This window comes from Myotis nattereri (genome assembly GCF_964212035.1).
Source record: "Myotis nattereri genome assembly, chromosome: 5".
NCBI classification, from domain to species: domain Eukaryota; kingdom Metazoa; phylum Chordata; class Mammalia; order Chiroptera; family Vespertilionidae; genus Myotis; species Myotis nattereri.
The window spans coordinates 20,587,110-20,658,845 of NC_138080.1; the positions used below are offsets into that span (position 1 = coordinate 20,587,110).

Here is a 71,736-nt window from a genome sequence, read left to right on the forward strand (position 1 = left end):
CTCCCACTCTCCCTCTCTTTGGCCCATGTCAACGCCACACGAAAGCTGGCACTTAAGCCCTTCTCAAATTCCTGCCTATCCTAATTTTCCATCACACAAAGGCCCTTTGTTATCCTGTCCCCAACTATTTGTTCATTCATTCATTCATTCATTCATTCAATGAAAATTAATTCGGCTCCTCCTAAGTGCCAATCACGGAAGGAGTCATAAACTACACAGTGGTGAAAAAGATGGACAAGTCCCTGCTCTCATGAGAGACATAAGAGACAAAGAAACAAGTAATCCATGTACTTTTAAGTAAAAATAAATATAAAAATGTAAGCAGAGTGATTCTTTAGTAACTTACTAGAGAAAACATCTTTGGACAATGTGGTTGAGAGCAACTGCTCTGGACAGGAGAGAGCTGCCCTCAAAATCTGTTATAAGGAGAGGGAAGACCCAACTATCTGTTTCTACCTGTGGGTGGAAACCAGACAGGCCTATTAGGGACCTGACTAACAGGAAATGCCCCTAAATTGAATGGAGGGCTTCATGAGGTGGTGTCTGTCTTATTCAAAATGTGATGAATGAATTGGAGATACAAAGACCTCTTAGCACTGCCCTCAGAGAACTTAGAGTCTGACAGGAGGCGCAAGCAAGTAAGCAAATCACATTAGGACAGTATGAAAAAGAATGCAACAAAGACATATATATTGTGCTGGAGGTTCCCAGGGGCCTATGCCCTACTTTGCTTGTAGGGTGTCTGAAAATGCTTTGCAGAAGGGCAGAACTTTGCACTGATTTTTGAAAGTTGGGCAGGGTTATTTTGTAAGGAGATAGAGGAAGGTAGATCATTTCAAGGAGAAGGAATGAGGTGTGGGTGGGTTGCGTGTCATATAATTAAGAGAATGCACTGTGCTTAGATCAAGATTTGAACACCACCTCAGCTTCCTCATACCTTTGTGACTTTGTGACCTTGGGCAAGTAATTTTCTAGTAACCTTTCTGGAACTCAGTTTCCCCATCTGTGTATGGGGAGAAATGAGACCTTTGTAGGAATAGCCATTAGTACTAAAAGAGACAATGAAAGCTCTGGCTGGTAGCTCAGTTGGTTAGAATATTGTCCCAATACACCAAGGTTGCGGGTTTGACCCCTGGTCAGGGCACATGCAAGAAGCAACAAATGAATGCATAAATAAGTGGAACAACAAATTGACGTTTTTCTCTCTCTCTTCCTTCCTCTATCTAAAACCAATCAATCAATAAACATTTTTTAAATGACACAGTGAATTAAAGAGCTTAGCACATGGTAATTTCTTGACTTAAATTCACAACTATTATTCATATTGTAGAGGAAATAGACACATTAAAAAAGATCGATCAATCGGCTGGGTGACTTCCGAAACCACTTCATATGGTAGGACAGTGTATGTCTTGTGCTTAGCTCAGGGTCTGGAATATAATAAGACCGTTCAATGCACATTATATTTTTTGTTGACGTTATTCAACATTATAAACGTTGTCCAGTTGCCTGGCAAAAATTTATCAATTCCAGGTCATTCTCAGTAATGTTCTTCTGAAAGGACAGGCCCCCGGTTATTCGTTTAACTCAGTGGGTTTCAACTGGAGGTGATTTTGTCTTCTCCCCGACCCAGGAGACATTTTGGGTTGTCACAGTTGGAGGTGCTACTGGCATTTAGTGAGCAGAGGCCAGGGATGCTGCTGAACAACCTACAATGTACAAGACGGCCCCACCACAAAGAGTTATCGAGTCCCACATTTCAATAGTGCCAAGGTTGAGAAACCTTTTAACTGAAACCCAACACCGTTCTCTGACCTTAACTGGAACCTCTGGGAGGTCTCTTGAGTCCATTGACGTGGTCGTTCAGCTTCATGTCTCATATGTGCCTAGAGATTAATCTGTGAAGTTGACTTTCCAGGGACATTTAAAAGGAAATATAAATAAAACTAGTGTCAACCTAAATCCCTGGACAATTGCATTGTCTCCATGTCTATGTGTAGAGAAGGGTTTGTTCTTTAATCAGATCCTTTGAGGCCAATTCATAGCCAAACAGTCCCACTGGATTTTGTCAAAGGATTTTCAATTGGACACTGTATTTGGTTCTTTTTACCCATATCTCCACCCCACCCCCACTTAAAGGAAAGAAAAGGGAACTGGTTTCTATTAAGCATTTACTATGTACTGGGCACCATGCTAAGATCAAAGAATGGCTGATGGGTTTCAATAGACAGGTTTCTCAAACTTGGCACTATTGACACTTTGGGTGGGGTAATTTGAAGTTTTCTACAGGCTTTTATTCAATTGATTCTTGCCAGTAGATGTTATTATCTGTCTGTATGAAAGATGGAACAGAGATTCAAAGAAGTGTAGTAACTCACTATACCGGATTAATGAATAATGTTGTCCCCAATTTCAGATCCACTCGGTACCTGTGACTGCGACCTTATTTGGAAAGAGGATCTTTGCAGGTGTACTTAGATAAGGATCTTGAACTGAAATAATTCTGGATTTAGGGTGTTCCCTAAATTCAATGACTAGTGTCCTTATGAGAAGAAGAGAGGATACACATAGAAACAGAAGATTCATGTGAAGACAGGGGTAGAGATTGAAGTCACCCAGCTACAAGCCAGGGACACCAAGGATGGCAAGAGCCACCAGACTCTAGGAGAGCGGCATTGGACAGATTCTCCCTCATGGCCTCCAGGAGAAATTGATTTCATTAACACCTTGATTTTGAATGTCTGGCCTTCAGAACAGCGAGAGAATAGGTTTCTATTTTTCTATTTCAGTTTGTGGCACTTGGTTACAGAAGCCACAGGAAACTCATACATTCACCCAAGATCACCCAGCAAACAAGTGGTAGGATCCATTTTTAAACAAATGCTCGTATAACTTCAGAGTTCCCTGCATTTTCCTTCAAATCTTACTTTCCAGCAAAAGGAAATGGGTTATTCAGTTCCCGCTTCCCCCAAGCAAACCCTTGACTTTCCTGCCCCCATGATGTTCTGTTTACTTCCTGGATTTGATGATTGTCTTACTGCCTGGTCTGGGGCAGAAGCCAGCTCACCAGCTCTGGGGTCCAGGGTTCTCTTGGATGTCCCTGCCATGGCGCTCCCCCAGTCACTCACCCAGCTCCGGCCTGGTGGTCATCGCTGCTGATTGGTCAATGGCCATTCAGCCTCTGCCTTGAGAAATACTTTGTAGGTCAACTCTGCTTTACCTCTGAGAAGTGTCGATTGGTCTGGAAGATGATATGAACACAATGCCACTGACTCTGGTACTTCAGATCTCTGCTTCTGAAGACTGTGCGGCATCTCCCAATGTCTTACCCATAGAAGGTCCCCTTCCTTCCCTCACACACTCAGTGCTGTGTTTCCCTAACCTCCCCTCCCCTTCCGGAATTACCAGGTGGTCCCTTTGGTGATGATGAGCCCACAGGCCAGTGCATTCCCTGCTCTGGCTTTCGGGGTCCCTGTGAGCAGCTTTTCGGGTGGGATTGTGAGCCCCTTGTCATGGTTTGCCTTGGGCTTTGCACACATTCTTCCTTCAGGAGATTTTTAGGGAAAAGATGGCTCCCTCCACTAAACCCAGCTTCCCTCCCCAGGCAGGTGGGCAGGACTGGACTGAGAAAAGTCTTAGCTTAGAGTTTGTTACCTCCTTGTCCTAAATCAGCTCCTTCACACCTTTGGCTGAAGAACTCCTCCAGCCATTTTTCTTAGCTGACCTTTAAAATCCCACCTTTTCACGTTTTTCTCATTGCTGCTTGCATTTCAGATCTGGCTTCCTTTGCTGAGAATGAGAGATGCAAGAAGAGGCATTGGAGTTAGCTGGCTTCCTGTTGCGAATCAAACCTTCCCAGCGTCTCACCTATGAATGAGCCCTTTCTCCATCGGACATAGAAAGTCCACAAAAATGTTTTGACTTCAGAAGGAAAAAGATGACTCTATCCAAAGTGGAGAATAAGTGTCTTTGTACCAACAACGAGCTGTAAAATGCAATTTTTAATGTTATTTTTTTATGGAGGAAGAAGTTTACAGAAGCAAAAGTGCCTCTGGCCCATCAGAGATACTAGTACACGGCAGCCCTGCCTTTCCCTCTCTTCACTAGTTTGGTAATCAAATAACAAGGGGCCTGAGAGCCCTGTTCACAAAACACGTTGCTTTCATTGCCTGTTTGACCCTGACTCCCAACCACACCAGCCACACGGCGAGCGCTCTGTAAGCATTTCCTGAATGAATAAAATAAAATACTTAGTGTGGTGATGTGTTTAAGCTGATACAGGGCTTGACGGGCAGCGTCGGGAACCCATCTGACCGGTTCCAAGTCACGTGTTCTCTCTCCTCTGGTGGCTCGACAGAGGCTTGGCTTTCTGCTCTGGCTCTCCAAGCTGGTCTGGTTTTATCTGGAGACCTTCAGCCTATCTGTGTTTTAAACTGTCCCTGGAAGGGAGCCGAAGGTATCTCCGGGCTGTGCCAGGGAGCATTTCCTAAGTCCAATCTCTCAGCAATGATCAAGAGCTACCGGTCTTCCCAGCTCAGCTCAGCAGCTTCTGTGCAAGTTCAAGTATGGACTTGAAAACAGGTGACCTCCCCTGGTATGCTCAGCCTCATGGCAGTGCTATCAACTGAGATTAAACCAGCGGTTCTCAACCTGTGGGTCGCGACCCCTTTGGTGGTCGAACGGCCCTTTCACAGGGGTTGCCTAAGACCATCCTGCATATCAGATATTTACATGACGATTCATAACAGTAGCAACATTACAGTTATGAAGAAACAACGAAAATAGTTTTAGGGTTGGGTCACAACATGAGGAACTGTATTTAAAGGGCCAGAAGGTTGAGAACCACTGGATTAAACCAATGGCCTAATGCCTACCTGCAAGCTGGAAAGGATTAAGATCAATGTACCATTCCTCTCTCTCCAAGTGCATATCGTCAAACAGTGTGATTATAAAAATTACTTATAAAGCCACCAGTCCCTGGGGTTTTCTTGCCCATAAGCAGTGGAGTTCAAGATTCTTACCTTCATTTGCCAGGGTCTGAGAGAACCCCTCTTAGCCCCAACACACACTTCAATTCTTACCCTGGAATCCGGCACCTTTGGTGAATGAATCTTGCCTGGGTCTGTGGAGTGATGACAAAATCGTCTGAAGATAGAGGCTCTGGGGGACAGTGTTACATCAGAAAGCTTCTTTTTATTTTTATTTTTTGCCAGAGAGAAAATTAATAGCCATGGGAGCTAGAGCCCTTGAGATCGGAATTTCCCCAGGAGACCCAGTTTTCAACACTCAATAACAGGAAAGTGGGAAGCACTGTGGTGGATAATTGAACTTTCCAGAGAATCTAAAGTCAAAACAATTGGCTGGTAATTCAAATTCCTTTGTTCTCCTCTTTTTTTTCTTCTTTTTTTTAAAGGAGCAGAGTGGAAAGGACAAAGAGCAGAGGCATTTGCCTGTAGAATTTCCTGTACCAAAATAGAGGTAGAATTAGAGAGATAAATTGGACATAGATTTTTAAGTATTTTTTTATATGTATTTTTATTGATTTCAGAGAGGAAGGAAGAGGGAGCGATAGAAACATCAATGATGAGAGAGAATCATTGATTGGCTGCCTCCTGCACACCCCCTACTGGGGATCAAGCCCGTAATTCCGGGCATGTGCCCTTTACTGGAATCGAACCTGAGACCCTTCAGTCCGCAGGCCGACGCTCTATCCACTGAGCCAAACTGGCTAGGGCCCTTCTTTCCCCTCTTATGGGAAAAGGGGATGTGAAATATTTTGTTTCATTCAAGGATATGTTTTACTGATTTTTTTTTGAGAGAGAGGAGGAAGGAGGGAGGAAGGGAGGGAAGGAGGGAGGGAGAGAGAGAGAGAGAGAGAGAGAGAGAGAGAGAGAGAGAGAGAGAGAGAAACATCAGTATATGAGAAAAACCTCAATCGGTTGCCTCTTGTACTCACCCCCACGGGGACCGAATCCACAGGCAACCTTTTGGTGCATGAGATGACGCTCCAACCAATTGAGCCACAAGCATCAGGCCAGGGCGGATCCTTCTATTTAAAATCTGCGTGGATAGGTGAACCATGCTGTCTTTTCTTATAAACATGCTCCCTGGTTTTAAAGTCAAGATTGCATTGGCACAGTGATTTTCAACCTTTTTTCATCTTATGGCACACGTGCACTAATTACTAAACTTTTGCGGCACACCAAAAAAAAAAAAGCATATTGTATTTTTACTGATCTGACCCCCACCCCCCCCAAAAAGCTATAATTTTTTTTTCATTCACACCAGATGGCTATTGGGTTGGCTGTTGTCATTTTTAAATTTGACAATCTAAGGGAAAAGAGGTCAGTGCCCCTGACTAAATAGGTATTGCATTTTTTACAAATAATTTTTAAAACATATTTTATTGATTTTTACAGAGAGGAAGGGAGTGGGATAGAGAGAAACATTGATGCGAGAGAAACATCGATCAGCTGCCTCCTGCACGCCCCCTACTGGGGATCGAGCCCTCAACCAAGGTACATGCCCTTGACCAGAATTGAACCCAGGACCCTTCAGTCTGCAGGCCAACACTCTATCCACTGAGCCAAACCTGTTAGGGTGGTATTGCTTATTTTAAAAATTCTTGTGGCACATGGGTTGAAAGTCACTGCATTAACCTAATGAAAGGAGCTGAGCATATTATCTATATGTATATGTAGTATATGTATATGTATATGTATATGTATATGTATATGTATATGTATATCTATATCTATATTTTACTTTTTAAGAGCATGTATAAGATACTCATCGACTGTTCTTTAAAAGTTTAGGAGAGCTTTCCTGGCCAGTGTACTCAGTGGTTAGTGTGTCGGCCCATGCACCGAAGGATTGAGGGTTCAATTCCCGACCAAGGGCATGTGCCTGGGTTGCAGGTTCAAATCCCGCCCTGGTTGGGGTACTTGCGCTTGTGGGGGGGAACCAATCGATGAGCCTCTCTCACATCGATGTTTCTCTCTCTCCCTCTCTCTTTCTTCCTCTCTTCCTTCCACTCTCTCTAAGAATCAATGGGAAAAAAAGTATCTTCAGGTGAGGATTAACCCCCACCACAACGAAAAAGTTTAAGAGAGCTTACTTGTAAATCCACTGGGGCCAAAGATATTAGGGAGGGATGGTGTTTGACTAATCATTTCATTTTCTTTAAAACATAAGAGTATCCAGGGTTCCTATTTTTTCTTGTACCAGTTTGGAAGTTTAGATTTTTCTAAGAATGTATTTATTTCGCTGACTGTTTCAAATTTTAACTTATATTTGTCTTACTATTTTTATTAATTTAAAAATATCCAGGACCCCTTGGAGGATGTAACAGTGTGCAAATCAGGGCCTGTCGCCACACTGCTCGCTCTCATCCTGGCCTGCTGCCGCCGCTCCATAGTGCTGCTGTGGAGTTGGGAGAGGCTCCCATTGTGGCAGCTGTGCTTGCCAGCCATGGGCCGGCTTCTGGCTGAGCAGTGCTCCCCCTGTGGGAGCGCACTGACCACCAGGGGGCAGCTCCTGCATTGAGCATCTGCCCCCGGTGGTCAGTGCACATCATAGCAACTGGTCATTCTGGTCGCTTAGGCATATATAAATATATATATATATAGAGAGAGAGAGAGAGAGAGAGTGCCCAGTGCACAAATTCGTGCACCTTGAAAGGAACTGTGGGCCGTGAGGTGCAGTGGGCACAGGGGCAGGTCTCAGCCTATCCTTCGTGTCCCCTCCCAGCTCCTCCCACCATGGCCCCTTGGTCCTGTGTCTGCCAGCAGTTCCGCTCCTGCCACCACTGCTCCCATGTGCTGATGGCACCGGCCCCGCTCACACCCACTATGGTGCGGAGCAATTGGGGCCGGCGCCAGCAGCAGGTGTGAGTGGCAGCTGCTGTCCTGATTGCCCCTCAGGAGCAGGGGGAGGTGGAGAAGCCCTCAGGGGTGATCAGGGCTGGGAGCTGCTGCTCACACCCACTGATGGCACTGAGCCATCCAGACCAGCACTGGGCACTGGCTGCAGGTGTGAACGGGGCCAGCACTGGCAGTGGGTGCAAGTGGTGGCTCCGGCGCCGGCAGCAGGTGCGAGCGCCAGGTGGACTGCGGCACGTGGGAGCAAAGAATTTTCAGTAACTGCTAGAGCAGTGGTTCTCAACCTTCCTAATGCCGCAACCCTTTAATACAGTTCCTCATGTTGTGGTGACCCCCAATTTCATTGTTACAAATTGAACATAATTAAAGCATAGTGATTAATCACAAAAACAATATGTAATTATATATGTGTTTTCCGATGGTCTTAGGCGACCCCTGTGAAAAGGTCGTTTGACCCCCAAAGGGGTCGCAACCCACAGGTTGAGAACCGCTGCACTAGAGGCTTACCCCGATGACAGCGACTGGCGCCCCGCCTTCGTCTGGTGCCCCCACTCACTTGCTCCACCATCCCGCCGTGGCTGATGCCCACCATGTTCTGCACATGCCCCCTGGTGGTCAGTGCACATCATAGCGACCGGTTGTTCAGTTGTTCCAGTTCCGCTGTTTGGTCTATTTGCATATTAGCCTTTTATTATATAGGATAGATAACTACCATAATTAGTCATACCATAATCAAAGTTTTCTCTGTTGTCTTACATGTATTTTATAGCTGGTTTTTTTAAATCAGCACCCAATCTAGTGCCCTATATTGCACCTAGTTGTTATGTCCCTTGAATTTATCTCCGTTCTTTTCATGACCCTGTTATTGAGACCAGACGAATTGTTCTGTGGGATGTCCTATCTTCTGCACTTGTCTGACTGCTTTCTCATGGCATCATTTAGCTTATTCCTCCTTGCAATGATCATTCATTTCGATGATCAGCTTTGACCAATGAACACGCTGTATTCTCGTTCCTCCATCCTTTTAATATTAACCATTACCCAGTAAAAGTTTCATTTCGCAGTGGCAGAGAAGTCCTAGGCTGGCTTTCATGACTCAACCATTTTCCCAGGAACCCTGTTTCTTTTTAGTGGCTTATGGTAATAGAGACATTATGATTAGTATTTCCTTAAATTATATTTTGTTTGTTTTCAAGATTGTTGCCTTAGCTTTCCTTTGATACGTATGTGTCTGGCAAATATTTGTCAATCCAATTATTTTCTTTTGTTTATTTATTTATTTTAATTTTTTAATTACAGTTGACATATATTATTATATTAGTTTCAGGTGTGCATCCCAGTGATTAGACATTACATAACTTACTAAGTGACATTCCTAATAAATCTCTTACCCATCTGACACCATACGTAGTTATTACAATATTATTGACTATATTCCCTATGCTGTACTTAACATCCCCATGACTATTCTGTAACAACCAATTTGTATTTCTTAATCCCTTCTCCTTTTTCACTCATCCTCCATCTGGAAACTGTTAAAATGTTCCCTGTATCTATGAGCCTGTTTCTGTTCTGATTGTTCATTTTGTTTTCTTAGATTCAATTGTTGATAGATATGTATTTATTGAATTTTTTTGTTCATATTTTAATTTTTTTTTTCTTCTTCTTCTTAAAGAAGACCCTTTGGCACTCCATGTAATACTGATTTGGTGGTGATGAACTCCTTTAGCTTTTTCTTGTCTGGGAAGCTCTTTATCTGTCCTTCCATTCTAAATGATAATTTTGCTGGGTAGAGTAATCTTGGTTGTAGGTCCTTGCTATTCATCACTTTAAATATTTCTTGCCAATCTCTTCTGCAAAGTTTCTGTTGAGAAATCATCTGACAGTCTTATAGGAGCTCCCTTGTAGATAACTAACTGCTTTTTTTTTGCTGCTTTTAAGATTCTCTCTTTGTCTTTAACTTTTGGCATTTTAATTATGTCTTGTGTGTGGTCCTCTTTGGGTCCATCTTTTAATTTATTTATTTTTGTTAATCCTCACCTGATGATATTTTTTCATTGCTTTTCAGAGAGAGTGGTAGAGAGAGGTAGGAGGGAGAGAAAGAGAAGAAGAAGAAGAAGAAGAAGAGAGAGAGAGAGAGAGAGAGAGAGAGAGAGAGAGAGGAAAAGGAGAAAAACATCAATGTGAGAGAGACACATTGATTGGTTGCCTCCTGCACACGCCCCAACCAGGGCCAGGGATCAAACTGCAACCCAGGATGTGCCTTTGACTGGGAATCAAAACTGTGACCCTTTGGTGCATGGGCTGACACTCTAATCACCGATCAACACAGGCCAGGACTCTTTGGGTTCATCTTGTTTGGAAATCTCTGTGCTTCCTGGATTTGTATGTCTATTTCCTTCACCAAGTTAGGGAAGTTTTCTGTCATTATTTTTCAAATAGGTTTTCAAATTCTTGCTCTCTCTCTCGTTTCTGGCACCCTCATAATGTGAATGTTGGAATGCTTGAAGTGATCCCAGAGGCTCCTTACACTATCCTTATTTATTTGGATTCTTTTTTCTTTTTGCTGTTCTGATTGGATATTTTCTGTTTCCTTGTCTTCCCAATATTTAAAAAAATGTATTTCTTTATTGATTTCAGAGAGGAAGAAAGAGGGAGAGAGAGATAGAAACATCAATTTTGGGAGAGAATCATTGGTCGGCTGCCTCCTGCACGCCCCCCACTGGGGATTGAGCCTGAAACCCAGGTATGTGCCCTTGGCTGGAATCAAACTTGGGACCCTTCAGTCCACAGGCCAACTCTCTATCCACGGAGCAAAACTGGCTAGGGCTCTTCCCAATTTTTTTATTTGATCCTCTGCTTCATCTACTCCACTGTTGATTCCCTGTAATATATTCTTCAATTCAATTAATGTATTCTTCATTTCTGATTGGTTCCTTTTTATGTTTTCTAGTTCTGCTTTTATGTTTTCTATCTCTCTGTTGAAGTTCTCACATCTACTCTTCCCCTACGTTCATTGAGCATCCTTATAACCAGTGTTCTGAAATCTGCATCTAGCAGATTGCTTGTTTCCATCTTGTTTAGTTCTTTTTCTGGAGTTTTGTTAGGTTCTTTCATTTGGGACATGTTTCTTTGTCTCCTCATCTTGGCAGCCTCCCTGTGTTTGCTTCTGTGTATTAAGTAGAACTGCTACAATTTGGAGGCTGGGTAGAGTGGTCTTTTGCAGTAGGTACTCTGGAGGGTCCAGTGGCACAGCCTCTCTGATCACCCAAGCTGGGCACTCAAGGTGCACCCCCTGTGCAACTACAAGAGCCTTGATTGCTATTGGCATGTCAATGGGAGAGACTTGCCTCCAAGCCGATTAGCAAAAGGGACTGGCTGTGGCCACTGACCTCTGACCACTATGAAGCATCAGCTGTGCAGGGGCCCACCCCACAGAGCAGGACTTACTTCAGTGGGGCTCTGGTGCCCGCTGAGTTTTCCCCTTGAGTGTATCACTTGAGGAGGTGGTGGTGCTTTGACATGATATAAAGCTCTTCACTGGGTGTGCTGGCTCTGGAGCCTTAGGGAAGTGCAGCCTGTGTTCTGCCTGGGGCCTCCTGGCATGAGCTACAAAGAAATCTGCAGATGGCTACTACTTGTGCTGGGCTTGGAGTTGCCCATGTGAGGCCAAGCTATAAACCAAGCCATCTGCTGCTAGTGCCAGGCTGGGGGCCACTTAGTGAGAGGTGAGGCTTGCTTAGACCAGATGCTGCTTGTTTGAGGGATTTTAGGAAAATCTGAAGCATGAGCCAAGACAGGTCATTTGTATGGAAAAGCTACTGGAAATAACTTGGGTAGGCTTGAAAGTTGGGTGGGGCGGGCCTCAGGGAATCACCAGGGCAAAGAGTGTGAGCCCAATGGATAGAGTCTCAAATATGGCACCTGCCTACTGGCTCTGTGGGAGGGGGCCCCAGAAAAGGAGCAAGTGCTTCTGTCAGCACTTCTGTGTGGGATAAAGTTGTCCCCCGAGATCTTGCCCTGTTACCAGACTCTGCAAATGTCTCTGGTGACTTTTGAGCTGCTACCCCAATGCTGGAGCTCAGAGGGAGTGAGTCTGAGCATAGGCCCTTTAAGAGGAACTTCCTGGGACTCCAGCAAACCTCCTTCTCACTCAGCCTCAATCCCCACTGGTTTTTACAACTAGAAGTTATGGGGACTTCTCTTCCTGGCACTGGAACCTGGGCTGGGGGGCTGGCTATGGAGCTGAGATCCCTCACTTCTCAGGGGAGACCTGCACAGCCACATCTGCCACATGTGGGTGTGGGACCTGCCTGTTCTGCATCTCCACCCCTCCTATCAGTCTTGATGTGGTTTTTTTCTTTATATTCTTAGTTGTAGGACTTCCACTCAACCAAATTTCAGGCAATTCTGAATGATGGTTGTTTTGTAGTTTAGTTGTCATTTTGATGTGGGAGGAGGCAAGTATCGCATTTACCTGCGCGCCCATCTTGATCAGACACCCAATTCTTTTCAAACGTTTAGTACCTTTATCATAGTAAATTCAAAATATGGAGTAAGATGGCAGAAATGAGTACAGTTAAAACAGTATTGGATAAACGTGAATGGGTTTTAAAACATCAATGAAAAGATAAAGACTCTCAGAGTTAAAATAAAAAATAACCCCCAAGATTCAACTATATGCGTTTTCTAGAACAGGCACACTAGTCAAGAGACTATAACCTTGATCATTGATGTCTTTAACTGTTACAACCTGGATCTTTTCTGTATTTGTCAATGTTAATAAAAGCTAGCAAGCAAAGAAGTATTATAATTTAATCCATTTTACTGATAAAGATTATGAGAGCAGGAAAATTTAAGCACATTTTTCAATTTTATAGAGCTTTTCCTCTCCCTCCCCCCGAGTTAATAACTGTTTATTAGGATTCAAGGTTCTGAAAAAGGTAGGAAGCAGTGGCAAGAGGGGTCAGGTAGGGGAATGAGGAGGGAATATCAGCTTGGTTAGCTGGGACACTGCTACAAGTCGGATGGGAACCCTGGGTGGGAAGGGCTCTGAAGAAGGTGGGCTTGGGGTCAGTGAATGGTATATCGGATGTAGGGGACCTTGACTTCCTCACCCGCTCTCATCAAGCACCAGTGTCAGAACATGATGGCCCAGCTTTCGCTTCAACACACGGCATAAGATCTCTGTCATTGCTTGATCCAACCATTCCTTGAGCTTGGCGGCTGGCATGAAGAAGGAGCAGAGCAGAGACACGCCCTGGGACAGCCTGGTGATCTCCAGTTTATGCTCTGTCTTGAAGTAATCAAGGAACTGTTTGAGAGTCATCTCCACACCACTAGGCTGCAGCCTCTGTACCTCGAAGCGATCCCACAACGTCCATTCCCAGGTATAGTACTGGTGACAGGGTGCGGGGAGGGGTTCAGAGAAGGCGAAGAAAGGCAGGGCCAAGTTGAGGAAACCATTCTTGTAGGAGTCAAGTCTTTGGTGCCCCCGAACCGCCTTGTATAGCTCCAGGCACACAAGGCCAACCATAGCTGCTGTGGGTGTGGCGATGGCTGGGATGATTTTCTCTGCAATCAGCTTGCTTTTGGCTGGTCTACAGCAGGAGTGTCATAGTTCTCTGCCTGGAGGTTGGATGTGACCACAATGAAATCAATATGGGAGTTGGTGGCATCATCCTTCTCAAATTCAATGAAGAACATCTTGAACCCAGGAAGCTTCTCTGGACAAGGCCGTATGGCCTTGAGCTCCTCTAGACGGCTTTCATCAACAGAGGCACCAGCGCTCTGCAGCTCCTGGTCCGAGACGTGGATCTTGACACCAGACTTGGGGGTGAACTCGGGGACCTGAACAGACTATAAGAGTGTGGCCACAGCAGCTCGGTCCTGAGAGCCTGCCAGCCCAGAGGTCTGGGCAAACAGGTTAGCGCCCGCCATCACGTCGTCCAGATGCAGGGGACTGTTGACATCAAATGTGAGCGGATGTGGACATTGTTTGGGTCCAGACCAGAAGGGAGCTCCTGAGCTTGTGAGCTGGTCAGCAGGGAAGTTGTGTAGCAGCTGCCGGATGTTATTAGAGTACCAGGTGTGCCAGCTCACTCAGTCAGCCCGGGTCTGTGGCCGCTGCAGCAACAGGCGGTGCTGCAAGGCCTCCAGCACCTCCAAGGGTTGGGTGCCCCCCAGCCACAGGGTCCACTCCACAAACTTGGGGTCTGTGATATATAGAGCTCTTAACTGCCATTTAATCTATGTTAGAGCCTATGTGGTTTGTTTTTTTTTTTAAAAAAAAAAAACAACACCATGTTTTTATTGATTTGAGAGAGGAAGGAGAGAGAGAGAGGGAGAGAGAGAGAAAGAGAGAGAGAGATAAACATCAATTTGCTGTCTTCTGCATGCTCCCTACTGAGGATTGAGCCTGCAGCCGGGGCCTGTGCCCTGACCCAGAATCAAACCAGTGACCTCCGGTGCATGGGCCAGTGCTCAACCAACTGAGCCACACTGGCCAGGGCTAGAAACTACGTTTATTTAAAATATATTTTTGTATTGATTTCATATAGGAAGGGAGAAGAAGAGACAGAAGCATCAATGATAAGAGAGAATCATTGAATGGCTGCCCCCTACTAGGAATCGAGCCCACAACCTAGGCATGTGCCCTGACTGGGTTAATGCTCAACCAACTAAGCCACACCAGCAGGGGCTACCCCAAATTCTTTAAGCCCCTTCTTTCTTAGTCTCAAGTAATTATGGCCTCTGGCTTATGACCCTGTGTAATGAACTCATTTCATCACCTGTGCCTTAGATTGTGTTACCTATCTGTGGGCAGGTGGGGAGCATCACATCGATGTCTCTGGGCACGAATGCACACACATCTTCTTGAACAGACGAGCAAGGGAAGACTTTCCCTTCCCTTTCAAATATAAAAATAAAAAAGAAACATAAATAATAAATACCACCAAGCGCTGGACAGTCTCTGTGTATCAATTACTGTTATAATTATTATATTTTTAATGATAACGAATGTACAAAAGAAAATAAACTCTCTCCCAGAATATGGGTTACTACTGGGTGTCCCCCCCTAAAATGTATACACACTTTAACAGCTGATAGCTCAATTTTGAAAATGAAATGTTTTTTTAAATAAACATTAAATTCTATATAATTATAAGTATTCAAAGTGTGTGTATACATTTTTCCCGGACACCCTATATGTACAGTTCTTCACGTCCTTTGGGAGGGATAGGCTCTAAGGGAGGGTTTCTATGTTGAGCTGAGTTGAGTGGAGAATGTTGGAATATGAAGTGGAGAGTTGGAGTCCTTTAAATGGATCTGAATGTTCAATTGGATAAAAAAGATTATGGGGCAAAATCTGGGAAAGGGAGGAATAAAGAAAAAAAGGGTGGTAACAGGACAATTTGCACATGAGGAAGGAGAAAAGAAAGGAGGATGCAGGTGGGAGGGAAAGGGGAAGAGAGGCTGAAAGGAAAAGGAAGAAAGGAGAGAAAGGGAAGAGGGATCAGGGCCTGGGTAAGAAGATACAGCATGTTAAAAGGGTGTTGCTATCTGCCCTCTCATGGAAATCCTTTTCCCTTTTTCCCCATATACTTTTAGCAAGACATGCATCCTCATTCCTGTGTTTAAGTGGCATCTTTGGGAGATGTGTTGAATGGCAGAGTGCTAACTCAAGATGGTACAAATGGGTGCCCTCCGTATGCAGATGAGAAAATGTGGTGGAGGTCACACAGCCTGGAAATGAAGGGAGATACGTGGAACTCTAGGTCTGTCTGATTCCCTGCTGGTGTTTGGGAATACATAGGACTGAGGATCCAGGAAGGGGCCCACTGCGGGATGTAAATTGTTAACTCAAAGGTGAGCCCAGATATTTTAGTTGGAAGCGGAAAGTGTTAAGAATTGGTGAAGCAGGAATCGATTACAATCTGGAATAGGCTGGAGTCGGTGATCAGAAATCTGTCTCTCAGGTTCCTACAGTGGGAGGTTTGGTCTTGATAAGGGAAGGCTCCCATGAGGAGGAATAGACACATTTAAGGAAAAGGGCGCCAGTGCAGCCTTAGGCACACATAGCCAGAAAGAAGCACTGATTCCAGGGGAATCAATGAGAAACTGTGTAATTTTACTCATTATTGTGATAAATAATTTCCACCCCCTAAATGATGTCCATGTTCAGAGCCTGTGAATATATTTCCTTAACTGGCAAGACAGACTTTGCAGATGCGATCCAGTTAAGGGTCTTAAGACGGGGGAGTATCCTGAATCATCCAGGTGAGCCCGATATAACCACAACGGTCTTTATAAAAGGGAAGCAGGAGACAGAGACAGAAGGAGATACAACAACGGAAGGAAGGAATTAGAGTAATTCGAGAGAGGGACCATGAGCCAAAGGGTGCAGCTGCCTCTAGAACAGTGGTTCCCAGCGTGGGCACACGCCTCACAGGGGGGAAATTTAATTTTTAAGAGGGGCAATTCGAGAATGAGTTATTAACAGTGATATTTTTTGCATTTCTTATGGCTTTAAGGGCTTCATATACAGTATATAAATAGCTATTGAGACATACTTATGCATTTCAGGTCTCTATTATATGTTTTGAAACCTTATTTGCTGTTTTTTTTCATATCACTTCATATTATTATTTTGTATGTGTGTTTTTTAACAATTTCTTAGTGATTCCTTCCTCAGTACTTCAGCTGTCCTTTTGTTCTTTTCTTTTTCTCTTTCATAGATGCCATATTCTCTGGAAGCTTGTTTAGATCAAGCCTTTTAGGCTTCCTCCACGTGAATAGGAGTTCACTTTTTAAATAATAAGAATTATATGTCACGGGGGGGCATCAGGATTTCAGAGATGCTCAGGTAGAGGGCGGGCAGAAAAGGGTGGGAGCCACTGCGCTAGAAGCTGGAAGACACAGGAGACAGATGCTTTCCTAGGTCCTCCAGAAGGAAGCAGCCCTGTGGACCTGGATGCAAGCTGAGCGAGACAGTTTCGGACTCACGGCCTTCTCAAATAGAATAAACGTGTGTTGTTTTAAGCCAATAAATTGTTATGATTTGTCACGGCAGCCCTAGAACACAAATACATTCATTGGCACATGAAATGGCATCCTGTTATTCAGCATTCTGTTGGCTTTGTTAACAAAATTTGTTTCAAGCCAGGTCCCTAGGCCATTCTTTTTGTTGAGGAGATTAAAGAAAGTTGAGATGGCTCGTGAGGAATGTTGAGTATCCTTGGGACTCCACCAGCAAAGGAAGGAATCCTCAATGGCAGGGCTGCAAGATGTGCTCATTGGCAGGCAGTCCTTTGGTGTTTGTGGTGAGGATAAATAATGGCATCATGGTGGCATTGTCAGGGTGCCCACCACAGGGCCTGGCATGCTGTCTGCGCTCAATGAACTGTAGCGAGATAGGAATTGAGGACACAAAGATTCTTCAGCTTGCTGTAGACCCTGCAAGCTCGACAGATGTGCTAAAAATCCTCTGTGACAGTGGCCTCTACTTTACAACAAAGATACATGAATATAAACTTTGACAAAGTTGAGAAAGCTGAGATGCAGGGGCTGACCTGGTAGAAATACTTACACGAAGAAAAAAATCACCAGTGATGGGTAGACCTGGAACTCATCTCCTGTTAGATGAACATGTGACTGTGTGTGTGTGTGTGTGTGTGTGTGTGTGTGTGTGTGTGTGAGGAGGCAGTCAATCAATGATTCTCATCATTGATGTTTCTATCTCTCTCTCCCTCTTCCTTCCCCTCTGAAATCAATACAAATATATTATTTTTTTTTTAAGAAAGGAAGAACAAAAATTAACCAAGTGGAAATTAATGGTTTGAGGAAGGGGTTCTGTCCAGGCAGAGAGAACAATATGTACAAAGCCCAGAGAGATGAGATCCTTATCTGTCCAGGAGAAATCATAGACATGGAGATGAAGGAAGGGAAGTAAGGTCAGATGTGGGCTGGGATCACCACTCACATGGGGAGTTCAGATTTTATTCTAGTCTCACTGAGAAGCCATTGGAGGGTTTTAGGCAGGGGAGGGACATGATCTCCCTCACGATTTCTCTAATAGCTCTGCGGAGTGTGGACTTGAAAGGGTGGGGTTGGAGGGTTGAAGACCAGCTGTGCAGGCGTCTAGGCAAGAGATAGAGGTGTAATAGCCCAGACCAGAGTGCGGGTGGTGAAGGTGACATAAGAGGCCAGAGTTGAGTCTTAAGTGATGGAATCCAGATGGTGTTGGAACAGCTGTGCAGAGGAGTGGGGGTGGTGGGGATTCTGGCTGAGATGGGGGGATGGTCTGGCAGAGGGAAGGTTGGCATCACTAAGATGGGAAAGTTGGCATTTGCTAAGATGGGAAGGGAGCAGGCCAAGCAGGCAGGGAAGAGGGGGGACTCTAAGACACAGCCCTAGGAGAACGTGTCCTCTCAGGCTCAGCTTCAGCTCCCCGCTAGGAAGATGGTCCACTTCCTCCTGTGGCTCTCCTGTGACCTAGTTCTGACCGTAAGGAGGTGGGTGTCTGTACCCAGCTCTGTCTCTCCCAAGACGGAGGGATCCTTTAGTGCTAGGCGATGGCAGAGTTCTCTTTGGGTTTTCAGATCCATACCAAGTTCCTTAGCCAGGGCTCAGTGAAGATGTGACAGATGGATGACGGAAGGAGGGAGGAAGAAAAGGAGAGAAGAAGGAAGAATGAAAGGAGGAAAGGAAAGAGGGAGGGAGGGAAGAAAGGAGGAAGTGAAGAAGGAAGGAAGGAAAGAAAGAAGGAAGGAAGGAAAGAAGGAAAGAAGGAAGGAAGGAAGGAAGGAAGGAAGGAAGGAAGGGAGGGAGGGAGGAAGGGAAGAAGGAAGGAAGGAAGGGAGGAAGGAAGGAAGGAATAAAAGAAGGGAGGAAGGAAGGAAGGAAGGGAGGAAGGAATAAAAGAAGGGAGGAAGGAAGGAAGGAAGGGAGGAAGGACGAAAAGAAGGGAGGAAGGAAGGAAGGGAGGGAGGAAGGACGAAAAGAAGGGAGGAAGGAAGGAAGGGAGGGAGGGAGGAAGGAAAGAAGGAAGGAAGGGAGGGAGGAAGGGAGGGAGGAAGGAAAGAAGGAAGGAAGGAAAGAAGGGAGGAAGGAAGGAAGGAAGGAAGGAAGGAAGGAAGGAAGGAAGGAAGAAAAGGAGGGAGGAAGGAAGGAAGGAAAGAAGGGAGGGAGAATTCTCAGGGCTCCTGCTATCCTTCTTGAACTTAGAGGACCTCACATCCCACACCCCTATGCTCCTGGGAGAGACCTGTGGGAACCCAGCCCTGGGCTGTCGCCCGCAGAGATAAAACTCCCTCCCCACCCACTGCTGCCACCCTCCCTGCCCCCCTGCTCCCAGGCCAGGCTTCTGGCAGGCGTCCCCAAGAGAACAAAGCAAGCAGTGCTTCTGTTTCCAGGGCCCTTTTCCAGGAACACGTGACAAGGGCTATGGGTGCTGAAAGCGAGAGGGAGAGGCATTCAGAATACGGAGAACCGAGAGGAGCAGAGTAAGGACCTGGCTGAGGGATGGACGTGGGGAGTGAGTAGGGTGGAGAGGGGAGTCTGCAGCCCCAGCATCTAGCCCCAGGCTGGGTGAGCCAGTCTGGGTTCCTGTCCCCCACAGCAGCCATGCTCACCAGGTCCAGTCCTAGGCAGGGAGTGGTCTTTGTGCCAGGGTGAGGGAGAGGGCAGTTTTGAGCCAGAAGGGTCACATTGGGTGTGTCACATGCATGTGTGCACCACCTGTGCGTGCTTCTGACGGCACTGAGTGTGTCTGTGTCCGTGTCCGTGTCCGTGTCCGTGTCCGTGTCCGTGTCCATGTCCATGTCCGTGTCTGTGTCTGTGTCTGTGTCCATGTCCATGTCCGTGTCCATGTCTGTGTCAATGTCCGTGTCCGTGTCTGTGTCCGTGTCCATGTCTGTGTCCATGTCTGTGTCCGTGTCTGTGTAGTTGTGTGTGACTGGATTTGTTTCTTTTGGCTACTGTGGCAACGTGCTACAAACCAGTGGCTTCAAACACCAGGCATTTATTCCCTCACAGTTCTGGAGGCTGGAAGTGCTAAACGAAGGTGTCGGCAGGGCCATGCTCCCTCTGAAGGTGCTGGGGGAGAGTCCTTCCTTGTTTCTTGCAGCTCCTGGTGGCCCTTGGCGTTCCTTGGTTTGTGGCTGCATCACTCCAGTCTCTGCCTCCATCTTCCCATGGTGTTCCCTCTGTGTCCCCTTCTGTTCCTGTGAGGACACCAGGCATTGGATTAAGCCACAGTGGTCCTCAACCTTCCTAATGCCGCGACCCTTTAATACAGTTCCTCATGTTGTGGTGACCCCCAACCATAAAATTATTTTCGTTGCTACTTCATAACTGTAATGTTGCTACTGTGATGAATCTTCATGTAAATATCTGATATGCAGGATGTATTTTCATTGTTCGTGACCCACAGGTTGAGAACCGCTGGTTAAGGGCTCACCCTAATCCAATAAGATCTCATCTCTGTCCATACCTTATTCCATCTGCAAAGACCCTGTTTCCAGCTAAGGTCACATGTTGAGGTTCCAAAACCTGTGCCCCTGAGCCAGTGCTCAGCCCTGTCCACTTCTGTGAGTGCAGGACCTAAACTGGGGGGTGGGGTGGGGTAATTCAACCCACCACAGTACCCTTGCTGTGTGTCCCCGGCTTCTCCCGGGCCCAGACAAGCTGCAGGCGGCTGGGCAGCGCTCGGCAGATACATGCAGGGAGAGGGTCTGCTTCTGGCTCAGAGTTTCCTGGGCGTCACTGTCACTGTGTCTCAGAACCTATGCACTGAGCCTGTGCTCGGCTCTGTCCGCTTCTGTGAGCCCAGCCGGGGCTTGGGCTCTGGCCAGAGGCACAAGCAGGGAGAGCTGAGTGGGTCGAGTAGTGTCCCCTCGAGGAGGACGGGCACAGGGACAGGATCTGGGAGCCTGGCTTGGGGCTCTGGCTGGGAGCCTGGAGCTGGGATGAGGGCGCTGGCCCTTCTCCTCCCCGAAGTCCAGGCTGTGCAGGTGCCTTGGAGAGCCCTCCTGAGCCTCCTGCCCGGAGGTTGTCCTGGGAAGAGTGGCACAGGAAAGCGGAGAGAGCCCTTTTCATGTGTATATTTGTAACATTTGGGTATTTAGGAACTGGTACCCTGGACCTGGTTTGTAGCCAGAAGAGAGGAGGAGGTGGGCTGAACCAGCGATCAAGGACAGGGGCCAAAGGGCATCCACAGAGTCAGAGGAAAGAGCCCGGAACTGGGGCTGAAACCCTGACTGTCATGGCGCCAATAGGTGTCACCTGCTGGGGGAGGATGAGTGACAACCAGCCCAGCAGTGACCATGAAAGATGCCGGCAACGCCAGCAGCATGTCTTGAGAACATCCGCTGTTGAGCACTTGGTATCCAGTTCCCACAGAGAACCTGTGAGGGCAGTTCTCTGCTTGTCCCACACACGGTAGGGACCAGGATTTGACCCCTGGGTCTGCATGACTCACCACCTGTGTGTCTCAGGGAACAGAATAGATTCTAGTAGCAGGAGGAGGCGTAGAGGAAGGACAATGGGCAGGCACTGCTCCAGGAGACAGGGCTTGAGGCCAGAGCCAGGGCTGGGGCCAGGGCACGGAGAGGCATGTATGAGGGACCCCATCTTGACACTCGAGCCAAATTGTCCATTTTCCAAATAGGATTCTGGGGCCTCCAAGCCCTGGCTGGTAGTGGTTCTGAGGGAACAATCTTCTAGGGGGAAGTGGAAGGGGACTTAGTAATATTGGGAGTAAGCCTTGTCTGAGGGCATTTGAAAACTTGTTAACAAATATATGTATGGTATGCATGATTGGTATATGTATGTATCATTGATATATATATAAGTATGAATATATATATTCCCATTTTTTTAGGAGCTTTGAGTAAACCATGATTTTCACAATGATCTTGTTCTATTTATTCCCGTTTATCATTATGTCCCACTCCTTTCCCCACCCCCAACAGGGAGCGTTTTAATTTGTTCCCTGTGTGTCCTTCTGCTTGTGTGAATCTTATAAAATGTATGTTGCTGCACAGACATGTTCTGACTGTGGTGCGTTATACGGTGCTGGAGGCCTCCTATTTTTTCCTAATTTTAAACCCAGTGCTGTGTTTGTAGGAACCATCCATATTGCTATGTCAGTCTTGTTTTTCCCCCCAAAATGTTGTTTAGGGCTCATGGCGCACCTCCACCAGATTTTAATTCTCTACTCCCACAGACAGTGGCGTCTCCCAGACTGTCCCCCATTCTCTGCCAACACAGACGATGCTGAGATGAACGTTCCTGACCGCGTCCCCTCGCTGACCTGTGTGTTTCATTCAGAGGGAGACGCAGGAGCAGTGTTTGCGGGGCTTAGGGTCAGTGCTCCCTTCATTTGGCCATGAGCCCCCAGGTACCTGCTAGAAGGACTGAATTCACTCATCTTCGCATCAGGGCCAACACATCGCAGCATCCAGCTTTCCCATGTTTGCTACTCCAACAGGGTGACGCGGTGCCACGCTGCTGTGTTAAACTGCATTCCTCTAACTGCTAATGAGCAAGGGCAGGTCTCCGTTTCCTGTTTGCCTATTGCGTGTCCTCTCATGCACATCGCCTGTGCCTACCCCGTCCCACTTCCTGTATAATTCCAGCCTTTTTTCTCATTGGTTTGCAGGCATTCCTTATAGACTCCAGATATGAATCTCCTGTCAGTGTTTATTGAGATACAAAAGTCTGCACAGATTTAATGTATACATTTTGGTGATTTTGGACATATGCCTACACCTGTGACACCATCACCACAATCCAGGTCATACCCTCACCTCTGACAGGTTTCTTGTGTCTCTTTACTTTTTTCTGTGTGAGACACATAACATAATGTGTGCCCTCTTAACATGTGTTCATTGAAATAGATTTGACATATAACGGTGTAAATTTAAAGTGCACATGTTAATTTGATACATTTACACATTGTAATGTGATTGCCACTGTAGTGATAGCACCTCTATGACATCACATAACTACCATTTCTTTTATGTGGTGGGAATAAGTGAAATCTATTCTCTTATCAAGTCTGATGATTGTAATACAACATTGGCTATACTCTGAACACGATTTGAAGTGCACATCATCGTTTTGTTAACTCCAGGCTCTGTGGTGGACAGCAGACCTCTAGGACTCACTCAGTGTTGCAAATATCTTCTTGCCCTCTGTCATCTGTGAACTTCATCCATGATGCTAATATGATTTATAATTTTGATGTAGTGAAATTAACCTTTTTAATTTATGATTTGTGTTTTTTATTTCTTTTAAAGAACTCATTTCCTGTCCTTAGATCACAAGGATTCCACTATACTTTCTTTTATTAGCTATGTTTTTATCATTCATTTGGGTTATTAATCTATCTTAGTCCTCTCATTGTACAGGGTACTAATTGAAAGCCCAATTTTTGTTTTTGTCTACATAGACAGATACTCTCCTCTACAGCATCTGCTGAGATATTTGTCATTTTCTGAATTATCTGTGGTGTGAACCTAACCATATATGAGCGGCTCCATGTCTGAAGTCTCCATTCCAAGCCACTGGTCTGCTTGTCTTCCGTTGCAATAACCCTACATTGCTTTATTTCCAAGACGTTTGTAGAATTCTCAGATTCTCAGAAGGCAATTTCCCCCACCGCCTTTCACTCTCCATGTCAAGGTTGACTTAGTTATTCATGGATCATTATTTTTACATAGATATTTTAGAATACGTTTATTATCGTTCTCAAAAATCCAACTGAATTTTTTTTTTTTTTAGAATATTACATTGAATGTAGAGATTAAATTTGGGGGAGAATTAACACCTTTATGATATTGTCTTTCCATTTCACCCATTTATTCATATTATCTGCTGTGTTTTCTATTAATTAGAGGTTTAATTGTTCTCTGTGGAGGTCTTGTGTGTGCTTATTTAAATTAATTGTACATACTTGATATATTTGGTGCTACTTTGGCTGGTGCCTTGTGTTCCTAAACTATTTTTCTCTTTAATTTTAAGCTTATAAAAAGTTGCAAAAACAACAAAGGAAATTTTTGTGCTCCCCCTCATTCAAATTCCTGAAATGCCAGAATCTTACAGAACCCCCGTGCAAGGAAATTAACACTGGCATAATACTACACAGCAAACTACAGATCTTACTAGAATTTCCCCAGTTTTCCCCTGGTGTCCTTTTTCTATTCCAGGCATAATCCATTTCATTTAGTCATTTCAACTGTTCATTATCATTCAGCTCTTAGTATTTCTTAATTTTGGTTTAGCCCAAATATTAGTAATATATTACGATGCCACTGTCAAAGGTTCAGCCTAATATTTGTGCTCCAAGTACATTGGAACTTTCAGGTACCCTCTTCACACTTGTTTCCAAATGTTTTGCAGTGTGGTCAGGTAACCTGGGTCTTTGTAATATTGGCACCTGGAAATTTACCTAGACTTCCTTTATGCCTCACACAAGGTCCTTTTAGGTGACAATTCCATGTTCTTACTGTGTTGTCGTTTTTTGTCTCTCTCTCTCTTTGTGTGTGTGTGTGTTTGGTTTAAAGAATAGGAGCAAGTGCATATTTTTGTGTTTGTATATGTTAAATATACATATGGAGGTGTGTGTATATATTAGATATTTTATTAACATATTTACACATAGCTCAGGTATTAAATAAAGTGACAGAATTAAGTTCAAAAGAACAGTAATAACCAAAAAGATAAATGCATTAAATGCACCAGTTAATAGAGAGATACAACCATAGGTTGCTACATTTTTTACTTATTTATTTTTTTATTGATCTCAGAGAGGAAGGGAGAGAGAGGTAGAAACATCAATGATGACAGAGAATCATTGATCAGCTGCCTTCTGCACACCCCCTACTGGAGGTTGAGCCCGCAACCCAGGCATGTGCCCTTGACCGAAATCAAACCCAGGACCCTTCAGTCCACAGGCCAATGCTCTACCCACTGAGCCAAACCAGTTAGGGTGGTTGCTACATTTTAAGAGAATCCAATTCTGACTATGTATGCCTGCCCTCAATCCTAACTTTCCATTGTTTATTCCAGGCGCTGTGGAAGACCCCTTGTGTGTTTGTCTTATGTAATCTTCACAACAACCCTGTCAGGTAGGGGTTATTATGACCAACTTCCTTTAAGAGATGAGAAAACTAAGAATCAAATAGACTAAGGAATCAACCCAGTGTTGTTGAAGCACTGTTTTAAAAAACTTCTCAAAAATGTTTACCTCACACGGATAACATGTAGAGTTTTTGTATGAAAAGAACAAAGCCAGCCCCTGACACTTACTAAGCCTTGCCAACAGCAGTCCAGGCAGATTGGAGCACAGGGATCACAGAATTTGCATTATCCTTTCAGAGGCGAACTCCGACCAGCACCAGATTTTTCCATCCAAAAATTATATTAAAGATCCCACCGTATGGTGCAACTACTATGGCAAACAGTATGGAGGTTCCTCAAAAAATGAAAAACTAGAACTGCCTTATGACCCAGTGATTCCACTTCTGGGTACACAGCCAAGGAAGCCAGGACGAAGCCGGGGCTGTGAGGGCCGAGCCCCTTGCACAAATTTCATGCATCGGGCCTCTACTATTATAATAATTATGTATGGTGCCAGGTGGGCGCTGGAAATACCAGGGGGAAGGCTTTGTAACGTATGTGATTGTCTAACCACTCTGCTCTACACCTGAAACTAACACAAAATAATGTTGAATATAAACGGTAATTAAAAATATAATTGAAAAAACATATCCCATTGCACTGGTCGGGTGGCTCCTCAGTTGGTTTGAGTGTCATCTCATGCACCAAAAGGCTGCAGGCTCATTCCCAGTCAGGGCACATACCTAGGTTGCATGTACAATTCTCAGCCAGGCACATACAGGAAGCAACTAATCTATGTTTCTCTCTCTCTCTCTCTCTCTCTCTCTCTCTCTCTCTCTCTCTCTCTCTCTTTCTTCCCCTCTTAAAAAATATCCTTGGGGGAGAATTTTTTTAAATCCCATAATAATAATTTTTTAAAAGACTGAAGAATTGCTTTCTTTTTAAATTTCTGTTCCAATTTAGAAAAATGACGAGGGGCCATGACAACTTCTAAAGTGGGGTCTCTGTGACTGCAGAACCAGCTCAAACTGGTCCTATCCTGTTTCTAACCACCGCTCACCAGTAACACCTTTGAACCATCCACTGCTCACCCCACAGAACCGAAGGTGCAGAACATGACTGGAACCTAAGTGCTGGGATCCTTTAAGAGGTGAAGGGGCCATTGTCCTTGAAGATCTCGTGCTGAAACCTCGTAAATCTTGCCCCACAACCTGGATCGAGTAGACTGATTCGAGCCTGGCCTCCTGTCTCCTTGCTGGCTGAGCTCACAAATAAAAGCGCTTCCTTTTCTCAAAGCCAGTGCCATCGTTTTGGCTTCTATGCACGTCGGGTAGTGACCCCTTGTCCAGTACCAGCTCCATCCAGGTGGAGCTGAATAGAGACCCTGAGTTCCTAACAATGGGATTTAACAGTAGTAGTAATTATTATTATTATTATTTATTGAATTCCTACTGTGTGCTATGACCTGTGGTAAGCATTGGAAATGCATGATCTTACTGAAACCTCGAGTGGCTCTGTGAAGCACAGGCCATTATTATGAATGTTATTTTTCAGATAAGCTAACCATGACATGAAGACGTGGAGGAGCCCCTCAGGGAAGCCCTCCCAGGTAGAACTCACTAGAGTTCTCCCCTCTCTCCCACACCAGGCATGACCAACATGCTGGGTCTGAACCACACCTCCGTGTCTGAATTCATCCTCATCGGCTTCTCCCCCTTCCCCCACCTTCAGCTGATGTTCTTCCTGCTCTTCCTGCTGATGTACCTGTTCACGCTGCTGGGGAACCTGCTCATCATGACCACCATCTGGGGCGAGCGCAGCCTCCACACGCCCATGTACCTCTTCCTGTGTGCCCTCTCCATCTCCGAGATCCTCTACACCTTCGCCATCGTCCCGCGCATGCTGGCCGACCTGCTCTCCACCCACCGCTCCATCGCCTTCGTGGCCTGTGCCAGCCAGATGCACTTTTCCTTCACGTTTGGCTTCACCCACTCCTTCCTGCTCACGGTCATGGGCTATGACCGCTACGTGGCCATCTGCCACCCCCTGCGCTACAACGTGCTCATGAGTCCCCGTGGCTGCGCCTGCCTGGTGGCCTGGTCCTGGGCTGGTGGCTTGGTCATGGGGCTGGTGGTGACAATGGCCATTTTCCACCTCCCTTTCTGTGGGCCAAATGAGGTCCACCATTTCTTCTGCCATGTGCCACCTCTTGTGAAGTTGGCCTGTGGGGACAACGTGTCCACTGTGGCCCTGGGCGTGGGCCTGGTGTGCATCACAGCCCTACTGGGCTGCTGCCTCCTCATCCTCCTCTCCTACGCCTCCATCATAGCCACCATCCTGAGGATCCCCTCGGCTGAGGCCCGGCAAAAGGCCTTCTCCACGTGCGCATCCCACCTCACTGTGGTGGTCGTGCACTATGGCTTTGCCTCTGTGGTCTACCTCAAGTCCAAGGGTCCCCAGTCCCTGGAAGGAGACACCGTGATGGGCGTCACCTACACAGTCCTCACGCCCTTCCTCAGCCCCATTATCTTCAGCCTCAGGAACAAGGAGCTGATGAGCGCCATGAAGAGGACCGTCCTCAGCAGGCTCCTTCTCCAGAGCTCCCGAAGGGGCTGGTTTCACGGCAGGGAATGTGGTGGGTGAAGACCCTTCAGTCTTCTGTCTGTAAAATGTATATATTTATGCTTCATCTGTGATGAGCCCTATATGTGAACTCCCCCTACCTCCACCCTTAGCAAGTGCTCTGTAAATTCAAGATGTACTCTCCCCTCTCACTGTTCCCCTGGCCCCCCCCGCTCCCCAATCTGGTTGACCTCGTTCCTCTTTGATTCACTGGGATAATGACCTCCCCAATATTGACCTTGTGTGTCAACTTCTTCCTGTTTCCTGTGCCTGAGAGTGGCACAGAGGAGGGGATGCCCACATCACCATTTGGGGTATATACCTGCCCCCCAGTGGACTTAATGAGTCAGATGGTAACTCCATGTTTAATCATTTGAGAAACTAACTGCTAGACTGTTTTCCAAAGTGGCTGCACCATTTTACATCCCCGCCCCCCCCCCCAGCAGTGTAAAAGGATTCCCATTTCTCCACATTCTCACCAACACGAACTTATCTTTTTTATTGTAGCTATTCTAGTAGTAACTTATTGTGGTTTTGATATGAATTTCCTGATGTCTAATGATCCGTATGATCTTAAATGCTTAACACATATCAGTTCTTCTATTTCACAAGGGAGGCCAAATTAGCTCCATCTTGAAGATGAGAACACTGAGATATAAAGAGATTAAGTCTGCCCTGCCCAGGTGGTTCAGTGGTTGAGCGTCAACCTATGAACTAGGAGGTCACGGTTCGATTCCCCGTCAGGGCACTTGCCTGGGTTGTGGGCTTGATCCCCAGTGGGGAGCGTGCAGGAGACAGCCGATCAATGATTCTCTCTCATCACTGATGTTTCTATCTCTCTCTTCCTCTCCCTTCCTCTCTGAAATCAATAAAAATATATCTTTAAAAAAAAAGAGATGAAGTCTGTTAGCTAAAAGTCTTGCCCCCATAATGGTCAGAGCTGGGGCTCAGAAGCATACACAGGGGAGGCCCATCTTTTCCAAGAAGGAATAAAGATCTAGATTGAAAAGAGAAGACCAATGTTAGCTGGCAGCAATGAGATGAGCCCAAAGCGATAAATATGCTGTTCTCAGGTGGTTAAGAACGGAGGAGACATGTCATAAGCTGGACAAAACTGGCTTAGGGTCTCTGGCTGTAGATGCACTGATATGGAAGTGTCATGTTCAAACATGAAGCCATTTGCCCTAAAGAAAAGTGTGGCTCCTTTTAAAGCCAGGTTCCTGGGTTACATCATGAAGATCTAACATTGTTAATCAGAAGTATCCGGGAACATTCTTTGCCTCCCCTATAAATTGTGAAGGGCTCCCAGAAGATAAGACTGTCTCTCTTGAGTTGTCATGTGTGAGGGATGTTTAAGTGGCCCGCAAGCTGAATGATCACCCCTCCGCTGATAGCCGTAGGCCACAGTACAAACTGCAGTGTGGTTGGCATAGCCCTTCATCTCCAACTCTATCCTCCAGCCCTCTCCAGCTCTCCAGCCCCACTAGCTCCCTGGCTGCTCCTGCAATAAACCAAGTGCACTCTGACCTCAGGAGCTTGGCACACGCTGCTGCTTCGACCCGGAGCACCCTTTCCTTCCTCCTACACATCCCGAGGTCTGACCTTAAACGGCACCTCCTCAGTAAAGCCTTCCCTGATTTCCTGTGCTCTTTAGCTAATCACAGATCTGGAAGCATCTTGAAATATGCTGGTTGTCCTGGAAAGCAGGTAAGAATGCATACTGTATGAATTTGACAGAACTGACGGCAAAGGGGGTGTCTGGCTTATATCTGAGTGTGGTTCCCTGTATCATCAGAGAAAAAAACAACTTGTTCTCATTTGGTTGACCAACGTCAACGCCTTCTGACATTTAAATAAACCTTATTTTACTCCTTTAGTTGGTATCGGTTGTTTTGTACGTCGAAAACAGTCTAAAAGGTTGAATCTAGTGAACATGTGTTGTTTCTGTAAGTGGCGTATTCTAGGCCCCACGGGGTGAGGCAGGGCTGTGAAAACGCTGTATCGTATGCTGTCTTTATTTCAAATGTTGATATGTTATTCATCAGGAAAGTTGTACATTAATTTTGATTTTTAAAAATATTTCATGACATGTGAATTATCTTGGTCCCTACATTTTTTGTGGCCCCTTAAATTTAGTAGTCAAGGTGAATGCCTCATTGCCTGACCCCAGATTCCTTCAGACACCCACACACCCCCCCGCCCCCACAAACAAAAAAGCACCTTGCATTTCTTTTCTCTCAAAGGACCAATAATAGAAGCCATCCTTAGCTTATCTGGCGATGGCAAATAGGAATAAATGCCAAAAGGCGGGTGCAAATAGCCAGGGTTTGGGGGTACTGACCCTCCACACCACAGCCCAACCCCTCTGTCCACTAGTGTCCGCCAGGACCTCCCAACCCCCAGAGACCCTATCCTCCTTCCCCTCCATTATTTAGCTTCCACTTCCTGAAGTCCCCCAACCCCCGCATCCCCAGCTGTTTGTCATTCCTGCCTAATGGTCCCCTCGGTGCCACATTCTTTGGTTTCCCCAAGGCAGGGCCAGAGCCCAGAGAGGTGATTAAAGGACCTGGAGAGCAGAGCATGGCTGTTGCTGGGGAGATGTCCAGACTTTAGGGGCCCCACCTGGGCTAATTATAGCCACCCCCCCACCCCCCGGTTTCTATGCGAAGCTTGAGAGATGCAGTTGCGGCCTTCACCTCTCCTGTTCTGCTCTTCCCAAGTGTTGACCCCACCCCCTTGCTTGTGGATGGAAGTCCGGTCCCCCTCAAAGATGTGTCCCCCCCCTGCCCTCCTCTGCCCCAGGACCAGCTGCCTCTGTTCAACAGCCACAGGGATCTCTGTGACGGGAGAATATAAAGGGTCACCTCTCTGCTTATAGCCTTAGGATGCAGTGCAAACCCCAGTGTGGTCCCCTCCGTGCTCATCTCCACCTCTGTCCCCCAGCCCTCTCAGCTCTCCAGACCCACTTGCTCCCTGGCTGCTCCTGCAACAAACCAAGCACGCGTGGGCCTCAGGAACTTGGTACCTGCTGCTGCTTCTACCTGGAGCACCGGCTGCTACACATCCTTAGGTCCGGCCTTAAACAGCACCTCCTCAGGAAAGCCTTCCCCGATTTCCCCACCCTGAGTCACCATCTCTACCATAAGCCCTAATAGCAACTCCTTTCTTTTTTTCATAGCTTTCATCACAATTTATCATATATTCATTAGGGTGATTAGTGGTTTAATACCCACATCTTCCCCTCTCAAATGCAACGACCGAGGTCAGAGGTCATGTCTAATCAGTTCAACATTGTATCCCCTCCCTCCTCCCGTGGTGTCTAGAAGAATGAAGGGAAGTAAAGTCAGATGTGGGCTGGGATCACCACTCACATGGGGAGTTCAGATTTTATTCTAGTCTCACTGAGAAGCCATTGGGGGTTTTAGGCAGGGGAGGGACATGATCTCCCTCTCGATTTCTCTAACAGCTCTGCGGAGTGCGGGCTTGAAGGGGTGGGGTTGGAGGGTTGAAGACCAGCTGTGCAGGCCTCTAGGGAAGAGATAGAGGTGTAATAGCCAGCCCAGAGGGGTGGTGGTGAAGGTGACATAAGAGGCCAGAGTTGAGTCTTAAGTGATGGAATCCAGATGGTGTTGGAACAGCTGTGCAGAGGAGTGGGGGTGGTGGAGATTCTGGCTGAGATGGGGGGATGGTCTGGCAGAGGGAAGGTTGGCATCACTAAGATGGGAAGGTTGGCATTTGCTAAGATGGGAAGGGAGCAGGCCAAGCAGGCAGGGGAGAGGGGGGACTCTAAGACACAGCCCTAGGAGAATGTGTCCTCCCAGGCTCGGCTTCAGCTCCCCGCTAGGAAGATGGTCCACTTCCTCCTGTGGCTCTCCTATGACCTAGTTCTGACCATAAGGAGGTGGGTGTCTGTACCCAGCTCTGCCTTTCCCAAGACGGAGGGATCCTTTAGTGCTAGGCGATGGCAGAGTTCTCTTTGGGTTCTCAGATCCAAGTTCCTTAGCCAGGGCTCAGTGAAGATGTGACAAATGGATGACAGAAGGAGGGAGGGAGAAAAGGAGAGAAGAAGGAAGAATGAAAGGAGGAAAGGAAAGAGGGAGGGAGGCAAGAAAGGAGGAAGAGAGGAAGGAAGGAAGGAAGGAAGGAAGGAAGGAAGGAAGGAAGGAAGGAAGGAGGGAAGGAAGGAAGGAAGGAAGGAAGGAAGGAAGGACGGAAGGAAGGAAGGAAGGAAGGAAGGAAGGAAGGAAGGGAAGGTTCGTTCTCAGGGCCCCTGCTATCCTTCTTGAACTTAGAGGACATCACATCCCACACCCCTAGGCTCCTGGGAGAGACCTGTGGGAACCCAGCCCTGGGCTGTCGCCCTCAGAGATAAAACTCCCTCCCCACCCACTGCTGCCACCCTCCCCGCCACCCTGCTCCCAGGCCAGGCTTCTGGCAGGCGTCCCCCAGAGAACAAGGCAAGCAGTGCTTCTGTTTCCAGGGCCCTTTTCCAGGAACACGTGACAAGGGCTATGGGAGCTGGAAGCGAGAGGGAGAGGCATTCAGACTACGGAGTGGAGAGCCCAGAGGAGCAGAGTAAGGACCTGGCTGAGGGATGGACATGGGGAGTGAGTAGGGTGGAGAGGGGATTCTGCAGCCTCAGCATCTAGCCCCAGGCTGGGTGAGCCAGTCTGGGTTCCTGTCCCCCACAGCAGCCATGCTCACCAGGTCCAGTCCTAGGCAGGGAGTGGTCTTTGTGCCAGGGTGAGGGAGAGGGCAGTTTTGAGCCAGAAGGGTCACATTGGGTGTGTCACATGCATGTGTGCACCGCCTGTGCGTGCTTCTGACGGCACTGAGTGTGTCTGTGTCCGTGTCCGTGTCCGTGTCCGTGTCTGTGTCCATGTCCATGTCCATGTCCGTGTCTGTGTCTGTGTCCGTGTCCGTGTCTGTGTCCGTGTCTGTGTCCGTGTCTGTGTCCGTGTCCGTGTCTGTGTCCATGTCTGTGTCCGTGTCTGTGTAGTTGTGTGTGACTGGATTTGTTTCTTTTGGCTACTGTGGCAACGTGCTACAAACCAGTGGCTTAAAACACCAGGCATTTATTCCCTCACAGCTCTGGAGGCTGGAAGTGCAAAACGAAGGTGTCGGCAGGGCCATGCTCCCTCTGAAGGTGCTGGGGGAGGATCCTTCCTTGTTTCTTGCAGCTCCTGGTGGCCCTTGGCGCTCCTTGGTTTGTGGCTGCAACACTCCAGTCTCTGCCTCCATCTTCCCATGGTGTTTCCTCTGTGTCCCCTTCTGTTCCTGTGAGGACACCAGGCATTGGATTAAGCCACAGTGGTCCTCAACCTACCTAATGCCGCGACCCTTTAATACAGTTCCTCATGTTGTGGTGACCCCCAACCATAAAATTATTTTCGTTGCTACTTCATAACTGTAATGTTGCTACTGTGATGAATCGTAATGTAAATATCTGATATGCAGGATGTATTTTCATTGTTCGTGACCCACAGGTTGAGAACCGCTGGTTAAGGGCTCACCTTAATCCAGTAAGATCTCACCTCTGTCCATATGTTATTCCATCTGCAAAGACCCTATTCCAGCTAAGGTCACATGTTGAGGTTCCAAAACCTGTGCCCCTGAGCCAGTGCTCAGCCCTGTCCACTTCTGTGAGAGCAGGACCTAAACTGGGGGGTGGGGTGGGGTAATTCAACCCACCACAGTACCCTTGCTGTGTGTCCCCGGCTTCTCCCGGGCCCAGACAAGCTGCAGGCGGCTGGGCAGCGCTCGGCAGATACATGCAGGGAGAGGGTCTGCTTCTGGCTCAGAGTTTCCTGGGCGTCACTGTCACTGTGTCTCAGAACCTATGCACTGAGCCTGTTCTCGGCTCTGTCCGCTTCTGTGAGCCCAGCCGGGGCTTGGGCTATGGCCAGAGGCACAAGCAGGGAGAGCTGAGTGGGTGGAGTAATGTCCCCTCGAAGAGGACGGGCACAGGGACAGGATCTGGGAGCCTGGCTTGGGGCTCTGGCTGGGAGCCTGGAGCTGGGATGAGGGCGCTGGCCCTTCTCCTCCCCGAAGTCCAGGCTGTGCAGGTGCCTTGGAGAGCCCTCCTGAGCCTCCTGCCCGGAGGTTGTCCTGGGAAGAGTGGCACAGGAAAGCGCCAGAGAGCCCTTTGTGTGTGTGTATTTGTAACATTTGGGTATTTAGGAACTGGCACCCTGGACCTGGTTTGTGGCCAGAAGAGAGGAGGAGGCGGGCTGAACCAGCGATCAAGGACAGGGGCCGAAGGGCATCCGCAGAGTCAGAGGAAAGAGCCTGGAACTGGGGCTGAAACCCTGACTGTCATGGCGCCAATAGGTGTCACCTGCTGGGGGAGGATGAGTGCCACCAGCCCAGCAGTGACCATGAAAGATGCCGGCAACGCCAGCAGCATGTCTTGAGAACATCCGCTGTTGAGCACTTGGTATCCAGTTCCCACAGAGAACCTGCGAGGGCAATTCTCTGCTTGTCCCATCTCACGGTAGGGGCTGGGATTTGAACCCTGGGTCTGCATGACTCACCACCTGCGTGTGTCTCAGGGAACAGAATAGATTCTAGTAGCAGGAGGAGGCGTAGAGGAAGGACGATGGGCAGGCACTGCTCCAGGAGACAGGGCTTGAGGCCAGAGCCAGGGCTGGGGCCAGGGCACGGAGAGGCATGTATGAGGGACCCCATCTTGACACTCGAGCCAAATTGTCCATTTTCCAAATAGGATTCTGGGGCCTCCAAGCCCTGGCGGGTAGTGGTTCTGAGGGGACAATCTTCTAGGGGGAAGTGGAAGGGGACTTAGTAATATTGGGAGTAAACCAGGGCATTTGAAAACTTGTTACCAAATATATATATGGTATACATGATTGGTATATGTATGTATCATTGATATATATAAGTATGAATATATATATTCCCATTTGTTTTGGACTTAAACTTAGGAGCTTTGAGTAAATCATGATTTTCACAATGATCTTGTTCTATTTGTTCCCGTTTATCATTATGCCCCACTCCTTTCCCCACCCCCAACAGGCAGCGTTTTAATTTGTTCCCTGTGTGTCCTTCTGCTTGTGTGAATCTTATAAAATGTATGTTGCTGCACAGACGTTCTGACTGTGGTGCGTTATACGGAGCTGGAGGCCTCCTATTTTTTCCTAATTTTAAACCCAGTGCTGTGTTTGTAGGAACCATCCATATTGCTATGTCAGTCTTGTTTTTTCCCCTAAATGTTGTTTAGGGCTCATGGCGCACCTCCACCAGATTTGAATTCTCTACTCCCACAGACAGTGGGGTCTCCCAGACTGTCCCCCACTCTCTGCCAACACAGACGATGCTGAAGTGAACGTTCCTGACCGCGTCCCCTCGCTGACCTGTGTGTTTCATTCAGAGGGAGACGCAGGAGCAGTGTTTGCGGGGCTTAGGGTGAGTGCTCCCTTCATTGGCCATGAGCCCCCAGGTACCTGCTAGAAGGACTGAATTCACTCATCTTCGCATCAGGGCCAACACATCACAGCATCCAGCTTTCCCATGTTTGCTACTCCAACAGGGTGATGCGGTGCCACGCTGCTGTGTTAAACTGCATTCCTCTAACTGCTAATGAGCAAGGGCAGGTCTCCGTTTCCTGTTTGCCTATTGCGTGTCCTCTCGGGCACATCGCCTGTGCCTGCCCCATTCCACTTCCTGCATAATTCCAGCCTTTTTTCTCATTGGTTTGCAGGCATTCCTTATAGACTCCAGATATGAATCTCCTGTCCGTGTTTATTGAGATACAAAAGTCTGCACAGGTTTAATGTATACATTTTGGTGATTTTGGACATATGCCTACACCTGTGACACCATCACCACAATCAAGGTCATACCCTCACCTCTGACAGGTTTCTTGTGGTTCTTTACTTTTCTGTGTGTGAGACACCTAACATAATGTCTGCCCTCTTAACAAGTTGTGTTCATTGAAATAGATTTGACATATAACGGTGTAAATTTAAAGTGCACATGTTAATTTGATACATTTACACATTGTAATGTGATTGCCACTGTAGTGATAGCACCTCTGACATCACATAACTACCATTTCTTTTATGTGGTGGGAATAAGTGAAATCTATTCTCTTATCAAGTCTGATGATTGTAATACAACATTGGCTATACTCTGAACACAATTTGAAGTGCACATCATCGTTTTGTTAACTACAGGCTCTGTGGTGGACAGCAGACCTCTAGGACTCACTCAGTGTTGCAAATATCTTCTTGCCCTCTGTCATCTGTGAACTTCATCCATGATGCTAATATGATTTACAATTTTGATGTAGTGAAATTAAGCTTTTTTATTTATGATTTGTGTTTTTTATTTCTTTTCAAAGACCTCATTTCCTGTCCTTAGATCACGAGGATTCCACTATACTTTCCTGTATTAGCTATGTTTTTATCTTTCAATTGGTTTATTAATCCCTCTTGGTCCTCTCTTTGAACAGAGCACTAATTGAAAGCCCAGTTTTTGTTTTTGTCTTCATAGAAAGATACTCTCCTCTACAGCATCTCCTGAGCAATTTGTCATTTTCTGATTTACCTGTGGTGTGAACCTAACCATATGTGAGTGGCTCCATATCTGAAGTCTCCATTCCAAGCCACTGGTCTGCTTGTCTTCCGTTGCAATAACCCTACATTGCTTTATTTCCAAGACGTTTGTAGAATTCTCAGATTCTCAGAAGGCAATTTCCCCCACCGCCTTTCACTCTCCATGTCAAGGTTGACTTAGTTATTCATGGATCATTATCTTTTCATAGATATTTTAGAATACGTTTATTATCTTTCTCAAAAAATCCAACTGAATTTTTTTTTTAGAATATCACATTGAATGTAGAGATTAAATTTGGGGGAGAATTAACACCTTTATGATATTGTCTTTCCATTTCACCCATTTATTTATATTATCTGCTGTGTTTTCTATTAATTAGAGGTTTAATTGTTCTCTGTGGAGGTCTTGTGTGTGCTTATTTAAGTTAATTGTACATACTTGATAGATTTGGTGCTACTTTGGATGATGCCTTGTTTTCCTAAACTATTTTTCTCTTTAATTTTAAACTTACAAAAAGTTGCAAAAACAACACAGGAAATTTTTGTGCTCCCCTCATTCAAATTCCTGAAATGTGAGCATCTTACAGAACCCCGTGCAAGGATCAGAACCAGGAAATTAACACTGGCATAATACTACACAGCAAACAGATCTTCCTGGAATTTCCCCACTGATGTCCTTTTCCTATTCCAGGGCACAATCCATTTCATTTAGTCATTTCAAGTGTTATCATTCAGCTCTTAGTATTTCTTAATTTTCTGTTTCGCCCAAAGATTAGTGAGTCATATGTCACGATGCCACTGTCAAAGGTTCGGCCTAATATTTGTGCTCCAAGTACATGGGAGCTTTCGGGTACCCTCTTCACACTCATTTCCAAATGTTTTGCAGTGTGGTCAGGTAACCTGGGTCTTTGCAATATTGGCACCTGGAAATTTACCTAGACTTCCTTTATGCCTCACACAAGGTCCTTTTTGGTGACAATCCATGTCCTTACTGTGTTGTTGGTTTTTGTCTCTCTCTCTGTGTGTGTGTGTGTGTGTGTGTGTGTGCTTGGCTTAGTGAATAAGAGCAAGTGCATATTTTTGTGTTTGTATATGTCAAATATACATATGTAGGTGTATGTATATATTAGATATTTTATTGATATATTTACACATAGCTCAGGTATTAAATAAAGTGACAGAATTAAGTTCAAAACAACAGTAATGACCAAAAAGATAAATGCATTAAATGCACCAGTTAAAAGAGAGATACAACCATAGGTTGCTACATTTTTTACTTATTTATTTTTTTATTGATCTCAGAGAGGAAGGGAGAGAGAGGTAGAAACATCAATGATGACAGAGAATCATTGATCAGCTGCCTTCTGCACACCCCCTACTGGAGGTTGAGCCCTCAACCTAGGCCCTTGACAGAAATCAAACCCAGGACCCTTCAGTCCACAGGCCGATGCTCTACCCACTGAGCCAAACCAGTTAGGGTGGTTGCTACATTTTAAGAGAATCCAATTCTGACTATGTATGCCTGCCCTCAATCCTAACTTTCCATTGTTTATTCCAGGCGCTGTGGAAGACCCCTTATGTGTTTGTCTTATGTAGTCCTCACAACAACCCTGTCAGGTAGGGGTTATTATGACCAACTTCCTTTAAGAGATGAGAAAACTAAGAATCAAATAGACTAAGGAATCAACCCAGTGTTGTTGAAGCACTGTTTTAAAAAACTTCTCAAAAATGTTTACCTCACACGGATAACAGGTAGAGTTTTTGTATGAAAAGAACAAAGCCAGCCCCTGACACTTACTAAGCCTTGCCAACAGCAGTCCAGGCAGATTGGAGCACAGGGATCACAGAATTTGCATTATCCTTTCAAAGGCGAACTCCGACCAGCACCAGATTTTTCCATCCAAAAATTATATTAAAGATCCCACCGTATGGTGCAACTACTATGGCAAACAGTATGGAGGTTCCTCAAAAAATGAAAAACTAGAACTGCCTTATGACCCAGTGATTCACTTCTGGGTACACAGCCAAAGAAGCCAGAACGAAGCCGGGGCTGGGAGGGCCGAGCCCCTTGCACAAATTTCATGCATCGGGCCTCTACTATTATAATAATTATGTATGGTGCCAGGTGGGCACTGGAAATACCAGGGGGAAGGCTTTGTAACGTATGTGATTGTCTAACCACTCTGCTCTACACCTGAAACTAACACAAAATAATGTTGAATGTAAACTGTAATTTAAAAAATAATTTAAAAAACAATTGAAAAAAATATCCCATTGCCCTGGTTGGGTGGCTCCTCCGTTGGATTGAGCATCATTCCATACACCAAAAGGGTGCAGGCTCATTCCCAGTCAGAGCACGTACAGGAAGCAACCAATCTATGTTTCTCTCTCTCTCTCTCTCTCTCTCTCTCTCTCTCTCTCTCTCTCTCTTTCTCTCTCTCTCTTCCCCTCTTGAAAAATATCCTTGGGGGAGAATTTTTTTAAATCCCATAATAATAATTTTTTAAAAGACTGAAGAATTGCTATCTTTTTTAATTTCCGTTCCAATTTAGAAAAATGACGAGGGGCCATGACAACTTCTTAAGTGGCGTCTCTGTGACTGCAGAACCAGCTCAAACTGGTCCTATCCTGTTTCTAACCACCGCTCACCAGTAACACTTTTCAACCCTCCACTGCTCACCCCACAGAACCGAAGGACCAGAACCTAAGTGCTGGGATCCTTTAAGAGGTGAAGGGGCCATTGTCCTTGAATATATTGTGCTGAAACCCCTTAAATCTTGCCCCACAACCTGGATCGAGTAGACTGATTCGAGCCTGGCCTCCTGTCTCCTTGCTGGCTGAGCTCACAAATAAAAGCTCTTTCTTTTCTCAAAGCCAGTGCCATCGTATTGGCTTCTATGCACCTTGGGTAGTGACCGCTTCTCCAGTACCAGCTCCATCCAGGTGGAGCTGAATAGAGACCCTGAGTTCCTAACAATGGGATTTAACAGTAGTAGTAATAATAATTATTATTATTTATTTATTTATTTATTGAATTCCTACTATGTGCTATGACCTGTGGTAAGCATTGGAAATGCATGATCTTATTGAAACCTCGAGTGGCTCTGTGAAGCACAGGCCATTATTATGAATGTTATTCTGCAGATAAGCTAAACATGACATGAAGACGTGGAGGAGCCCATCAGGGAAGCCCTCCCAGGTAGAACTCACTAGAGTTCTCCCCTCTCTCCCACACCAGGCATGACCAACATGCTGGGTCTGAACCACACCTCCGTGTCTGAATTCATCCTCATCGGCTTCTCCCCCTTCCCCCACCTTCAGCTGATGTTCTTCCTGCTCTTCCTGCTGATGTACCTGTTCACGCTGCTGGGGAACCTGCTCATCATGACCACCATCTGGGGCGAGCGCAGCCTCCACACGCCCATGTACCTCTTCCTGTGTGCCCTCTCCATCTCCGAGATCCTCTACACCTTCGCCATCGTCCCGCGCATGCTGGCCGACCTGCTCTCCATCCACCGCTCCATTGCCTTCGTGGCCTGTGCCAGCCAGATGCACTTTTCCTTCGCGTTTGGCTTCACCCACTCCTTCCTGCTCACGGTCATGGGCTATGACCGCTACGTGGCCATCTGCCACCCCCTGCGCTACAACGTGCTCATGAGTCCCCGTGGCTGTGCCTGCCTGGTGGCCTGGTCCTGGGCTGGTGGCTTGGTCATGGGGCTGGTGGTGACAATGCCCATTTTCCACCTCCCTTTCTGTGGGCCCAATGAGGTCCACCATTTGGCTTGTCATGCGCTTCCACTGTTGAAGTTGGCCTGTGGGGGCAACGTGTCCACTGTGGCCCTGGGCGTGGGCCTGGTGTGCATTATGGCCCTGCTGGGCTGCTGCCTCCTCATCCTCCTCTCCTACGCCTCCATCATAGCCACCATCCTGAGGATCCCCTCGGCTGAGGGCCGGCAAAAGGCCTTCTCCACGTGCGCGTCCCACCTCACTGTGGTGGTCGTGCACTATGGCTTCGCCTCTGTCATCTACCTCAAGTCCAAGGGTCCCCAGTCTCTGGAAGGAGACACCCTGATGGGCATCACCTACACAGTCCTCACGCCCTTCCTCAGCCCCATTATCTTCAGCCTCAGGAACAAGGAGCTGATGAGCGCCATGAAGAGGACCGTCCTCAGCAGGCTCCTTCTCCAGAGCTCCCGAAGGGGCTGGTTTCACGGCAGGGAATGTGGTGGGTGAAGACCCTTCAGTCTTCTGTCTGTAAAATGTATATATTTATGCTTCATCAGTGATGAGCCCTATATGTGAACTCCCCCTACCTCCACCCTTAGCAAGTGCTCTGTAAATTCAAGATGTACTCCCCGCCCCCCCAATCTGGTTGACCTCATTCCTCTTTGATTCACTGGGGTAATGACCTCCCCAATATTGACCTTGTGTGTCAACTTCTTCCTGTTTCCTGTGCCTGACAATGGCATGGAGGAGGGGATGCCCACATCACCATTTGGGGTATATACCTGCCCCCCAGTGGACTTAATGAGTCAGATGGTAACTCCATGTTTAATCATTTGAGAAACTAACTGCTAGACTGTTTTCCAAAGTGGCTGCACCATTTTACATCCCCCACCCCCCCCCCCCAGCAGTGTAAAAGGATTCCAATTTCTCCACATTCTCACCAACACGAACTTATCTTTTTTATTGTAGCTATTCTAGTAGTAACTTATTGTGGTTTTGATATGAATTTCCTGATGTCTAATGATCCGTATGATCTTAAATGCTTAACACATATCAGTTCTTCTATTTCACAAGGGAGGCCAAATTAGCTCCATCTTGAAGATGAGAACACTGAGATATAAAGAGATTAAGTCTGCCCTGCCCAGGTGGCTCAGTGGTTGAGCGTCAACCTATGAACTAGGAGGTCACGGTTTGATTCCGGGTCAGGGCACTTGCCTGGGTTGTGGGCTTGATCCCCAGTGGGGAGCGTGCAGGAGACAGCCGATCAATGATTCTCTCTCATCACTGATGTTTCTATCTCTCTCTTCCTCTCTCTTCCTCTCCCTTCCTCTCTGAAATCAATAAAAATATATCTTAAAAAAAAAAAGAGATGAAGTCTGTTAGCTAAATGTCTTGCCCCCATAATGGTCAGAGCTGGGGCTCAGAAGCATACACAGGGGAGGCCCATCTTTTCCAAGAAGGAATAAAGATCTAGATTGAAAAGAGAAGACCAATGTTAGCTGGCAGCAATGAGATGAGCCCAAAGCGATAAATATGCTGTTCTCAGGTGGTTAAGAACGGAGGAGACATGTCGTAAGGTCGACAAAACTGGCTGTAGGGTCTCTGGCTGTAGATGCACTGATATGGAAGTGTCATGTTCAAACATGAAGCCATTTGCCCTAAAGAAAAGTGTGGCTCCTTTTAAAGCCAGGTTCCTGGGTTACATCATGAAGATCTAACATTGTTAATCAGAAGTATCCGGGAACATTCTTTGCCTCCCCTATAAATTGTGAAGGGCTCCCAGAAGATAAGACTGTCTCTCTTGAGTTGTCATGTGTGAGGGATGTTTAAGTGGCCCGCAAGCTGAATGATCACCCCTCCGCTGATAGCCGTAGGCCACAGTACAAACTGCAGTGTGGTTGGCATAGCCCTTCATCTCCAACTCTATCCCCCAGCCCTCTCCAGCTCTCCAGCCCCACTAGCTCCCTGGCTGCTCCTGCAATAAACCAAGTGCACTCTGACCTCAGGAGCTTGGCACACGCTGCTGCTTCGACCCGGAGCACCCTTTCCTTCCTCCTACACATCCCGAGGTCTGACCTTAAACGGCACCTCCTCAGTAAAGCTTTCCCTGATTTCCTGTGCTCTTTAGCTAATCACAGATCTGGAAGCATCTTGAAATATGCTGGTTGTCCTGGAAAACAGGTAAGAATGCATACTGTATGAATTTGACAGAATTGACGGCAAAGGGGACGTCTGGCTTATATCTGAGTGTGGTTCCCTCTATCATCGGAGAAAAGAACAACTTGTTCTCGTTTGGTTGACCAGCGTCAACGCCTTCTGACATTTAAATAAACCTTATTTTACTCCTTTAGTTGGTATCGGTTGTTTTGTACGTGGAAAACAGTCTAAAGGGTTGAATCTAGTGAACATGTGTTGTTTCTGTAAGTGGCGTATTCTAGGCCCCACGGCGTGAGGCAGGGCTGTGAAAGCGCTGTATCGTATGCTGTCTTTATTCCAAATGTTGGTATGTTATTCATCAGGAAAGTTTTACATTAATTTTGATTTTAAAAAATATTTCATGACATTGGACTTATCTTGATCCCTAAATTTCTTTTGTGGCCCCTTAAATTTGGCAGTCAAGGTGAATGCCTCATTGCCTGACCCCAGATTCCTCCAGTCACCCACCCCCCCCCCACCCCCACAAACAAAAAAGCACCTTGCATTTCTTTTCTCTCAAAGGACCAATAATAGAAGCCATCCTTAGCTTATCTGGCGATGGCAAATAGGAATAAATGCCAAAAGGCGGGTGCAAATAGCCAGGGTTTGGGGGTACTGACCCTCCACACCACAGCCCAACCCCTCTGCCCACTAGTGTCCCCCCAGGACTTCCCAACCCCCAGAGACCCTACCCTCCTTCCCCTCCATTATTTAGCTTCCACTTCCTGAAGTCCCCCACCCCCCGCATCCCCAGCTGTTTGTCATTCCTGCCTAATGGTCCCTTCTGTGCCACATTCTTTGGTTTCCCCAAGGCAGGGCCAGAGCCCAGAGAGGTGATTAAAGGACCTGGAGAGCAGAGCATGGCTGTTGCTGGGGAGATCTCCAGACTTTAGGGGCCCCACCTGGGCTAATGTTTCTATGCGAAGCTTGAGAGATGCAGTTGCGGCCTTCACCTCTCCTGTTCTGCTCTTCCCAAGTGTTGACCCGCCCCCTTGCTTGTGGATGAAATTCCGATCCCCCTCAAGGATGTGTCACCCCCGCCCTCCTCTGCCCCAGGACCAGCTGCCTTTGTTCAACAGCCACAGGGATCTCTGTGACGGGAGAATATAAAGGGTCACCTCTCTGCTTATAGCCTTAGGATGCAGTGCAAACCCCAGTGTGGTCCCCTCCGTGCTCATCTCCACCTCTGTCCCCCATCCCTCTCAGCTCTCCAGACCCACTCGCTCCCTGGCTGCTCCTGCAACAAACCAAGCACGCGTGGGCCTCAGGAACTTGGTACCTGCTGCTGCTTCTACCTGGAGCACCGGCTCCTACACATCCTTAGGTCTGGCCATAAATAGCACCTGCTCAGGAAAGCCTTCCCCGATTTCCCCACCCTGAGTCACCATCTCTACCATAAGCCCTAATAGCAACTCCTTTCTTTTCTTCATAGCTTTCATCACAATTTATCATATATTCATTAGCATGATTAGTGGTTTAATATCCACATCTTCCCCTCTCAAATGCAACCACCGAGGTCAGAGGTCATGTCTAATTAGTTCAACATTGTATCCCGCGGGCCCCCCGCCCCCCCACTCCCGCAGTGGTGTCTAAAAGAGTGCCTGGAGCAAGTAGGTGCTCCATAAATGCTTCTCGAGTGAATACGCTGTCATTTTTGAACTGTTGATATTTGGGGCTGGCTCCTTCTTTGTGGTACAGTCTGTTCTGCGCACTGTAAGATGTTCAGCAACATCTCTGGCCTTGACCCACTAGATATGATAGCACATTTCTCTCTCCTGCAGTTTGAACAGACACAAACATGTCTTCAGAAACTTCCAAGTGTCCTCTGGGCAGGGAGGAGCACTGGTGAGAACCCCTGGAATATAGGAATGAGGGAAGGCCTGGCCGGTGCACCCCAAGCTACAGCAGCCATGCCCCTTTTCATGTGTCCACATCTTGAGAGCACTGATATTTGTGTGTATCATTCCTCCCAGCACCATGGAAACTTTCAAAGACAGGGAATAGCAGCAAGCCCATCTCTGTGCTCCCAGAACTAGCCCAGGATTTGAGACACAGAAGCCCACGAATATTAAAACGATTATAAAAGCTGGCATGTATCGAGTGCTTACTGTGTGCCAGCCCCTGTCAATTGCCCTGCAGAGATGACGCTACCTAATTCTCAGAACTGTCCTCAGAAGTGGAGACAATATTATTTAACCCATTTTCATGATGGGAAACTGAGGCTAAAAGATGAATGTGATTTAACCAAGGCTGCTTTGCTTCGTCACTTAACCACGTCATAACCCTATCTGCAATTCAGAGCATCTCTCTCTCTCTTTAAAAAATGTATCTTTATTGTTGAACGTATTACAGATGTCCCCTTCCTTCCCCAATTGACCCTCTCCCCGCCCCCGCCCCCCGCCACTCCTCTCCCCTCCCTCAGAGCATCTCTCTTTATCTTTTGAGAGAGCAAGGTCTCCTTTGCATCTGCGGTGGCCATGGTGTTGAGACCTGGGGACCTTAGAGAGCAGGCTACTCCTGGAGAAGGAGGTTCTGGGAGGAGGGAGACAGGTGAGGAAGCTCAGGTGAAGCAGCGCTTCTCCCTGTGGCGCCCCCTGCTGGACCACAGCCCTCTTCATGAGGCCCCACTTCTGTGGCACTGATATAAGATGGATACTTCGAAGTAGGGGGGTCCAATTGGTCATTTCCTCACCTCACTTCTCTCCCGATGATTCTAAGCTCATCAACCAAAACATGAAATTATAATATTATCCTAACTACTGTTTCAACAACCTGGGGGATGAAAAGCTCTTAGGATACTGGAGTGTATCATTTGAAGAGGGACTAATCCTCCTTGGACAGCGGACCCACAAACCCCCCTGTAGGAAGACACTGTGTGAAGTGTTGGAATCCGGAAATATTTACATTGGAAAGCTGGCCCTACAGAGCGTGATCTTGGATAAGTCATGCAACGGGTTTGAGCTTCAGGTTTTCCTCTTTAAACTAAGTGGATGTGCGTTTGCCTGCCCTCATCTTCCATGGCGAGGCCGTAATGAGATCCCGTATGTGCAGAGTTAGCGGGAAACATGCTGTATATTCTACAAAGGAAGATGCTTGGGGCTCCCCAGTTTTCACTGAAATTTCAAATCACCCCACTTCATGTTAACATGGGATGTTTTTACTGCTTCAAGTTCTAGAGAAAGAAATCAACTTCAGGACAAGTGATGAAGAGTTGACTATTCAACTTAAACAGGAATGCACATATTTCCTTTTCTCTAACTTTGGCTAATTTGACTAATTTAGTGCTTGGGCATTTAAATTATATTTTGTTATGTACAACAGTATCACCATAAACTTGTGTCCATTACGTATTATGATAAATTGTTATTTTAAAATAAATGCGTAAGTTTATAGTAAGAGATAACTTAAGTTTTCAAGGAAACCTTATTTTTAAAAAAATATATTTTATTGATTTTTTTTACAGAGAGGAAGGGAGAGAGATAGAGAGCTAGAAACATCGATGAGAGAGAAACATCGATGAGAGAGAAACATTGATGAGAGAGAAACATCGATGAGAGAGAAACATTGATGAGAGAGAAACATCGATGAGAGAGAAACATCGATCCGCTGCCTCCTGCACATCTCCCACTGGGGATGTGCCCGCAACCCAGGTACATGCCCTTGACCGGAATCGAACCTGGGACCTTTCAGTCTGCAGGCCGACGCTCTATCCACTGAGCCAAACCAGTTTCAGCAAGGGAACCTTATTTTTTTAATTGATATTACAGGTGGCATATAACAACGTATAAGTTTAAGGAATACAATGTGTTGGTTTGGTACATTTATATATTGCAATATGATGATCTTTATAGCATGGACTAACACCTTTTTCACGTCACTGTTAGGGTCACCAAAGGAAGAATGCACGAGCCCAAAGAGCGCACGAGCCCAACGTACTAAGGGACTATAAATGTATGAGTTCATCTGGAGACCAGTTGGACTGAGCTCCAAAATAGCGCCAGCACCCAGAGACGGGGAGTCAGAGATTTTAAAGGACTCTAGGCGGGCTTTTTCTTGGAGGAGAATTCTCTGGGCGGTCCGGATCCTGGGAAGATCTGGAGGGAGGGGAGAGATAATGGCCTTAGCAAGTGGAATGTGGTCTCAGCAAAAGGAATGTCTGTTGTGAAGTGGCCTAAAGGTCAGCTCCCAGGGGAGGGGTATCGATTCAATGGTTTGACCAAACCCAACAGTCACATAACTATAATTCCTTTTTTTGTGGTGGGAACAATTGAGGTCTAGTCTCTTAGCAACTTGGAAGTTCAAAACACAGTATTGCTATAATCACTATATTGTGCGTTAGGCCTCCAGGACTTATTCACATATCGGTTGCAGCTTTGTGCCCTTAAACATCCCCCCCATTTCCCACATCCGTCAGCCCCTGGTAACCACTATTTCACTCTGTTTTTTTACAAGTTGGGCTATTTTATGTTCCACACATAAATGATATCACACATGTATGCGTCATTCTCTTCAATACACATATTTTCAACAAATTATAAACGCTGTGTAGTACAGTCGATCTGAAATCCCCTCTCATACCCATGGGCAGGTAGCATTGGGCCGGTGTGACCGTGGGTACACCTTTACCCTGGGCTCTGCACTCATGTGGTTCAGCAAAGAGTACCCGCCCTCCCCCGCCCCCCGGCGCCCCCCACCCCCAACCCGCTGGCCCTGAACCACATCACTCTCTAACACAGCAGGCGATTTCTCCTGGTGGGACTTGGCCCTTTGAACTAACTGTAGGGACTTTTCTGTGTCTCTGCAGCTGCTCAAGCGTCACACTTACAATGCAGAGGTTTTCTTGCCTTTTTCTGTTGTCTTATTACTGTTTCTAACGGCTACTGCACAGATCTGTGCAATGCTGAAATTTAGGGTGCTTTGGTTTCCTCTGCTATAATCTGGCTTAGACCTTTGTAGTCTCACAATACCAATGTTGTGGCCACCTGCTGCTACCTAGTGGAGGGTGAGGGTCTGAGAGACTCCATTTTTCTTTTCTTTTCTTTTTATATATTTTATTGATTTTTTACAGAGAGGCAGGGAGAGGGATAGAGAGTTAGAAACATCGATGAGAGAGAAACATCGATCAGCTGCCTCCTGCACACCCCCCACTGGGGATGTGCCCGCAACCAAGGTACATGCCCTTGACTGGAATTGAACCTGGAACCCTTCAGTCCACAGGCCGACGCTCTAGCCACGGAGCCAAACCGGTTAAGGCCAGACTCCATTTTTCTTTGCAATATAGGTTGATGGTAGTGGGAGTAATTAGACCACCCTGGCTTCTGGCAGAAAAAGAACAGATTCCAGGTTTAATGCTACCTGACAAAGCATCCTGCAACAGATTGAAATCCTTGAATCTGACTTTCTCTGTTCTCATCTCATACATACTTCCACCCTGAATACATCCTTGATGCTACTTAACCATTTGAACGTTGCCTGCAAGAGTCTTTGCAAAGCTTAAAACGTGAGACAAATATCGGTTATTATATGTATACGGGGTGCCATTTCTGACGGCAGCATAGGTGACCCAACTCACCTGTCCAAGGAATTCCTCCCAGATTGTCGTATTTTTTTCTGGTTAGAGCTTAGGGAAGAAGGTCTTCTTCATGGCGCTCTTCAGCTCCTTGTTCCTGAGGCTGAAGATAATGGGGCTGAGGAAGGGCGTGAGGACTGTGTAGGTGACGGCCATCAGGGTGTCTCCTTCCAGAGACTGGGGACCCTTGGACTTGAGGAAGACCACAGAGGCGAAGCCATAGTGCACGACCACCACAGTGAGGTGGGACGCGCACGTGGAGAAGGCCTTCTGCCGGCCCTCAGCCGAGGGGATCCTCAGGATGGTGGCTATGATGGAGGCGTAGGAGAGGAGGATGAGGAGGCAGCAGCTCAGCAGGACCATGATGCACACCAGGGTCACGCCCAGGGCCACGGTGGACACGTTGCCCCCACAGGCCAACTTCAACAGTGGAAGCGCATGACAAGCAAAATGGTGGATCTCATTGGGCCCACAGAAAGGGAGGTGGAAAATGGCCATTGTCACCACCAGCCCCAAGACCGAGCCACCAGCCCAGGACCAGGCCACCAGGCAGGCGCAGCCACGGGGACTCATGAACACGTTGTAGCGCAGGGGGTGGCAGATGGCCACGTAGCGGTCATAGCCCATGACTGTGAGCAGGAAGGAGTGGGTGAAGCCAAGCGTGAAGGAAAAGTGCATCTGGCTGGCACAGGCCATGAAGGCAATGGAGCGGTGGGCGGAGAGCAGGTCGGCCAGCATGCGCGGGACGATGGCGAAGGTGTAGAGGATCTCGGAGATGGAGAGGGCGCACAGGAAGAGGTACATGGGCGTGTGGAGGCTGCGCTCACCCCAGATGGTGGTCAGGATGAGCAGGTTCCCCAGCAGCGTGAACAGGCACATCAGCAGGAAGAGCAGGAAGAACATCAGCTGAAGGTGGGGGAAGGGGGAGAAGCCGATGAGGATGAATTCAGACACTGCTGAGAGGTTGGCTCTGGGCATGGAGGCTGTGCCTGGGTGGAGATGTGACAGGGAGAGGTCAGCTAGTGGATGGAGAAAGGTCATCATCTTCAAGGGGGTGCTCTGATCAACGACAGTGGCATTGATCAGGCTCTCACTCTGTGCAGCCTGGGATTCAGTCCTCTACTCATCCTAGTGAGGAAGGTGCTGTCTTTATCACCCCCACTTTAAGTATCTTCAGCATACTCATTGGGAATATTGGGGTGAAGCTGTTAAAATGGCTGAGACAGGACTTGAACCCATGGCAGGCTGTCTCCAAGGACTATGCCTCTAGGTTTTCTCCTAAAGTGAAAATGTTCCTTCAGAGCAGCCATTTCTGCTCTGCCCTCCTGCCCCCTCCTGCCCCCTTCTGCCCCCTCCTGCCCCCCTCCTGCCCCTTCTCACAGCTTCAGGTATGTGAGATGTCCTTACCCCCTAAGGACAACTCCTCAGAACAGTGTGCATCTCTAACTTAATAGGAACCAATCAGATTCTTTCTCTGGAGTTATCCATGCCGAAAATCAGAGGCAGGGGACTGTGTGGGAATAATGTTGTGGTTTTCTCCAGTTCCCATGAGCCGTGTCAGGACATTCTGAGGCAATGCCGCATAGCCAGCAGACAAAGGGACATGGGAGTCGGCCAACATGAGTTAGAATCCCTGCTCTGCCTCTTGTATAAGCTTGAGAGAGTTTCTTCACCTCTCGGTACCTCCGTTTGCCCTTATCTACCTCAAACGGCTGTCGTGAGAAGTAAATGAGCTATTCCTGAATGTGACCTGGCACACAGTAGACGCTACCTATGATCATTAAAACAGTACACTAGCTGAGCAAAGGTACATTAGTCTGTGCCAGTGGTCGGCAAACTCATTAGTCAACAGAGCCAAATATCAACAGTACAACGATTGAAATTTCTTTTGAGAGCCAAATTTTCTAAACTTAAACTATATAGGTAGGCACATTTTTATTAGCTTCATTAGGGTACTCCTAAGGCTTAGGAAGAGCCACACTCAAAGGGCCAAAGAGTTGCATGTGGCTTGCGAGCCGCAGTTTGCCGACCACAAGTCTATGCTCAATAAATAACATCGATGTAATGAGAGCAGTGTTTCCTTATGAAGAACTTACCTTTTTAAAAATGATCTTATTTTATTAGGCCATGTAAAGTTTAAAAGGCAGTAAACCACTAATCTCCTTTCTGCATCTATGGATTTGCCTGTTCTAAACGTTTCACATAAATGGGATCAGACGATATAGGCATGTTCTAAAGGTTCATCCATGCTGTAGCGTGTGTCAGTGCCTCATTCCTTTCCACGGCCAAACAATATTTCATTGTGTGGATGGACCACGTGCTGTTTGTCCATTCACCGGTTGATGGACATCCGGGCTGTCTCCCCTTCTTCACTGTTGTGAATAGTGCTGCTGTGAACATTCATGTGGCAGCTTAAAGCACATCAGTGATTGCCAGGGGCTGGGGGGGACGGGAGAATGTGGAGGGACTGCCAGTGGGAATGGAGTTTCCTTTTGGGGTGGTAAAAAGTTCTGGAACTGGACATAGGTGGTGGTTGCACAGCATCGTGAATGTATCTATTGCCACCGAATTGCACTATAAAATGGCTGACATGGTAATTTCCTCTTATGTGTATTTCACCACAATTTTAAAAACAGGAAAAAGAAAACAGTAAATTCCTCTTACGTGGGCTTAGATCCTCGATCAAGCCCTGAGAGGTTGACACCGAGACACGAAGGAGGGACCAGACACGTTGGTGGCTGGAGGCTGCCTTCCCCAAACATCACTGGTTTCCAGAATGTCTTGGATTCCCTCTCCTGGAATCACTTGCATCTTTTCTCTGCTTCTGGGTCAGCGCCTGCCCGTAGGGTCCCCAGAATGGTGGCCCCAACTGCCCTGCTCAGTCCTGTCACTCTGAGATCTTACAGGGATGGGTCAAAGTCAGTGACGTGGAAACAAGAGCCTCCAATGGGCGAGACCAGGGCCGTTGGGCTGTGCTCACAAACCTCCATGCTCTCCAATGTCTAGAGCAAGGTTTCTTACCTGTGGAGCCCTTGGCACTTGGGGCCATATCATTCTTTTCTATGAAGTGTGTGTGTGTGTGGGGGGGGGGGGGGCGGCGCATCCCATGCACTGTAAGTTGCAATCCTTTGGCAGGCTCCCTCCGCCCTGAGCCCGGTTCCTTCCCTTCTCCGCCTGCAGATTCCTGTTCATTTTTTTTTTTTTTAAGATTCAGCTTCAATGTCACCTCCTCTGTGCAGCCCTCCTGGATACTCTCTTCACAAAGCAGATTGAGTCCCTCCTTCCTGGGTGCTTCCAGAACAACAATCCCTGAGTGAGATTAAAAATCCTTGCTCCTAACTGTCATGACCCTCATCATAGTGAGTCCTGTTGGAGACGCAACTGTGACTGCAGAACCAGCTCGAACTTGTCCTATGCAGTTTCTAACAAGACCCAGAACCAACCTGTAGGAGCAACACGTGTGAACACCACTCACGAGTAACACTGTGAACCCGTAACTGCTCCCCCCGCGGAAACAAAGGACCGGACATGAAACCTGACCCCCCAAACCCTTCACATTCCGAGGTGAAGGGTCTGTTGTCCGGGAAGATCTGGTGCTGAAACCCCTTGAATCTTGCCCCACACACTGGAACAGGGAGACAGGTTTGAGCCTGGCCTCCTGTCCCCTGACCAGCTGAACTCAGAAATGAAAGCGCTTCCTTTTCTCAAAGCCAGGGCCATCGTATTGGCTTCTGTGTGCTTCAGGCAGCGACCCCTTGCTCGGTAACACTATGGACCAGGCGTCTGTGCTCATGCATTTCTTATTCCACGTTTACCGTGACCTTATGGAGCACGGGCCATTATCCCTGCTTTACAGCCGTGGCCGCGAATCCCACAGAACACACATCCCTTGCGCAGGGACCACAACTCCAGACCTGAACCTACATCTGACTGACCCTAAAGCCTATCTTTTTCCTAATTCTCTTTACACTCACCACTGACTGGTGGCTGCTCATGTCCGCGGCCACTTCCAGGACCAGGGAAGTGCCGGTTTCACCATGCACACGCTCCCTCCTCCTCAATTAAGATCCCCAAAATCCCAGCCAGGAAGGAAGAAAGGGCGGGGAGTGATGAGAAGACAAGAGCCAGCCACATCCTGGGGAGGAGGCCCAGGACTGCATGTGCCACCTGTGAGATGATGGGGCTGCAGAATGCAGCTAAGAGAGCCGCTCCTTCATTCTGGAAAATGTCAAACTATGGAGACAGTACAGAGATCAGTGGCTGCAGGGCTCAGGGGGAGAGGGGAGGGGATGGGCAGTGGAACTCGGGCCTTTGTTAGGGCGGCGAAACTATTCTGTGCGATACTGTCCCGGTGGACACATGACATTGTGCGTTTGTCAGAACTCACAGGATGTGCAGCAGCAAGAGGGAGCCTGAAGGTGAACTGGGGGCGTTAGTTAATGATCATGTGTCAATAAGCCAGTCGGAGAAACATAAATACCACATGATCTCACTCATATGTGGGATATAATGATCAACATAATCTGATGAACAAGAATAGATCCAGAGACAAATGATAGGGAAGGTGGGGGGGGTAGAGAGCAACCAAAGGACTTGTATGCCTGCATATTGGCATAACCAATGGACACAGACACTGGGGCGGTGGGGGCTTGCCTGGGCTGGGAATGGCTGGGGGGGGGGGAGGGGTGGTGGCAAGAGGGGAAAAAGAAGACATATGTAAAACTTTAGACTATAAAAAAAAATACATTTCATTTCCAAATTTGAAAAAAAATAATCATGTGTCAATACTGGTTCAGCAGCTGTAACACAGGCACCTCACTAATGCAGGCTGTTAATGAAGGGAACTCTGCGGGGAGAAGGGCAGGCTATAGGAACTCTGTGTTATCTGCTCAATTTTCTGTAACCCTAAAACTGCTCTGAAACAGAGCAGTCTAGTCTTTTTTTTTTTTTTTTAAGTAAAAAAAAACAACAACCATAGCACCATGAGGGGGGTGTGTCCAGGACATCAGAGAGGGCAGCTAACGCCCTGGCATCAACCCCCCAGGAAAACATCGAGTGGTTCCTCTGTAAGTAAGCTGGGCAGAGAGTGAGCGAGCTGGGAGACCCAACTGCCTGGAACTTAGAGGGACCCCGGCAGTGAGGCCAATCCCCACCCAGAGACTCGGGGGCCACACGTTCGGGGACAAGTCCTGCCCACACATACCCCTCGGGCAGCGTTTCCCGACTCCTGCTTTAGGGATACTTGGGGCGGGATCATTCTTTACGGTGAGGCAGGATGGTGACCAGCATCCCTGGCACCAGGAGCACCTCTCAAGTGTGATCATCAAAAGTATCTTCAGCCCTGGCCAGGGGCTCCGTGGGAGCGTCGTCCCAAACACCGAAAGGTTGCAGGCTCGATTTTCGGTCAGGGCGCGTACCCAGGTTTCCGGTTCGGACCCTGGTCAGGACGTGTGTGGGAGGCCGATCGATGTTTTTCTCTCATCTCTCTCTCTCTCTCTCTCTTTCTCTCTCAAATCAACAAAGAAACATCCTCTGGTGAGGATTTTTTTAAAAAAAATCTTCACACATCGCCCATGTCCCCTGGCAGGGTGGGGTGCAGAACGGCCCCTGGTTGAGAGCCGCGGGCGAGGTCCGGCTCGTCTCTCGGTCCTGCCTTGCCCTCCCTGTCTGCCCCGGTCTGCCTGTCTCTTCTCAATGAGCCGATTCGTTTCCCTCTGGTTCTCCTTCCCATTTCGGCCACCTCCGCCCTCTTTTCATCCTTCACTCCCTTCCACGATCCCACCCGTCCCTCCCTTCCCCATACTCCACACCCCTGGCAGGTGGCCGGCGTCCCTCAACCCTGAATCTCTCTCTCCGCTGCCTGTCCCAATGCTGTCACCACTGGTTTCTGGCCAGGACACAGAGGAGAGAGACAGGGTGCTGGTGACCTTGGACTTTTCTCCCCTGTCCAGTGAACCTTCCACATAAGATCGTCAGCATCACATGGCCTTGAAGCTAGGAAGTGGCGCCCTGCCTGCTGCCCGCACCCCCCACCCGCCACCCCATAGACTCAACTTGTACGAGGAGCTTTAGAAACTGGGGGGTCCTCTGAGTCCGGGGTAGATGCTGGGTTCCTAGGTGTCTCCTGCTCAGGTGAAAGGGAAGGAAGGTGGCTTACCTGGGGCTCCAGGCCCTGCAGCTGCTTCTGCCTCACCCCAGCGGAAGGCCCTAGAGTGGCATGGCCCTGCGGGTGAGGGCTGGACAGGTGAGGCTGGGCTGCAAGGCGAGGAGCCTGCTGCCCTGAGCATGCCACCTGGGCAGGGGCTTAGCTGAGCCTCACCCGCATGATTTATGCCACCTCTGCTCCTGCCCTCTGCCTCCTCTCACTGTGGTCCTTACGGCCTCTGCTTCTGCTGTCAGGAGGCTGGGGCCCCTGGGGGTCCTGCAAGGGAGAGGGCGACCTCGAGGGGACAGCGGCCTCTCTGTCCCTCCCCGCTGCCTGCTAAGGGCGAGTCAATTAGCGGAGCTTCTCCGGGGTGAGCAGAGCCCAGTGCTATGCAATTTTGGGATTTGGGGCCCTGGCTGCCGACTTTGGCAGGAGAGCAGCCCTGCCATCGCCCAGGGGCCCGAGGAGGTGGCCTGGCGTGGCCCTCTACCTTCATCCGTCCCCATCCAGGTCATTTGCACAATTAAATGTCTTTTTAAATATTTTAAAAATCAACAACACACAAATATTTGTTTCCTCTTATTAAGTAATTGAAACACCACCAGTAAGGCTAAAAGTTACGCAATGACCAGCCATGCGATGCTGCTAATAAATTTGATGGGCATCCTTCCAGACGTGTCTGTATGTGGCGTATGAGCAGACACAAACCCCTACCATGAGGACTAATGTGGAGTCTTGTTGTACTTTTGCTTTGTTTTTGAGGTAAAATTCATGTTCCATAAAACGAACACTTCAGTGGCATTTAGCACATTCACAGTGTGGTGCAACCATCACCTCCATCTGGTTCCAGAGCATTTCCATCTCCCCAAAAGGAGACCCCGTCCCCATTAGCAGCCACTCCCCATCCCCCACCCACAGCCCCTGGCAACCACTGACCTACGAACTTGCAAGTTCTGTTCTGAACGGTCCACATCAGCAGAACCATACGCTACGGGCCTTCGGCGTCTGCTGCTTTCACTCAGCAGCATGCGTTTGAGATTCCTCCATCTTGTCGCATGTGTCCGTGCTTCCCTCCTTTGATGGCCGAGTCATATTCCACTGTGTAGACGGACCACACTTTCTTTATCCATTCACCGTGGTTGTTCCCACCTTTCGGTTACTGTTAATAGTATTGCTGTGAATATTTGTGTACAAGGATTTGTTTGAATTCTTTTCAATTATTTTTTTTTAAATTGATTTTAAAGAGAGGAAGGGAGAGAGAGAGAGAGAGAGAGAGAGAGAGAGAGAGAAACATCGATGTGAGAGAAACATTCATCAGTTGCCTCCCATACATGCCCCAACTGAGGATCAAACCCACAACCTTTTGGGGTATGGGCCGATGCTCCAACCAACTGAGCCACACAGACCAGGGCTCTTTTCAGTCCTTGGGAGTGGAATTGCTGAGCCATATGGTAATTTTATGTTCAATTTTATGTTTCCATACGGTGTGTCTTAACACAGGTATGATTGTCCTCTACATACTTCTTTATAACTTGGTTTTTCCTCAGTTAGTTCATAGATTTCTCAGCCCGGGGCTGGATTGTCTCTGTGGTGGGTGCAGGTCTGTACATTGTAGGAAATTTAACAGCATCTGTGGTCTCCACCCACTACATGGCAGTAGCCTCCCCACCCCAGCCATGAAGAAAATGTGTCCAGACATCGCCAAATGTCCCCCACAGAAGCCAAATCACCCCTAGGTGAGAACTACTGCTACAGAACCACCTTACTTTTATAAAATTAGTTTAATATTCAATTTTATGGCCCTGACCAGTTTGGCTCAGTGGATAGAGCGTCGGCCTGTGGACTGAAAGGTCTCAGGTTCGATTCAGGTCAAGGGCATGTACCTTGGTTGCAGGCACACCCCCAGTGTGGGGTGTGCAGTAGACAGCTGAACAATGTTTCTCTCTCATCAATGTTTCTAACTCTCTATCCCTGTTCCTTCCTCTCTATAAAAAATCAATAAAATATATTTTAAAAATTATGAATATATGCAGTGCATATTTAACTGATAGACACCTCGGTTGCTTCCAATTTCCCACCATTTTTAGGAGGAATGCAATGCATATCCTTGTATGTCTTTTACTACACAAGGCACTATCTGATTCAAATAAAATTAAGTAATGAGATGATCAGGTCACAGGAAATATGATTCTTAAATTTAAGAAGAATTGCCAAATTAAGCTCCCAAGTGGCTGTGCTAAGCCGCACTCCCAGCAGCCGTGTGTCAGAGGCTATATTACCCACACCCTCACTAACGCTGATAGTGAGAAACTTAACATTCCAGTATGGTTGTCAAGTGGGCTCCCTTTGTCACTTTAAATTGCATTTCCCTAATTACGGGCGGGATTGAACATCTCCGTGGTTTGTAAGCCATATGGGTTTTCTCTTTTTGATATGTCTATTCAAAGCCTTTTCTCGTTTTCCTATTAGATTGCTTTGTTCTTATTAATTTGCAGGCATTTAAAAATGATTTTAGAAGAGATCCCAAATACTAATTTTGTCTACCAATCTTCTCCTTTGCCTTCTGTTTCTTGTGCCTTAATAGTGTGGCTGTCAGAAACATTCTCCTTGGCCTGGCCCATGTGGCTCAGTGGTTGAGCATTGACCTATGAACCAGGAGGTCAGGATTTGATTTCCAGTCAGGGCACATGCCTGGGTTGTGGGGGCGTGTAGGAGCATCCAATCAATGATTCTCTCTCATCATTGATGTTTCTATCCCTCTCTCCCCCTCTCCCAATTTCTTTGAAGTATCCTATCTAATAAAAGAGAAACATGCAAATTGACCATAACCCCGACACCCTTCCCACTGGCTAATCAGCAGGATATGCAAATTAACTGCCAACCAAGATGGCGGCCGGCAGCCACGCAGCTGAAGCGAAAAGGAGGCTTGCTTGCTCCAGTGATGGAGGAAGCCAACGTTCCCGGCCTGCCGCAGCCCGGCTCTGAGCTGCACTCTAAGCAACTATGTTGCACTTAAAGAAGCTAAACAGGCTCCAGAGACCTGCTTTCAGCCAGCTTCGGCCTCAGAGGTTAGAGCTGCAGTGATGGCAACAGGTTTCAATTATAGAAGCCAAACAGACCCAGAAACCTGCTTTCAGCCCTCAGAGCTGGAGCCGGCTCTCAGCTCCAGTGACAGCTATAGAAGGTAAATAAATCCCAGAATAAAAAAAGAAAAGAAAAAAAGGAGACGCTGGGAGCTTAAGTTGCCCTCCAGCCTGAAAACAGCTCTCAGGCCCTCACCCAGACTGGCCAGGCACCCCAGTGGAGACCCCCACCCTGAAGGGGGTGTGACCAGCTGCAAACAGCCTTCAGCCCGTCATCCAGGCTGTCCAGGCACCCAAGCTGGACCCCCACCCTGATCCGGGACACTTTCAGGGAAAACCAGCCGGCCCCCACCTGTGCACCTGGCCTCTATCCTATACTACAGGCGGGGAAGGACAGCACAAGCTGCCATCCGGACCCCATGTGCAGCCCTGGGCAGCGGGGCATAAGCCCCGCCCCCAGCCGGGACCCCTGTGTGCCACCTGAGCCCCAGCCAGGACTCCCGTGCCGCCTAAGCCCCGCACTGCTAAGCCCCGCCCCCAGCCAGGACCCTATGACTATTGGAGAGCAGGAAAGTGCTGCTGGGCCCTGGGTCACTGTGGTGATCTGGCCATCGGTAAGTAGAAAAGTGTGGCCTGTAGGCAGCCCCCAGCTGTGCCTTCTCCCTGGTCGCCATGAGGATCTGGGAGCAGGAAAGCAAGCCTGGCCTGCGGGCAGCCCCAAGCTGGGCCTGATACGGGAGCAGGAAAGCCTGGCCTGCGGGCAGTCCCCAGCTGGGCCTGCTCCCCGGTCGCCATGGGGATCTGGGAGCAGGAGAGCAAGACCGGCCTGCGGGCAGCTCCAAGCTGGGCCTGCTCCCCGGTTGCCATGGAGACCTGGGAGCGGGAAAGCCTGGCTTGCAAGCAGCACCCCCATCCTGGCCATAGCTCAAGGGAGAGTACAACATGCAGTGAAGGCCAGGAGCCTGAGAGATCAACACAGAGGGGCTCCTGCTCCAAGCCTCCATGGTGTGGCTGGGGGCAGGCCCCCAGCAGACACACACACACACACACACACACACACACACACGGCAACTGCTTCGAGCCTATGTGGCGCGGCTGGGGGCAGGCTCTAGCAGACACACACACACACACACACACACACACACACACACACACACGGGACGCCTGCTCCAAGCCTCTGCTGCCAGACTGTGGCCATCAGTAGGACATCCACTGAGGGCTCCCGGACTGTGAGAGGGGCAGGCTGGGCTGAGGGAACCCCACCCCCCAGTGCACGAATTTCATGCACCGGGCCTCTAGTCCTATATAATAAAACCCTAATATGCAAATCGACCAAACAATGGAATGACCAGTTGCTATAATGCACACTGACCACCAGAGGGCAGACGCTCAATGCAGGAGCTGCCCCCTGGTAGTCAGTGCACTCCCACAGGGGGAGCGCCACTCAGCCAGAAGCCAGGCTCATGGCTGGTGAGTGCAGAGGCAGTGGCGGGAGCCTCTCCCACCTCCAGCATCCCCTGAGGGGTCCCAGACTGTGAGAGCACATGGGCCTCTAGTGTGTATATATATAAAACCCTAATATGCAAATAGACTGTACGGCGGAACAACTGAACAACCAGTCGCTATGACATGAGCTGACCACCAGGGGGGGCGCACGCAGAACATTGCGGGCATCCAGCAGCAAGAGGCAGAGCATGAAACATGGCAGGCATCAGCCATGGCAGGATGATGGAGCAGGTGAGCGGGGGTGCCAGACCAAGGCGGCCAGCCTCTGGTGGTTATTGAAAATTCTTCGCTCCCATGCACTGCAGTCCTACCAGGCACTTGCAATAGCTGCCAGTGCCAGCCCGCTCGCACCAGCCCCAATTGCTCAGTGGCGGTGTCAGCAGGTGCAAGTGGCAGCTGCTGGCCCCGATCACCCCTCAGGGCTTCTCCACCTCCCCCTACTCCTGATGGGTGATCGGGGCCAGCAGCTGCCTCTCGCACCCACTGCCAGTGACATCCCCACTCATGCCCACTGTTAGTACCAGCGCTGCTCGCACCCATAGCCGGCACCTGAGCCGCCACTCACACCCACTGCTGGCACCCAGCGCCAGTCCCGATCACTCGGCGCCATCAGCAGGTGCTGCCAGCCCCAATCGCCCTTGAGGGCTTCTCCACCTTCCCCTGTCCTGAGGGGTGACTGGGGCAGCAGCCACCACTCGCACCCGCTGATGACGCTGGCCACAATTGCTCTGCACTGTCAGCGGGTGTGAGCGGGGGCCAGCAGCATCAGCATGTGGGAGCGGCAGTGGTGGGAGTGGAGCGGTGGGAGGCACGAGGGGCTGGGTGGGAGCGCGGAAGATGGGCCAAGACCTGCCCCTGTGCCCACCATAGCCTCTCAGCCCACAGTTCCTTTCAAGGTGCACAAATTCGTGCACTGGGCCCCTAGTATATATATAATCAAAACATTGCTCTTGGTTTCTTCTAATGCTTTTTATAGTACAGGTTTAGAGGAGAAAAACCACAACATGTGGATCTGCTGGCTGTTTTTATAAAGTTTTATTGGAATGCAGTCATGCCCATTTTGACATCATAATTGTTTTTGTGCTACAGTGGCAGAGTTGAGTAGTTGTGACAGAGCTATGAGGCCTACAACATCAAAAATACTTACCATTTATCCATGTAAAGAAAGTTTGCCAAGCTCTTAAACTTTAACCTACCAAAAAATATTGTGCAGGCATTTCAGGTTGAGTTTTCACTTTCTTAAAGAATTTTTTTTAAGAGTAGTTTTAGGTTCACAGAAAAATTGAGAGCAAAGTGCAGAAATTTATACCTCTCCCCCCCCCCCACCATATGCACAGTCCCTCCCATTCTCACCACACGCCCCCCCCCCCGCCCCCCAGTGATACATTTGTTACAGTTGAACCTGCATTGACACATCATCATCACCCAAAGTCCATAGTTCACATTATGAGTCACTCTTGGTGTTGTGCATTCAATGGGTTTTGACAAATATATAATGAGATGTGTCTATCATTATAGTTTTATAGAGTATTTTCGCTGCCCTAAAAACCCTCCCTCTCCCCTAACCCCTGGCAACCATTGATCTTTTTATTGTCTCCATAGTTCTGCCTTTTCTAGATCGCCATATAGTTGAAATCGCATGGTAGGCAGCCTTTTCAGATGGGCTTCTTTCACTTATTAATATGCAATTCAGGTTCCTCAATGTCTTTTCATGGCTTGACAGCTCATTTCTTTTTAGCACCGAATAAATTCCATCCTGTAGATGTACTACACTTTATCCATTCACACCAAAGGACATTTTGGTTGCTTCAAGTTTTAATAATTATGAATAAAGTTGCTATAAACATCCATGTGCGGGTTTTTGTGTGAACCTATGTTTGTAACTACTTTGGATAAATACCAAGGACCACGGTTGCTGGATCCTATGAGGACATTATTTTCGTTTTTTCAAGGCACCACCAGACGGTCTTCCAGTGTAGCTGTACCATTTTGCGCCCCCACCAGCAACGAATCAAAGTCCCTGTTGCTCCACATCCTCACCAGCATCTGGTGTTGACGGCGTTCTGGATTTCAGCCATTCTAATAGATGTGTGGTGGTAAACTCATTCTTAATGACGAATTGTTCCAGTATGATTTAATAAATAGGCCACTGACTTGAAATGTTACCTTATTTAATATAATAAGTTTATTTATACACTAGAGATCCGGATTCGTGTGCTGGCTGGGTCCCTTGGCCTGGCCTGCGCCCTCTTACAATTCGGGACCCCTCAGGGGATGTCGAAGAGCTGGTTTCAGCCTGATCCCTGCAGGCCAGGCGGAGGGACCCTACCTGTGCACAATCGGGGCTGGGGAGGAACTGCGGGAGGGCTCCAGAGCATGTTCAGCCCCTTTGGCCCAGTCCCGATTGGCTGGACCCCAGCAGCCAGCAAACCTACTGATCAGAGCGTCTGCCCCCAGTGGTCAGTGCACGTCATAGCGACTGGTCAAACGGTCTAACGAACAGTCGGACACTTAGCATATTAGGCTTTTATTATCTAGAATAGGTGTGAGAGAGACTTGGGGATAGAGAGGAGGAAAACCACTACCCTGGAAAGATCTAGAACAGTGATGGCGAACCTATGACGCGTGTGTCAGAGGTGACACGCGAACTCATTTTTTTGGTTGATTTTTCTTTGTTAAACGGCATTTAAATATATAAAATAAATATCAAAAATATAAGTCTTTGTTTTACTATGGTTGCAAATATCAAAAAATTTCTATATGTGACACGGCACCAGAGTTAAGTTAGGGTTTTTCAAAACGCTGACACGCCGCGCTCAAAAGGTTCGCCAGCACTGATCTAGAAGATAAGCAGGACAGTATTTCGTCACTGAAGTTCAGTTCTGGCAAACTGTTTTCCAAAGTCCAGTAAGATGATAAAAACAAAATACCAGCAGATGAAGTTGAATTTGTTGAAAGCGTTACCTCAAAAGTAAAAATAGGTAGTTTCCTGTACCAATGATTACCTTCCATGAGTTTGGGCGTTCTTTGTTGTGTTTCCTCTAAGCCCTCTCTTTAAAATAAATGGCATATCTCTACTTGGCACAAAGGCAGGCATTTATTCTCAGAAGCACCGCGCGATCTTTGTGTTTTCAATGCTGGCGTTTTCTTCTGCCCCAGATCCTGCTGCTTCTCATGAATTGACAAAAACCTCAAAAAACCTCAAATTCTGGGGGCTTCTCTCAGTGCCTTGTGGTTCCATTTTTTTAAAAAAAGAGTTGAAAACATTTAAAAATCAGCTCAACAAAAACGTTGCTTACTCATTGGAAAACGAAAGACAGTTAAGGGCGATCAAGCATATTTCATTTAAAATAGACCTTTAGTTTCTTGAACTTGTGGTGTCTGTCTTTTATGAGCCACAGAAGTCTGATTTATCTGGTGCTTACGACGCCCTGAGTCTTTGCTAAGTGGTTTACATTGCATTCGGTGTAATTCTCACGGTCACCTGGGGAGATGATACCATGACCAGCTCCCCTGAAGAACTGAGAGAACAATGTCACTGAGACGCGAAATTAACTGACGTGCAACAACAGGGTAGAAGGAAAGATTCGACGGCCCCCACTTTGCGAAGAAGAGAACTTCCACTCAGAGAAAGTGAGGAGAGATAAGAGACAGCCTATGTGCAGACACAGGAAGAATTTGAACCCAAGTCCCTCAGAATTTCCAGCCAGTGCCCCCAAACCATCATGAAATTCCAGCCTTTTTAGCGCTTGCCTCAGCACGGGCAATCTCTGGGACCCAGTATCCCCAGTCCTTAGGCTACAACCGAGTACCAGCAGCGCCACCATTTACTCAGTAACTTCCTTTCATCTGAATGTCTTTACACCCATCGAGTTTTTCATTATAAGTGAATAGATCACTGCCATCGATAGAAAACCAAAATCACCTGGTAAGTGTGCCAGCCAGAGCATGTGTCTCATTTTCCCACCTGAACCCCAATCGTTACAGAAGAGTAAAAAGAGAGGAGCAAGAAGCGGGGAGAAGGGTGTTTAGATGCCAGCCTGCTGACAGCTCTGAGCCCAGCGCCCCCTTCTCATGTCCTAAAGGAATGTGATGTGGAAAGTGTTCAAGTCGTAGAGCACTAAGCCAGTGTTCTCAGAGTGTAACCAGAAGGATGGAAAGAACTAAAAAGGGAGTAACTTTTGTGAGTTATTTGATGTATCCGCCCTGAATGTGCCCTGAAAAGGTTTCAACTAACATCCAGCAGGAGATCCTTAACACCCAATGGGGAAAGGACAGTCTCTTCAACAAGTGGTGTTGGGGACACGGGATAAAAGCACGTGCAATTGGACCCGTAGCTCACACCACTCACCAAAACTAACTCAAAATGGATCAAAGATTTAAATATACATAATTGATACCATAACGCTCCTAGACGAAAATGTAGGGAAGAAGCTTCTTGATATTGGTCTGGACAGTAATTTTTTGGGCATGATCCGAAAGGCACAAACAACGAAAACAAAAATCAATGAATGGAACTACATCAAATTCAAAAGCTTCTGCACAACAGAAGAAATAATTAACAAAATTAAAAGATAACCTACAGAATGGAAGAAAAGTATTGCAAACCATATATTGGGTAAAGGGTTACTATCCAAAATATACAAAGAACTTAGACAACTTAATAATAAAAAAAAGGAAACAATTTGATTAAAAATTGCCCCCCCACCCAAATCAGCAAAACTAAATAGAAAGTTGTCCAAAGAGGACATCAAAATGGCCAACAGGCACATGAAACAATGTTCAACAACACTAATCATTAGGGAAATGCAAATCAAAACCACAGTGAGATATCCCCTTACACCTGTTTGAGTTACTATCACGGAGAGAGAAAAGAAAACAGGTGTTGCCAAGCATCTGGTAAAAAGAGAATCCTTATCTACTGTTGGTGGGAATATAAATTGGTATAACCACTAAGGAAAATAGTATGGAGTTTCCTCAAAAAATGATAAATAGATCTACCATACAATCCAATAATTCCATTTCTGGATATATTCCCAAAGGAAATGAAAACAGGGTTTAGAAGAGATAGATGTGCTCCTAGGTTTATTGTAGCATTAATCACAATAGGCAAGCATGGAAACAACCTAAATACCCATCAGTGAATAAATGAATAAAAAAATGAAATGAATATATATATATATATATATATATATATATATATATATATATTTAATCAAATTGTTTCCTTTTTTTAATTAAGTTGCCTAAGTTCTTTGTATATTTTGGATAGTAACCCTTTACCATATATATATATATATATATATATATATATATATATATATATATGAGGCCCAGTGCACGAATTCGTGCACCAATGGGGTTCCTCAGCCTGGCCTGCAGGATCGGGCCGAAACTGGCTCTCCAACATCCCCTGAGGGGTCCTGGATTGTGAGAGGGTGCAGGCCAGGCCAAGAGACCCTACTGGTACACCACTGGGGCCAGAGAGGGACACGGGAGGTTGGCCAGTGGGGAGGGGCCGGGGAGGGCTCCAGGGTGTGTCCGGCCTGTCTTGCTCAGTCCCAATCAGCCAGACCCCCCCCTCAGCAAGCTAACCTACTGGTCAGAACATCTGCCCCTTGATGGTCAGTGCACATCATAGCGAGCGGATGAGTGACCTTAGCTTTGATTGGTTAAATGGATGACTGGACACTTAGCATATTAGGCTTTTATTTTATATATCTATATCTATATCTATATCAATCTATCTATATATACATATAATCATATATATATGATATTATTCAGCCATGAAAAGGGAGGATATCCTGCCACTTGCAATAACATGGATGGGCCTTGAGCACATTATGCTAAGTGAGGTAAGTCAGAGGACGACAAGTAGTGTACGATACCACTTACCTGTCTGCTCTAAAAAAAATCAAACTCGTGGAAAAACAGAGAATGGTGGTTACTAGGAGATGGGGGTTGGGAAGACAAGATTGATGTTTAAGGATACAAACTTTCAACGAGTGGTAAATAAGCCATAGAGATGTAATGCACAGTATAATGAATACAGACAACAATATTGTACTACAATCATCAAACTAGCTAAGAGAATAAATCTTAATGATCTCAACCACTAAAAAGAGAGGATAATTATGTAATGCGACAAGTACAAAATATTGCTACAACAGCAATCATATGATAATATATGTCTCAAATGAACACACATTGTACACCTTAAACTTACACAATGTTATGTGTCCAATATATTCAAAATATATTAAAAAATAAAGAACTTACATGAATAATAACTTAATTTGCACCTTTAGAAAAGGGAAGAAAAGAAATGCCACCCTGAGTTCTAACATTGGGAAGCATTGGGCTATTTGCAAAGCAAGTGGGTATAAGAAGAGTGTTCAAAGAGGCTGAGCAAAGTGGCTCTGGCTGAGAAGCTTCCTGAGGGCGCGCCTCAGATCCCGGTTCCGCAGGCTGTAGATGAAGGGGTTCAGCATGGGGGTCACCATGGTGTACATCACTGCGGCTGCCATGTCCCTGTAGGTCGTGTGTGTGGATGCAGGGTTGAAGTAGACCCCAATGATAGTCCCGTAGAAGAGAGAGACGACACACAGGTGAGAGCCACAGGTGGAGAACGCTTTCCACTTCCCCCGGGCCGAGGGCACCTTCCACACAGCCACGGCGATGAGTGTGTAAGAGGCCATGATGCACACAAAAGGGACCAGAACCCCTGAACCCCCAAGCACCAACATCAGCAACTCGTTGACTTGCGTGTCAGAGCAGGAGAGCTTGATTAAGGCGTTGATGTCACAGAAGAAGTGTGGGATCCTACTGGCGTAAAAGGACAGCCGGGCCATCAGAATAGTGTGGACCAAGGAGATGAAGCTGGCCACAGCCCAGGTTACCGCCACCAGCTGGGCACACCGAAGCATGCTCATGATCGTCATGTAGTGCAGCGGGCGGCAGATGGCCAGGTAGCGGTCATAAGCCATGGCCGAGAGAAGGATGCTGTCGGCTGCCCCAAAGGCGATGAAGAAATACATCTGGACCAGGCACGCGGAGGAGGAGATGGTGGCGAGCCCGCACACGTGGTTCAGCAGCATCTTGGGGACGGTGGTGGAGGTGAAGCAGACGTCGAGGAGAGATAAGTGGCTGAGGAAGAAGTACATGGGGCTGTGCAGGCGAGGGTCTGAGACGATGGCCAGGATGGTGAGCAGGTTCCCCAGGCACCCCATCAGGTACAGGCTGCAGGAGAGCCCCAAGAGCGCCTGCTGCTGCCGGGGCTGCTCAGAAAGGCCGAGGAGGATGAACTCAGAGACCTGGGTCTGGTTGGCCATGTCCAGGCAGCTCTACAAGCAGAAGCAAGGGCATCAGCCGTGGGAGGGCTCCCGGGGAGGAAGCCAGTCCCCCATTGCTGCCTGTCCCACTCATCTTTCCAGGTGCATCTCAGCTTCTCTGAGCCTCAGTTCCCTCATTTGTCACATGGGATTAATAATTCTCTTTTAATATAGATTTTTATTGATTTCAGAGAGGAAGGGAGAGGGGAGAGAGAGATACAAACATCAATGATGAGAGAGAATCATTGATCAGGGGTCTCCTGCATGACCCCTCCTGGGGATCAAACCCGAAACCCAGGCATGTGCCCTTGACTGGAATCAAACCCTGGACCCTTCAGTCCACAGGCCAACACTCTATCCACTGGGCCAAACCAGCCAGGGCAGGATTAATAATTCTTACCTTTTAGGATTGTTATAAGAGAAATAAGCCCAAGGGGCTTACGTTCATATCTGACATGTTATATGGGTAATTATTTTTCATAGTGGAAACGCTCAGTGACGCTATCAAAACAGTGACATGTTCATTAGCTTGACTGTGACAATGATTTTACAGTGTATCAACACATCAAGGTAGGCACCTAGGCATATAGGGTTTTTATCAGTCAATATATCACTCAATAAAGATGGAGAAAAAGAAATAAACACAAAATAAACAGCATAAATATTTCCAGAGTCTGTCTTTTAAAATAAAAATGAGTAATAGAGTGATAAGGGTATCAACTACAAAGTCAGACAGCCTGGGTTTAAAATCCCAGCTCAGCCACTTACTAGCTGTGTGACATTAGGCAAGTTCATTAACCTCTCTGTGCCTTAGTCTTCCCATCTGTAAAATTAGAATAATAATATATCTGCCCCAAGGAGTTGTTGTGAAGATGTAATGATTTTATAGGTAACATGTTGAACCTTATGTATTTTTCTGAGAGTTAAGATCTCTTAGAACAGACTGGTGGTTGCCAGGGACCGGGGTGGAGGGGACGCAAAATGGATGAAGGGAGCTAAGAGGTACAGATTTCAGATTAAAGGAAGTAAGACCTGGGCATGCCCATCATAGTGACCATAGTTAACAATACTGGGTTGTATATTTGAAAGTTGCTCGAAGAGTGGATTTTTTGTATCCTGATACCTTGCCAAATTCTTTCATTACATCTAGCAGTTTTCTGGTGGAGTCTTTAGGGTTTTCTATGTACAATATCATGTCATCGGGGAATATAGAGAGTTTTACTTCCACCTTTCCAATTTGGGTGCCTTTTATTTCTTCTTCTTGTCTGATCGCTGTGGCTAGGACTTCCCGTACTATGTCGAATAAGAGTGGTGAAAGCGGACACCCCTGTCTTGTTGCTGTTCTCAGGGGAAATGGTTTTAGTTTTTGAAGAGAGTAGATTTTTAAAGTTCTCATCACAAGAACTTTTGTGGTGATGGATGTTAACTAGACCTATTGTGATCGTTTCTCAATAGACACAAATATAGAATTATTATGTTGCACACCTGAAACTAATATGATGTTGTACGTCAATTATGCCTCAATTAAAAGAAGTCTTAGTGTTTGAGAGTAAAGTCTCTGGGGTCCAGATGAATCCTGTTTGAATGCCATTCCTGACACATTACCTGTGTGAGCCAGTGACAGACCAGCCCAAAGCCTCAATTTCCTGAGAGAATTAAATGAGACAATGAGTGTGGAGACCTTTAAAAGGATGCTCTCTTTAAAAATATTTTTTTAATTGAGTTCAGAGATGGAGAGAGATATAGAAACATCAATGATGAGAGAGAATTGATTGACTGCCTCCTGCCCACTGGGGATCCAGCCTGCAACCTGGCATGTGCCCTGTCTGGGAATCGAACTATGATTCATAGGTCAACAACCACTGAGCGAAACTGGCCGGGTTGAAGGCACTAATCTTAAATGTTACAATGGTGTATCTTTTACACCAACGATGTCTCTCTCCTCGGTGGACTGTGAGAGCATGTACTGATTCACTATATCTTGGAGAAAGTTATTTCCAAAGGGAGCGAATCTTGCTCATCCTATGTTTTTTACATCAACCTTAGAGACAGATGATCTTTGTCCACAAATGTGAGCCCCATGTGCCAGGTGAGACTTGCATGAACCTTAGTCGGCCTCCACTGGACAGCTCGTCGGCTCTGAATTAGTCAGTTTAGACTAAATCACGCTGCAGTAACATACAGGCCCAAACCTCACTGGCTGACAGCAACGAAGGCTGATTTCTCACTCAGGCTCCATGTCCATCACAGGGCGCTATGGTAGTGCTCTGTGATGAATTCACTCCCGGGCTCAGACTGGTGGGCAAACCTTTGTCTGGGACACTGCCAGTCACTGCAGTGCACTGTATGCTGACTCCTAAGAGCTTCTGCCAGGAAACACTCCCCCACCCCTCTCACCTTCACTTACATTTCAATGGCCAAGCCTGGTGTCCAGGGGGTGGAGAGCTAGAAATCTCTCCAGGGAGCAGCCGCCAACACGAGTGAAAAATAATAGACTCTCCAAAGCTTTGCAGTGGCCGTCCTCTTCCACTGAGGGCTGAGGAGAGGAGTGCGTGCATTTCTCCGCGAGACACAGGTCTGGCCTTTGTACCTCTGGAGTCCTGTGCTCAGAACCCAGGAGTGCTTTCACCCTGCAACCCGTACACCGGCCGCCACGCGAGGGTCAAGGCAGCTCTGAGGCGTGAGAATAGTTATGATACAGGTGGCAGGTGTCTGGAGGAGAGGACTCTGTCATCCTCCACACGCCCTTGCACATTTCATTCAATGACTGAATGTCTGGTTCCAGCAGCCACTTCTCTCCAAACTCCTACGTGATCATCCTGTTTCCTGGGCATCGCCCCCAGACACCTCCTTCCCCAGGCTCTCCAGTCTCACCAGGTCCATAATGGGCTCTCCCCGACCAGGGCTGCTGCGGTTGGCCCTGGGAGTCCTGCACAGCACCATTCACGGGTGCACAGCCTGCACAACCCTAGTCAGCTCAACCACCTCCTCTCTCACCTCTCACATTCCATCGATGCCTCATTTGTAGATTTACAACAGCATCTTCATCTCTTGGACAGACGCAGGAAGTGTATTCCCAGAGTGAGCCAGCATCATCTCCTACCTGGATGGCCCATCACGGCGTGGTCCCTGCCTGGCCCCTCTCGCCCCTCAGTGCATTCCATTCTGCAGCCGACCTGACTGTGAAGGTGGACGGGGTCTTCCCCGCTTCACCCTGCCGGGCTCACCACTGCTCCACACCCCCCCACACCTGCAGTCCCACCCCCTGCCTCAGAGCCTGTGCACCTGCGGCTTCCCCTCACCCACATGCCTTCACCTCTGCAGGGCGCTTTCCTGGCCCCCTCTACTGAGGGAGCGAGGGGGTCTCAACCGGGACCTACTGACATTCGGGGCGGATCATTCCTTTGTGGTGGGGATTGCCCCGTGAATTATTGTAGGAGGTTGACCCTTGGCCTTGACCCACTGGATGCCAGTAGCCCCCCTCCCAGTCTGGCTGCAAAAAGATCTTGAGGCCCCTTGGGGAGACGTCAAAATCTCTCCCCCTGAGCACCCCTGGTCTAGGCTAAAGCTCTACGAACTCTCCCCTCTGCATCACCTGCACAAACTGAACAGGACAATTCCTTTGAGCTCCCACCTGACACACAGCATTCCACTGAGCCCTCCGCAGCCCCATGAGGCAGCCCAACATCACTCCTGCTTGGAACTAGGATCCAGCCAGGCTCTGGTTCTGGTGTCCACTTTCGACCCGTTCCCCATAACGCCCCCCACTCCTGAGGCTTGTGCAGAGACCTGAAGTCCTTGCGGGTGAAAACGAGCAGAGAGCACCCCTACCTCTGAGGGGAAGTTCCAGGGCAGGAAGGCCCCACCCCTGCAGCTCCTCTACCTGACACACTTACTTGACCAATGACCTCTGTACCTCCATTAGATTCCAGGACCTCTCAGCCCTCAGGTGGTGTCGTCCAGGGGGTTGGGACTGCTGCCGCCTCGAGTGTGTCTTGTGGCTGTGGAGGAGGACTATGCTTTCTCTGGGAGCACACAGAACCCCTACCTCAGGTTTATGTCAGACTCTGGCCCCTGGGGCGTGATGCCAGAGAACCTTGTCAGAATGAATGCAGTTACCTCACCTTCCCCAGTGGGGCCTTTGAGCCTAGGCCCCGCTGTGGGAAAGAATTTTGTCTCAAGAGCATTGTCTTTCCTCAGACCTGTCTCCCTTGGTTGACAGAGGATAGAATGCACCCAATTTTTCCTATGAAGAAGTTTTTAAAATATTTTATGACTAATAATGGTTATAGTATTTGTTACGTGGTTGGAGCTGTGATAAGCATACAATGTCCTATAACTCTCACCAAAGCCCAGTGAGGAAGGAAACTGCGAATCTCACCTGCCCGTCATCACAGGGCCTGAAGTGGCAGATTTAGGGCTGGATTTAGGTAGTCTGACTGCAGGGCACAACTCATGAACGTAAATGGCCCTGAGCACACACATCAAAAGATTTTTAATTTAGTGTGATTGAATAATATCGCATTGTGTGTATACAATCCAAAGGTTTCTAGTACATTCACAGAACTGTGCAACTACTTCCATAATCAATTTCAGAATATTTTCACCAAAAAGAAACCCTGTATATTTTAGCATCAACCTTACCCTCCCCTCATTTTCCACTTTTCTTCCAGATCCAGGGGACCACTAATCTTCTTTCTATCTCCGTAGATTTGTCTGTTATGGAAATGTAATATAGATAGAAGTATACAGACTTTTGGATCTGGGTTTTTTCACTCAATATAATGTTTTCAGATTCACCCATATTGTAGCATGTATCAATAATTCAGTTTTTAAATTGCTGAATAATATTACAGTACCAGCCTGGCCGGCATGGCTCAGTGATTGAGCATTGACCTGTGAACCCGGAAGTCAAGGTTCAATTCCCAACCAGGATTACATACCCATGTTGCAGGCTTGATCCCCAGTGTGGGGCATGCAGGAGGCAGCCAATCAATGATTCTCTCTCATCATTGATTTTTCTATCTCTCTTGCTCTCTCCTATCCTCTGAAATCAATAAAAATATATTTTAAAAAATATTCCATTACCACATAATACCACCTTTTGTCTGTCCTGTCTTTCGTTGATGGACATTTGCATTGTTTTCGCCTTCTGGCTGTTATAAATAGTGCTGCTGTAAACACTTGCATACAAGGTTTGTTTGAGGACCTATTTTCAATTCCTTTGGGTATATATCCAGGAGTAGAATTGCTGGGTCATATAGCAATTCTATATTTTTACTTTTGAGAAACTGCCAAACTGTTTTTCATTGTGGCTGCACCATTTTACATTCTTACCAGCAGTGGATGATGGTTCCGATTTCTCCACACACCTGCCAACACTTGCTGTTTTCTGCTTGTTGTTGTTGTAGTCTTATTTTCCCTATCATTTAAGCAAGCAAACGTTTACAGAAGCCAGAATAGCAGGGTTAAAATTTTAAACAGCAGTTTTTACCCAAGATGGAGATTACTATGCTTCATTATGTGAACTTCGACACTAAACAAGTTCAATCTCCCTCATGGTTTAAGAAATTCCAACAGGAACAATGAAATACAACTTCTGGCCTGGCAGACCGGTAGCCGTGCACCGCATGGGTAACACTCAGTATTGGCAAGGATGAGGGAACTGAACACGCTCAAGAACTGCTAGGGGGGTGTCAATGGTACAACCCTCTGGGGAGGGCAGTGGTGGGTGGGGTTTGTCTTGTTGAAGAACCGTATTCTTGGGCTCCTGGGTACCTTAACCACAGCTTCTTCCAGAGTCCAGTGAAGCACGTAAGACTCCATGCATCCACCGAGACCTGCCCAACCTTCTGAGGTGGATTTGCAAATGGCGCCCTCTACCTGCTGTGTGTTTGCTCAGGTCTCCCAAGAAGTAGATGCTAATACAAGATGAGACTTACAAGGACTGACTAGGGAAGACTCCTGTGAGGAGGAGG

At 47.4% G+C, this 71,736-nt stretch overlaps 4 protein-coding genes across 4 annotated transcripts; 2 read left to right on the forward strand and 2 right to left on the reverse strand.

Annotated features, from left to right (window-relative positions):
- Positions 1-26,654: 26,654 nt before the first annotated feature.
- On the forward strand, positions 26,655-27,647 carry LOC308519429 (olfactory receptor 10H5-like; the record flags this gene model as incomplete). The annotated part of the gene is made up of 1 exon (XM_081091416.1): positions 26,655-27,647. The coding sequence occupies one exon, from the start codon at positions 26,655-26,657 to the stop codon at positions 27,645-27,647; it is 993 nt and encodes a 330-aa protein (XP_080947542.1).
- An 11,792-nt stretch (positions 27,648-39,439) lies between these two features.
- On the forward strand, positions 39,440-40,432 carry LOC308519428 (olfactory receptor 10H2-like; the record flags this gene model as incomplete). The annotated part of the gene is made up of 1 exon (XM_081091415.1): positions 39,440-40,432. The coding sequence occupies one exon, from the start codon at positions 39,440-39,442 to the stop codon at positions 40,430-40,432; it is 993 nt and encodes a 330-aa protein (XP_080947541.1).
- A 7,303-nt stretch (positions 40,433-47,735) lies between these two features.
- Positions 47,736-48,731, reverse strand: LOC308519427 (olfactory receptor 10H1-like; the record flags this gene model as incomplete). Its single annotated transcript, XM_081091414.1, has 1 exon — positions 47,736-48,731. The coding sequence occupies one exon, from the start codon at positions 48,729-48,731 to the stop codon at positions 47,736-47,738; it is 996 nt and encodes a 331-aa protein (XP_080947540.1).
- Positions 48,732-64,822: 16,091 nt separating this feature from the next.
- On the reverse strand, positions 64,823-65,758 carry LOC308519435 (olfactory receptor 1f45-like; the record flags this gene model as incomplete). The annotated part of the gene is made up of 1 exon (XM_081091423.1): positions 64,823-65,758. One exon carries the CDS (start codon positions 65,756-65,758, stop codon positions 64,823-64,825), a length of 936 nt encoding a protein of 311 aa, XP_080947549.1.
- Between the last annotated feature and the right edge of the window lie 5,978 nt (positions 65,759-71,736).